At 35.4% G+C, this 72,089-nt stretch overlaps 3 protein-coding genes and 1 pseudogene across 6 annotated transcripts; 2 read left to right on the forward strand and 2 right to left on the reverse strand.

Annotated features, from left to right (window-relative positions):
- Positions 1-3,975: 3,975 nt before the first annotated feature.
- On the reverse strand, positions 3,976-35,668 carry LOC130053936 (DNA repair and recombination protein RAD54B-like). The gene is made up of 26 exons (XM_056161709.1): positions 35,424-35,668; positions 35,272-35,300; positions 27,548-27,669; positions 24,644-24,705; positions 24,444-24,465; positions 23,937-23,991; positions 21,589-21,676; positions 21,317-21,416; positions 21,143-21,195; positions 19,330-19,416; positions 18,923-19,077; positions 17,519-17,566; positions 17,356-17,437; positions 17,194-17,274; positions 16,903-17,052; positions 16,579-16,690; positions 16,155-16,334; positions 13,302-13,510; positions 12,890-13,048; positions 11,717-11,843; positions 9,117-9,223; positions 8,917-8,982; positions 5,944-6,057; positions 5,330-5,479; positions 5,106-5,180; positions 3,976-5,024 (listed from the first exon to the last, which is right to left on the reverse strand). Exons 1-26 carry the CDS (start codon positions 35,508-35,510, stop codon positions 4,935-4,937), a joined length of 2,610 nt encoding a protein of 869 aa, XP_056017684.1. The 5' UTR covers positions 35,511-35,668; the 3' UTR covers positions 3,976-4,934.
- On the forward strand, positions 3,983-4,757 carry LOC130053937 (gem-associated protein 6-like). Its single transcript, XM_056161710.1, has one exon. It carries the CDS (start codon positions 3,983-3,985, stop codon positions 4,514-4,516), a length of 534 nt encoding a protein of 177 aa, XP_056017685.1. The 3' UTR covers positions 4,517-4,757.
- A 14,387-nt stretch (positions 35,669-50,055) lies between the features above and the next one.
- Positions 50,056-64,135, reverse strand: LOC130054460 (uncharacterized; annotated as a pseudogene).
- On the forward strand, positions 58,175-67,928 carry LOC130053938 (uncharacterized). Of its 4 annotated transcripts, XM_056161712.1 has the most exons (9): positions 58,175-58,510; positions 59,130-59,280; positions 64,558-64,654; positions 65,130-65,234; positions 65,350-65,411; positions 65,677-65,794; positions 66,015-66,079; positions 66,441-66,521; positions 67,134-67,928. In XM_056161712.1, the coding sequence occupies exons 4-9, from the start codon at positions 65,187-65,189 to the stop codon at positions 67,267-67,269; spliced, it is 510 nt and encodes a 169-aa protein (XP_056017687.1). In that variant the 5' UTR covers positions 58,175-58,510; positions 59,130-59,280; positions 64,558-64,654; positions 65,130-65,186; the 3' UTR covers positions 67,270-67,928. The 4 variants fall into 4 exon arrangements, with proteins under 4 accessions (XP_056017687.1, XP_056017688.1, XP_056017689.1 ...); XM_056161713.1 differs by lacking the exon at positions 59,130-59,280; XM_056161714.1 differs by lacking the exons at positions 58,175-58,510; positions 59,130-59,280 and adding an exon at positions 60,676-60,794.
- The last annotated feature ends 4,161 nt before the right edge of the window (positions 67,929-72,089 follow it).

The following is a 72,089-nucleotide window of genomic DNA, read 5'->3' on the forward strand; positions in this document are numbered from 1 at the left end:
GGGTTTTTTATGGCAAAGTCGTTGAGCCGACAAAAAATATTCACGTCTTGTCCCTCATACCTTCCTTCTAAAATTGATAAAAACACAGTCCAAATCCTCTCTACTGACAGCAAGTACACCCTTAAACGGCACAAAACACCCTAATGCAGTGTTATTTACAAGCTGTTAATGTGATAATTGTTTGTCAATTAAATCTAATCTGTTTATGAAATGGCTATCAACTGTTTTCAAATCTTCTCGCTCGAGGTCGCATATGACGTCACAGATAATGGGCGCGTAAAATATCGAAGAAAATATGCATATCGCAAGATTTGAATTTCATCGCTTTCAAACTCGAAAACTACGCAAACTGTTTCATTTAAAACACAAGTAAAGTAGTTTTAGGCATGAAATGAATTAATTTTGCGGAAAAAATTAAAAAGTTTAAAAACATGCGATGTGTCCTTTAACTCCCTATCTCAATGAAACATGCATTTCTTACCTTTACATGGTGTAAATCCCACAGTAAATAAAGTTGGCTATTTTCAAAGCCATTGCAAACAGCCACTATTTCATATTTACCTTCTTAGCTCGGAAGAATTCCGATATACTAGTTCATACAGTTTGTACATAATGTTGTACTACAATTGGAAATACAGAACTTTAATACCGATTGAAAATTACTATATACAAAGCTTTTAAGCATAAAAATTTAAAGCAATAAAAAGAAAATTGTAATTTTTAATCAGTCTATTTAGGGATTTATCTAGGTTGTTTTTACTACCGGTATAAGGTACCTTTCCCCTTTGGCAACAATTTTTTTAAATATTCTAAGTCATTTTCTATAATTGTCAGACTTACAATATAGATAAAATGAGTAATCAATCAATTTATAAATAAGACTGTAATGATCTGTGGATATTATATTCCATGGATGTCCCCCACCACCATCCCCTGGAAGCTCAATGACTGCATTCTCAAAAATTCCCCTTAAATTTAAAATGGGTAGTAACATCTAAATGCTGGATAAAACCCTGCTATTTGAAGGCATTTTAAACTTTTTGAACTGTTCATACAGGAGTGTCCTGGTACAAACCTGTGTTGCTAGTCACAGAACAAGTCATGACTAGTCATGTGCTTCATCACTGCATCTCTCACTAAGCATGCCTTCCAAAACCGTACAGAGAACTAATGTCAAACTAACAGGTCTATAGTTGCCCAGTGTACTTCTGTCCCCTTTCTTGAAGATAGGTGTAACCTGGCCCTGCTTCCACTGCATCGGTAGGGGTCAGGAGTCCAAAGACTTCCTATAGATGATGTTGAGGGATAGCAATGCAAGGTGCCAGCTCCTTAAATAAACACCCACGGATGAAATCCATCTGGGCACGATGACTTGCTAATTTTCAGTTTCTGTATATGCCTTATGATAGTTTCTTCCAATAAAAATGTGTCCAACAGTTCCTGCCCACTAGATATATCTTCCAATTCTGGAACATTTTCCACATCCCCTGCCCACTAGATATATCTTCCATTTCTGGAACATTTTCCACATCTTCTCTACAGAAGTCATTCAATGTATCTGCTTTAGCACTGTCATCACTGTTAATAACATTGCCACTCCACTTTTTACAGTCAGCTTGGATTTGTATATTTCCAGAAAGCCTTTAGGTTAGTTTTTACCTCCTGTACAAGGGCCTCCTCGTAGTTCTCTTGTGTAGTTACTGAGCTTGTTTCTTGCTATACAGTATTTTTGATAGCCATAAGAGTCTTCAGTTTTAGTGTAGTGCTTCCATGCTCACTGCTTAACCTTCACTAGTCTCATGCCCTGCTTGTTCATATATGACTGCCTCTTCTCCACTAGTATGAGTCGGAATATGGCTGTGCATCACATTTTCTAGATGTTCACTGAAACAGTCCCATGCCTCTTGTGTGATTCTGTCCTTTAACTCAAGACTTCCATTCCACATTCAAAAGATGGTACCTCATTCCATCATAGCCACCGTTATCATATTTGTATTTCTTAGTTTTGGTGGTCACAGTCTCAACTTTACACTTGGTCTCCTCGATATCTAGTTGGTTTATGTGTTGTATCAGGTAGCAATCTCTCATACACTGTGTAAACTGGTCACTATCTGAATTATCTCCATCCATTGAAACACAATTCTCCCAGTCTATGTTGGGGTAATTAAAATCAGAATTATCAGGTCATGGAAATTATTGTCCGATATTCCACGTAGTAATGATTTTAGGTTCCTGTTATTATGTCTCTCCTCTTCCAGGGGGAGACACTGTTTTTCTACTTTCTGTCTGTCTGTCTGAGTATCTTGTGAACGGTTTTCCTCCTATATGGCTTATCGGATAGACTTGAAATTTTGTACAATACTTCCATGCCATTTGCAGATATGCATATTGTAGGGAACAGGAGGATCCATTTGTTATAATAGTGGATCTTAGGGGTGGAGGGTGTAAAGTAGCTGGTATACACTTCTCCTATATGGCTTATCGGAGTTCATAATGTCTATGTTCCTGCTTTTGCTTTCTCCTCCATACCATGCAGTACATTAAAGGGAGATTTCATTTGGAGCACTTCCTATTTGGAGAGCTAGGGAGACATTGTTTTTCTAAAAACAATCTCAAGTGGACACTTGTGCTTGAGGGGCTCTGGTACACACATCCTATAACCACTGATTTGTTTTTGTCCACTGTTACCTATGCTACCATTTGAGCGAGCCCAGCTACATATTATTTGCTCACCTGAGCTGAAGCGAGCTATTCTGATACCTTTTGTCTGTCTGAACTTTTGACATTTTTATCTTCTCCAGAACTACTGGACCGATTTCAATCAAACTTGGTACAAACAACCTTGGGTGAAGGGGATTCAAGTTTGTTCAAATGAAGGGCCATGCCCCCTTCAAAAGGAAGATAATGAAAATGCAAAAATAGGGTGTGGTCATTTAGAAATCTTCTCAAGAAAAGTTGAAATTTACAAGGAAGCTTCCTTACATAGTGCAGATTCATGTTAAAACCATTGCCTCCAGTGGTAGGGTGGGACCACAAGAGGGGATCAAAGTTTTATTTGCGAATATATAGGGGGAAATCTTCTTCTCAAGAACTTTGGGCCAGAGCGTTTGCTTCGTAACTGGGAGGTCGCCCCGCTCGTGCCAAACAAGACTTAAACATAGGCAAGCGATTGCTCCTTTGCCAAATTCTCTACATTTAGAACTGAGAATCTCAGGTATGACCTTTTAAAATGTAGGGCCTCTGTCGCGGGTTTAAATTATGAGTGACCTCTAATAGCAGTAGAAAAAATTTAAAAATCCAAAGTTGGAAATATCAGTAAACACACATTTTGTCTCTCAGAAAGCTTTTTGACATTTCACTTTTGATTAGGCATGTTTCTGTTGATATCAACATGGGAAGGATAATTATTTTAACTATGTCAAAAAGCTTTTTGAGAAACCAAATGCATCATTGTGTATTAATTTTCCGACTTAGGATTTTCGATATTTTTTTCTCTACCACTAATAGGTATAAACTCATGATTAATGATAGCCCTGTTGTGAGGATTGGGCTATAGTAAAGGTCCAAGGAAATACTTGTTTTTTAAATAGTTTTCTTCATCTAAGAAACAATCACAAATTGAGTGAGAGGCATTTCCCACAGACCTCATGTTTACTATTAGCCTCTAATAAGTATTGATACAGTAAGTCTTAAATATATTACTTACATTATCTTTTCAGCATTGACAAAGAATCTAATGATGTCAACCAAAAGATGACTGAACTGAAAATTAAGCTGGAAAAGGCCAGAGAATTTGTTGACAAAATGCCAGGAATACAATGCAGCAAAACAGAGCAGTTGAAACAAATAGATATTTTAAGAAATCAACTTACAATCAAAACAGCTTTGTTGGAAAAGTACAAAAATTCTGATCAGTTTAACCTGAACCATTAGAAAAGTGACTGATTACATACTGTAGATATTTTATTTGCAAAATTGAAAAATGGCAGAGGAAGTAAATGGAACTGTGCATCCAATTTTTAAGCGTGACCCTGAAGATTTAATGCAGTATCTCAACAAACAGGTCAGTGTTCTAAAAGAAGATGGAAAAGAGGTCATAGGATGGGTGTACACAATTGACCCAGTCTCAGAGAGCTTTGTTTTGTTGTCATTTACAGATGACAAAACAGAGTTGGACATAGTTATGGGACCAAGTGTCAGGCACGTCTCTATTTTGGATGAAAACTCTGAAACTTACAAGAAAAGAATAGAAGCCATGTTTAGACCACCTGAAGTTCAAATGCTTTCAGAGGAGGAACTGGAAAAAAGAAAGAATAGACTGAAAAGCTGGCTTCTGAAAAATCGTTTGCCTGTGCAGGTGACGGGAAGTAATAATGAACTCTTGTCGATTTCTGATGCACTGTTTATTGAACCACCTTATGGAGCAGAAAATTGTCGCAGTACAAATGAAATTATCCTAGGTAGAATTCAGGGTCTCATTAAAAATATGCCTACTGATCAAGAGGAATGGTGTTGATGTTGGAAATGCATCTCTTGAACTTTGCTGATTGTTTGTCAGTTCAAATGCACAGTATATCATCTGTAAATGTAGTTGATAATATTTAGAAATGACTATGATGAGGATTTTTGTAACATTTATTGTGCATAAAAATTACTTTGAAAAAATGTTGTATATGTACTTGCACACAGTGTGTTTAAACATAATATGTGTATTGTACATTTCTTATTCTTTCATTAAATTCATGTCTCTGTACTTATTTAAGTGGAATCCATCATTTTACTGGCCTGTAACATGGAGGCAAGAGGCTAATTTATGGTTGCACCAAATTATGAAATTCTCCATCTATCCATTGTCACATGCAACAAACACTAATTCTTGATAATATGTACACACTAAAATAAGTTCACACACATACAGTAGGTATTATTAAAGTTCAATCTGTAGATGATGCAGAATTTTCAGTGTTGGTTTCTTGCCAAAAACTGAATGTAATAGAGGAGGTGGCATCTCCGAGTAACCAGTCCTGTAATTAAATTGGTTTTCATGAGAATTTCATAAATCAGGTATTATGAATATATGCTCTTAAGATTTTGCTTGTTCATACCGTCTTTTCATTTAGAACATTTCCAGATACATGCTTCCAGTCCAGAAGTTCTTCCATACCCAGTGTCTTGCTTTTCTACAAAATAAGATCGGACCAAACAGCTTTAGAACATTTTTAAATGCATACCCAATCTTGTTTTTTATACAAAATATGTGCAAGATAGTCAAGATTTGATCTGCTTTTTAATATTATGTACTGATATTACTTCAATCGGTTTAATTTACCTGATTAGAAGGAGCTATTCCCAGCTGACATGATCTTGTAGTTTGCACGGAGATGGGTTCAGGTGTTCCTATTTTCCCCCCTCCTTGACAATTACATTTCAGGAGATCATGTGTGTCACTCTCAGTGTTCTCATTCAATGAAAATAAGTCCTACAAAAAATAGTTATACTAATGATAATTTTCTGCAGGACACTCAATGAGGGATTAAGTGGCTCTGCTTGAATTCAGTCTGCAGGACACTCAATGAGGGATTAAGTGGCTCTGCTTGAATTCAGTCTGTAGGACACTTGATGAGGGATTAAGTGGCTCTGCTTGCATACAGTCTGCAGGACACTCGATGAAGGATGTAAGTGGCTCTGCTCGAATTCAGTCTGCAGGACACTCAATGAGGAATGTACATGTAAGTGGCTCTGCTCGAATTCAGTCTGCAGGACACTCGATGAAGGATGCAAGTGGCACTGCTCGAATTCGGTGTTTTTGACTGTCAAATTAATTCCTGTCTTCTGCATGCAGCACATTAAATCTCATTACTAGAGACTTGAATAGATGAAATTTATGTGTATACTAATTATTGTGAGCCAATCAGTATTATAAAGAAGATAAATGACATTTACTTTTAGTTCCTCTGCAGAGAACTGAGCTCCCCTCTTGTTTTTAAGGTCCATGATGGCACCACTTAACCCCTGCTTGCTGATCTGACGCTGATAAATCTTCTCCTCAATTGTCCCCTTGAAATGAAAAACATTCCAATGTCATAATATGTATTTCTTACCAATACACAAGCGAAGGATAAGTATTGGTGTTTTATTTGGCTCCTAGCTTACCAATGCACAAAACTCATTTGTATCGAGAAAATAAAAGCATATTAAGTTTTTACAGTGGAGCTTCGTTTATCTGGACGCTTTGGTTCCCAGTCAGATGTACTAGATAATTTGACGCTTGTACGGAAGCCTATGGGTGCCAAGGTATAGAATTAATATTTGTTTAACTGGTGGCTGCCAGTTAATTTATCTGGCGGCCGTCACTTAATTTAACTGGTGGCCGCCACTTATTATGGCAGCCGCTATATAAATTAATTGGCGGCCGCCACTTAATTAATCTGGCGGCCGCCACTTAATTTAACTGGCGGCCGCCAGTTAATTTATGTGGCGGCCGCCATTTAAATGAATATTAATTCTATACCCTGGCATCTATCGGCTTCTGTATTACTGGCGGCCGCCAGTTATTTTATCTGGCGGCCGCCACTTAATTTATATATGGCAGCTGCCAATTGCAAACAATGTAATTCGTATCGCTGAGTGATTATTTTGGAAAGATTTAGAATAGTACGCAAACACGTAGCATAATTATTTTCAAAGTGTAGGGACAATCGGAGGAGAAATTGTCTTCTACAAATGTTGACAAGCAGAAAAGGAACCTAAAATGTATCTTTTGCCCAAACTTCGTACTCTTAAATTGGAGGGAACCACTCCTAAATTGGAGGGAGGGGGTTCCGTTCATCTTTCAATTTGTTAGTCCATTCATTATTACATTTTTACCCTTCATTACTACCACCAAAAGAGTGGGGTGGGGGCCAATCCGCCAATTAACCTTATTTCACATGTGAAAATAACTTAGCTTGCATAAATAACAGAAATTGAACGTTGTCAAAAAAATGGAGGGTCAGCCCCGTGGTTCTACGTATTTAACAGTACAATCGAAAAACAATAATTTAATGCTCTTAATTGTATATATATCACATGTATGCATATTACTAAGCAGTGGGGAGGGATAGAGAAAGAGAGAGGAGTTGAATAACTGGCGACAGTCATATAAATGATTTAAATTAAGTGGCGGCCGCCATATAATTCACTGGCGGCCGCCCCATAAATTAACTGGCAGCTGCCAGATAAATTAAGTGGCGGCCGCCAGTTAATATATATGGCGGCCGCCAGATAATAAGTTGCTGCCGCCAGTTAATAAGTGGCGTCCGCCACATAAATTAAGTGGCGGCCGCCAGTTAAATAAATATTCATTCTAAACCCTGGCACCTATCGGCTTCTGTAGTATATGGCATAAAGATGAATACTTCATGAGATTAATACGTTTTATCGTATTGAAAACTATAATAATATTCATCAGCACTACTACACGACACTCGTTCAAATAGAATAAACACTAGTAAAACTTGGTCAGTGGTGTTGACATGATTGCAATTTAAGAGCATGTGATTACCAGCATTGGAGTGGAACCCCCCCCCCCCCCTTCAATTAATTATCAACCATACCTGTACTAATGTGAACTTGGAATGGGAAGATTAGCGTGTGTAAATTCAAATCTGTACCTGGCAAAGAGCCATCCTCAACTACCCTGCATACCAAATTTTGTTAAAATTTGCTTAGATTGGACAACATGGAAAAATTGACAGGTTTTTGGCAGCCATTTTGAAAATTTGTAATTCACTACTTTATTCATCATTCTCAACTACCCCTTAGATACGACCTATTTTGTTCAGATCAAACAACATTAAAAAATTGACACATTTTCAGCAGCCATTCTTTGAAAAATCCATCATTTTGAAAATTATGAGTCTATTTACCATCTTCAACTACTCTTACATACCAAAATTTGTTGCAAAATGTTGAAAATTTTAAGCAAATTTGAAGGCCATTTTTAAAATGGCAGACATATGGAAAATTTCAAGTTCATCATTTTATTCGCCATCCTCAATTACTCCTAAATACCAAATTTTGTTTAGATTGGACAACATTGAAAAATTGTCACATTTCAATGGCCATTTTGCAAATCTCCGCAATTTTAAAAATATCAAGTTTACCATCTTATTCGCCATCCTCAACTACTCCAATAAGAATATATCCAAAATTTGACACATTTTAACAGCCAATTTGAAAATTTCAAGTCTACTATTTTACCATCCTCAATTATCCCATTATACCAAATCTCACTGACAACAAACAACGAAAAAGTTTGAGCATTAGAAATTGTGTTTTCTTCTGAAGTAAAAATCTGAAACCCAACCCCCTTTTGATACCCCAAAAATATATTTTTCCTTCCACATATTATACAAAATTTAAATGCTTAGGATCATCTATGAAAATGGGCCTACCATGCCATAAAATATTGTGAACTTGCAACAAACCATTTCCGATATCCACTGCAGACAAGTTTAGCTGCGAGAAAGGAGAAAAATAATAAGAACTGAACAAAACCAATAAGTTTCCAAACATCATTTGATAGACTTGATCAACACCAAGCTCAGGAAAGCTTAGACAAATTCGAAAAAATAACCATCCAGATAAATGAACCAAAATGTAATGGAAAAATGTATTTTGTAGAATAAAAGGACTATCTGGACCCAGAACGTGGAATTTCAGATAAATGAGACAAAATAACGTATGTTCAAAATAAATAGAGTCTGAAAGATGAAGTTACAGATATCTTGCAGAGTATGGATATCTGAGGGTCTCTGTATATGCACATGTAAAATGACATAATAGAAAGATTTCTTTACAGGTACTAAACTGTCCTTTTAAATCTTTGACAAAGTGTACTTAGTTTCACACATTTTGATCAAAATAGTAACCTACAGTTGTAAGGAGTCTGTAGATGTAAATCTGTCTTTTTTGTCCATCTCTCCATACCCTTGCCATGGCCTGCAGGGGAAGCAACAAAAACAAAGATTTTTAATTGGGATCTCACTGCGAATCAAAACATGATTTGCGAATGTTATCTGATTTTAAAATGCAACATTCTTTTTCCAAATAAAACAACATGAGACAAAATTCACTTGTAAATCATTGGCAGGGTTCCAGTCCACGTCATAGAGCAGGAGACGAGATGCCCCAACAAGGTTCAAGCCTACTCCTCCAGCTTTGGAGCTTAACAGGAATACCTCTGTAGGGAAATACAATATGGCATTTAAAAAAAATCAGATGAACTAGTCTGCTCTATTGTCTAAACAGGAATAGGTCTGCAAAACTGCAAATTTGAACGCCACATTTATACAAAGTGTGACAATCACATTGTTACAGTCACAACTACACAGACTATATAACTTTAACTCCGATGGAGGACAAAAACAGAAAATGTCAAAAGCAACCTTTGGATCAAGTACAAGAATTCAATGTGCACATGTTACAAAGGTATAGACTAAAAAAAAACCCTGATCTTCCTATCACAATGGCTACACGCAATCTTTGGGTATTATTGGCTAAGGCATTTTCAAGATAGGCTTTGACCTTTTCTTGATGTGACCTTACAACATGTCAAAAGCAATCTTCATTTCAGAATTGAATTCATTATCCATTTTACAAAGATATAACCAGGACACCAATTTGAAACCTCTACTAGTGATGACCTTGAACTTCAACAAATGACCTTAGGTGAAAGTCATGACTCACCCTCAGATCAAACCCAAACCTTTGTCAAATAGGGGTTTATAGCTTGTTTTCTTAGAAAGTTGTAATCCACTCAATTTTCAAATTAAAACTTTGTGGGAAATCAATATAAATATTAGAAGTCATTAGACCGGAATATTTACCCATTACCTTGCACATGAATATATATATATGGACTATGAACTTTGGTGCTCTTATTGTGGTTACACACCATAAAATGGGTGGCGTGGTGAACACACTCGCTTCTCAACCACTGCAGCCCGAGTTATATCCTCAAGATCGGCAGTGGTTGAATGTGCTAGGGTAGTGTGGCTGCCCATTCAGACCTGGGTTTCCTTTGGGTACTCCAATATCCCCTACATCAATGGCCCATTCACATCAATATCCGAGTTGACCAGACATGAAGTTGTAGAAGTTTGCTAATATCATCAGATAAATAAAGTTTACACTTTTTACACACCATGACAGAGTCTGATTTGAACAAGCTAAATTTAAACTATATAGGAAAATGCCTTCACATTATTATGACAAATCATAACTTTTTTGTTTTTGAACAAATCACGGTGGCGAATCACGTGACTTTGGCATGACCTATTACCCGAAAAAATTACAACGAAAGACAAGACAAGGAAAAATTCAAACGAATAAGTAACACCTTATCAATAACAAATTGTCACATAACTTATATCAACATTTGAAGAATTTTCTCAGGAACAAATCTATACTAAAATGGTAGTTCTACGTACGATAGAAGCAGAGAACACTGACAGCTTTTTGCCAGTCAGAAAGTTTTTGACTGAAAACAAAAAACTGTGTCAATGTTCTCTGCTTCTATTGCATGTAGAACTACCAGTAAAGATTTGTTCCTGAGAAAATTCTTCAAATGTTGATATAAGTTATGTGACAAATCGTTTTGATAAATGTGTTACTTACTCATTTGAATTTTCCCTTGAGTTCATTTTTGTTGCCATTTTCTGTGCAATTGATCACGCCAAAGTCACGTGATTCGCCACCGTGAGAAGAATTTACTATGTGAAACCCCAAGACCTCTAATACTGTAACCAAACCAATGGGTTGCGATTCACACATGAATACTGTGGAATCATTTATGGCCCTAATGAACATTTCAACCAGTGACCATGGTTCAGAGTCATGACACACCATCTGGACATTAACAACTTTTGCCAAGTATGAGTATCTTATGTCTCTCCATCACAAAGTTATGGCCTGAACAAATAGTCATGACAGACAAAAAGGGGGGGGGGGGGGGGGGGGGGGGGGGGGGGGGTAATGATAACACCGGCATGTTTTGACAAATCTTATCTTCATATGCTTGAGAATTTTTTCCCCCCTTTGATTCCGATGTGCACATAAAACTTTGCATCCCTACAAAAATGTAGTCCAAACTGAATTTATGACGGCAATATTCATCAATGCTAGTCTACCATTACATAAGAAAGTTATCAACAGGTTTAGTCATTTCTGGTATGGTGGTTTCAGAGTAAAATACATAAAACCTAATCCTGTTATACATTAATTATTTTCCCTTGGAAAAGCATGCATCCGATTATTTGGACAAAAACTGAATCTCCTTCACTAGAGAATGTTTTGCGAGTTACATAAAACTGGCTCAAAGATATCAACAAACATATACATGTAGATACACATGTTAACAAATACATGTAGATGCACATGTTAACAAATATATACATGTAGATACACATGTTAACAAACATATACATGTAGATACACATGTTAACAAATACATGTAGATGCACATGTTAACAAATATATACATGTAGATACACATGTTAACAAACATATACATGTAGATACACATGTTAACAAATACATGTAGATGCACATGTTAACAAATATATACAGGTAGATACACATGTTAACAAACATATACATGTTGATACACATGTTCTGACAATGAATCAATCAGCTCACAAGAAGAGCCTTCAGTTTTTAGATCTTGAATAATTACTTTCAACACAATTCCTGCTGTTGAACTTGGTGACAATATCTTGGCGTGTGTTAGTGGGAGTTTGACCATCCAGTCGTAAATATCCATAACCACAATTTGAACAAAACTGCTGCAAGATGTCCAAAGTCTATAAGAAAAATGACAGATTGGTATTATTGTTTTTTGTTTTAATAAAATATTGAAATAGCTTAAATGTTTTAGTACAGTTAAAAAAAGAACAAGATGTGTTTGTGAAACACAAATGCCCCAGATAATGGCCAAGGGCACAAGGGCAAATATCTTGGTACCAGTAGAAAGATCTTGTCAAAAGAAATGCTCATGTACAATATTAAAGCTCTAATATTTACCATTTAGAAGTTATGACCAATGTAAAAAAAAAATTAAAAGTAGGTCAAATGTCAAGGTCAAAAGGTAACGGAAAGGTCTTGTAACAAGGAATACTCATGTGAAATATCAAAGCTCTATCACTTATTGTTCAAAAGTTATTAGCAAGGTTAAAGTTTTCAAAAAGTAGGTCAAACTCCAAGGTCAAGGTCACGGGGTCAAAAATGTTGGTACCCACGGAAAGGTCTTGTCACAAGGAATACTCGTGTGAAATATCAAAGCTCTATCACTTACTGTTCAAAAGTTATTAGCAAGGTTAAAGTTTTCAAAAAGTAGATCAAACTCCAAGGTCACGGGGTCAAAAATGTTGGTACCCACGGAAAGTTCTTGTCACAAGGAATACTCATGTGAAATATCAAAGCTCTATTACTTATTGTTCAAAAGTTATTAGCAAGGTTAAAGTTTTCAAAAAGTAGGCTAAACTCCAAGGTCAAGGTGTCAAAAATGTTGGTACCCACGGAAAGGTCTTGTCACAAGGAATACTCATGTGAAATATCAAAGCTCTATCACTTATTGTTCAAAAGTTATTAGCAAGGTTAAAGTTTCAGACAGAATGACAGAATTACAGAATGACAGACAGGACAAAAACAATATGCCCCCCCCCCCCCCCCAATCTTCAATCTCGGGGGCATGAAAATTTAACACGGGGTAAACATGTACTTATTATATGATATCATTTCCAAATGATTGTCACAGTAAAAAGCAATTCATACTGTCAAAATCGTAGTAAACAAAACATGCACAAAATGATAAATCTGAGTATTTTGGAAGTATTAAAAATCCTTCTACCTTCGTGTGATTGGACACTATCACAATCTTTTCTGAATTTATGCATATTTGTTTCAGAATTTCCGACAAAACTTTCAATTTCCCTGTATGTTCTACCGAGCAGTCATCTTCCTGGTATCCTAGGGGGAAGAGGGAGGACAAGCCACTATACACTGACCCCTAGGGAGAGGAGGTAATCAAATAGCAAATCCTATCACAATAATTGCAAAGCAAGTAATAAAAAGATAATGTTTATAGATTTTGTTACAGCTAATAGTTTTGACAATTGAGAAAAACACAAAGTCATGTGACTTGCATTTTGTAGTTTTAACAGATTTAAAGCAAGGCTCTTGACAAATCATTAAACAAACAGATAAGGGCATCCCCATGTCACTGACACCTCCATCAAAGAGTCGAGAGAAAAATATCACACCTCCTCCAAGTCCTCTGGACATTCTTCAGCCTGACGGGCTTTGGTGAAGATCAGACTGGGATGGTTACAAAGCTTCTTCAGGGCTCCTATGCAGACCAGATGTGAAGCTCCATCATTTCTAAGACAGGATCGAAACATCTTCCCCTGCAACATCTGGCAGTACAACCTCAATTGTAGGTCAGTGGGCTGACAGAAAAGCACTATCTCACCTGTCATACAAAATATCAGGCACTATCTCACCTGTCATACAAAACAAGAGGTACTGTGAGCAATGCTCACTAAGAATACCCCCGCTTACCCCAATCTCCCAAAGGGTGTTGGTAATAGGTATAAACTACCTCTTTTCTGAGTGTAAAAAACAAATGGCATGACCAACCGAACCATATTGCTACTTCGATGTCCAGTGCGCATGACCTTTGTCCTTTTGACCCCAAAATCGATAGGGAACATCTTCATCCCATGGGTAGTCCATATGTATGATATGGTGACTGTAGGTGGAAAGGATGCTTTAGAGCCCGGAAACCATATTGCTACTTCAATGTCCAGTGCGCTTGACCAAAGACCTTTTGACCCCAAAATTGATAGGGAACATCTTCATCCCATGGGTAGTCCATATGTATGATATGGTGACTGTAGGTGGAAAGGATAACGCTTTAGAGCCCGGAAACCATATTGCTACTTCGATGTCCAGTGTGCTTGACCAAAGACCTTTTGACCCCAAAATCGATAGGGAACATCTTCATCCCATGGGTAGTCCATATATATGATATGGTGACTGTAGGTGGAAAGGATAATGCTTTAGAGCCCGGAAACCATTGCGTCTACAGACGGACGGACGGACGGACAGACAGACGGACAACCTGATTCCAGTATACCCCCCCCCCCCCCCACAACTTGTTGCGGGGGGTATAACAATATCATTACCTAATGAATATTCAGATTAACATAAATCTATTCTACATCAAAGAACCTTTCTGATGCAGCCTTCCCACTCAATAACAAAAGACTATTCTGAGTTTCTTTTCATACCGAGCAAAGCTCGGACGGGCCAAAGGCCCGTCCTCGAAGCAAGGCTCTAAAGGTAACACGTATGTAAAAGAAAAAAGTCAAAATCAGCAAAAGAAAAAGAGATAATCTCTATATACATGTACGTTCACTGAAATTTTCGTGATCCATATGGGCGCCGCCATTTATTTTTTCATTACCTGTTTCAACAGTTATTCGTGTTTTATTTTGAATGCCAATAATAGAAGACTCCGATGTGCAATTCGTAATTTAAACACTCAGTTTGTTCAAAGTGAATAGAATCATTATCATTGTAACAGGTTTTAGCAAATAAATACATATAAAACCGTAATACGACTAAATAGATGAACGAGTTCATGAGTTTCTTTGAATAAGAATATACGATAAAATTACGGTTACTTCTTTGCCATTTTGAATTTATTGGTTAATTTTGTTTTGTTTTAACGGCCTTTTTCATTGCATACGGAATGTATTATTGTTGTTTATAATTGTTTGCTTTGAAAAAGAGAAAAAAGTCGAGACTAAATGTGACGTCACAATGCACAGTTTACGTCGCCTTTCGTTTTATTTCCCGCGTTCAATGAATAGGCGGATCCTGTAAAACTGTTGTCCCCATATAAACCCCTTTAATATTGAGATGTTACTGGGTGTTTAGCGCAAGGAAATTTTCATTCAAAATACATATTTTTAAATGAATCATTTACTGTACTTAACGGAATTATGATTACCACTTGGGACACTCCAATGACCATTACATGCTTCGCTCGGTCCAACGGTCACACCGTATACATATTAGCATTTTACAATAACAATTTTGCTAAGAGCTGTTCCAGAAATGATCAAATGGGGGGGTCGGGCGGCAAATGATATTTTTTTGTGTGGGTGGTCGTATTTTTTCATATTTTATTTGGTCTGTGGTTGGACTGTTAAAAAAATATTTATTATGGGTAGTGGGTAGTTTCTATTGTTTTATTTTGTGCCACGTGGGTGTTGAGTTTTCAGAATATTTTTATTGTCGCTCTTGTCGTGTTGGTTACAAAACGTCGGAGGGAAAATTGAAAACGTGCTTTCGAAATGCTGCTTTCGAAATCGGAAATCGGAAGTAACATAGAACTATTCGAGTTGTCGCTCTTTGCAGTGCATAACTTTCCATTACGGCACTCTTCAAATTAGAGGCGCGTTTAGTAGGGTCCCTTTGGACGTGATGGCGGCGAACTCTGTTCTGTAGATTATTACAGTTTACAGTGCATCGATTTGGGGAATATTTTGAAACCAATAGGTATTCCGTTTTCTAATAAAAATAGGCAAACCTTAGTTGATTTATACGAGGGTACCGATGCGTTATATTTATCAGTCGGTGTGATGGTGATATAGAGGCCTCCGGATGCAGGCTCCATTAGAAGATGAATGATTCGTGGAAAAACATATCCATACCCATTTCATGATAATAGCATCGTTTGGACTCACAATCTTTCCAACATTCCCGCCATAGATGCCTTTGATTGTTGATGTGACATCGTTTCTTCAGAACTACTGTGATACAATGTCGCATAGGCATTACCGCGTCATTGACTAGAATGTTTGTCCCGAAAACCTCGCGAGATTTGTACCGTTTTCATTTTTAAAAATATTTTTGTGGTGGGTCTGGTTAGTTTTTTGTTTTAATTAGATGGGTCATTGTAAAATGAGTTTATCAATTTGATGGGTCATGGGGTAATTTTTTATTTTTTTTAATGGGTGCTTGGTATATACAAAAGGTGCCTCCCGACCCCCCCCCCCCCCCCCATGTATTTATTTCTGGAATAGCCCTAATCAAAAAGTCCATACATTTGGGAGGTAGGTATTTAGTGTTGATTTCCTGTGTCCGTCTCAGGAGAAACAGTTTAGTAAATCGACTGAGTTCACTTCCTCTCTCTGCTCCCAATTCCACCTCCTCAGGTGAGGCACCTGGCTGACGAGAAGCAACAATGGGGGTTTCAAACACTCTTTTGAATGATGAAGAAGAACCTACAAAAAGAAAGGATAGAGAGAATACAAAGCAAATTGTTGGATAAATCAATTCACTTGACAAAATAATATACTGGTACATGTGTTATAATCACTAGTGTACAGATCAAGAGATCAGTTCTTTATTGCCCTGGTCAATATTACCATCAACTTGGACTGAGTCTAAGTGTCCACCAAGGATAAGTCTACAGATTCTAATGGTAAGACTGTGATAGTATTGAAGTATTGCTTCAAATCTACCTACCTAGTACTCCTGGATTGCAGAATTCCACTATGGAGTAAAATTCCTGTAAATCATTTTGTATTGGGGTTCCTGTTAGAACAACCCGTCTCTGTGTTGGCATACTGGCAATTAACTAGATTTGTGGAAACAGACAAATACATGATTTGTTAATTCCAAATAAAGATATCATGTAATAGTTTTTCTTGCCAGACTTATCAAAATTAATTAAATAAAGAAAATGAAAAATATCTCTAAAAGACAAAAATAATTTGTTTGCTTTTGCAATCTGCCTCCTTACTAAGTTACAGAGGTTGTTTTGATACTACTAGTTGTCTGTCTACTTACAGACGTTGTTTTGATACTGCTATTTTTCAGTCTATGACCTTCATCACAAATAATGATATCAAACTGTATGGATTGCAACTTTTCATACACTCGTACAAACATCTCATAGGAAATTATCACAATGGGATATATGGAAGTGTTCATAAATTCCTGAAAGTATATAAATATATACATGTAAATATCCTACTGCATGTAAACATATCTACAATTGTATATATCAATCATATAATTGTTCCAGTTTTTTAGAGTCTGCTTTCTTTAACTTTGCTTAACCAAGTGAACAGCACATGCCTCAATCCTATTTTCAGCACTAACAGCAAATGCCTTCAACCTCTCTGTCCCCAGCCATTTCTTCATCTCTTGAAACCAGTTCTATGGAGAAATCCTAGCATATTTAGTGATTGGTTTTGTGAATAAAACTTGATAAATATTACACATTCTGAAAGAACCTACTTTGACTAGACTTCCTGGTGTTATGATGAGAGCTCTTCTTATTACAGGTTTACCACCATAAGGTCCTTGTTTGTACAGTGTCCTATGTAACACCCAAGAATATGTCATTGTCAAATATCAAACATCTGGAATCAACCAAAAAATTCATATGTTCCAATCTTACCAAATGAGAGAAATGCTTTGTAATGTTTTTCCAAGCCCCATATCATCCCTGAAAAACAAACATATCAATATCATAATATGCTGACCGTGCTACCATTTGAATGAGTGCAGCTACATACATATTCTTTAATGTTCCTGCTTTGATCTGTAATTTAAACAATATCTATTTACCTAATACTCAGTACATGAATAGGATTAGGCAGCAGAAATAGCCTATCTTAACTCTCTCCCAAGATTTTATATTAAATCATGAACAATTGAAGTCCTGTATTAGGTTCTTGCTAGATTTAGATCACTCTAAAATACCCAGCATGCACATAAACAATTATGACTATAAACATGTACAGCTGTATACATGAACGTAGTTGAAATAATGTGTCTGACTTGCTTAACCTTTGACTACTTGTTCTGAACTGTATGCTCTACACCACTTCTACTTTCCTTATTTTTACTCTCAATCTTTTCAAGTCACTAATTGTGTGATAAAAATGCCCAAAAATGTCCAAGTCTTGTCGCAAACCTTTCAAGACTGTAAAACTGAGAACAGCACTGCCTGTGGGCATCAAAAGCATTTCAATGTAATGATGATTTTTAATAACTTAATAAATTCAACACCATTGTTGTGTAGATCCAGAATATGTCTATTTTTACCCCCAACCCCCCTTATGTGCATTTATCTACAAGTAATTTGTTAGAAATAAATTCATATAATAATTCCCTTGTAGCAATGTTTCAGAAGAAGAAATAAGAATATCTATAAAATTGTACAGAATCCTAGTTTTAACAAATTGAGATTTATTCATAAGCCTATGAATTTTCAGTCATGGATAGTAATAGGCATGTTTGGCTATCATGGGGGAGGGAGGGGGATGTCATCATGGTTTGCATTAATGGATGTGCCATGGATTTGAAACTGTTAAATAGATTTGAGCAATTATTATTTTTTGACATGAAAAAAATAAAGATGTTTTTTTGTTCATTGCTTTTTTAAAATGATCTCCTACTTAAGATCTGCCACTGTCACAGCCGTATTATGATGTACGTCAAAATGTAGCCCTGATGTCACACATCATCTTACCCTACCCTTTATCAGCATTGCACTTCATTAAAAATTAAGCGTAATGGAGCACTGTATTTTGGAGCAAAGAGACCACAAGATTGGGATGATAATACATGTAAGTTCACAATCTTAGAATGCGTGACTTCATGAGATTTCTGAGAATTTTTGACAAAGGACTTTTGGGATTGGTGACAAAAAATGTTCCTTGTTAAAGGTTCAGATTTAGCATGGATCAGCGCACTTTAGTCATTAGAACTCGTTATTACCTTTGAAGCATAGATAGCATATGGTATAAATGGTGAATTCAAGAAACAATTTGAACTGAAATTCAAATCAAGTTCTCACGCCAAGATGGCTCCCCTTGCTGAAACATTTCGGAAACCCATAACACACTCGTAGAGAAATATCACACCCTCCCTCTGGTGTGGTCTTAGGTGAACTGACAGATAGGGATCCACCACCACATCCACTACAGGCATGTTCCTCTTATTGTACTGCCACTAAAACAGAACCAGTACATTATTTACCAGTGATACAATGAATTTATCAATTTCTTTTACAATGCATGTGTATGTTGTTGCTTTAAAAATTATGAAAAAATTCATTTCTATCCTTCTCATCAAATATCCAACTACAATATTTCAAAGGATGCATTATGCAAAAATGTTTGAGTTTTTCATGTCCTTCATCTAATAATAATGAAAACATTTTTCACTATCCTTTTTTTCTTTTAAAATAAGCTCTATACTGACTTGATGAGCTGCACTGGGTCTGGGCATGACAAGATTATTAGGTGCATATGGATCATGTCGAGGGGTGGAGGAGAATGAATTTGTACCCTGAAAAACAATTTTTGAATACAATTTACACGTACATGTATCTCTATAAATAGAGAAATTGATGAAATATTTTTCTTTTCTAAAATTATATTTTATAATGAAGCTTATCAAAATGAGAAAATTTGGCCCCCATTTTGCCTTTATCATTAAGGGCTGTTCCATTAAAACATATGAGGTACCCGGGGACGGCAATTAAAAAAAAAATCTATGGGTGCTTGTCACTGGTAGAAAATTGCATGTATGGTGGGTACCTACTGCCAGAAAACTGCATCTGTGGGTGGTTGTTTTGATAAAATCTTTATTTTTTTACCGAAACTGAGAGGAATGCAACAAGAGAAGGGAAGGGTTGAAAGTAGAATGTGAAACAAATGCCGTTTTCTGTCTTCAGGATTATCTCCCTTGTCCAAAATGGACGAAACGTGCTCGTGGTCGATGGTCCATTGAAACGGTTTTTGATTTTTTCTAGCTGCAATAATGTAGCCCTATCCAATTTTTTTTTATTCTGACGTTTTCGGGATGAGGCTACAATTCCATAGGATCTCCGTAATGGTGCAAAATAATTTTATGAATAACCGATAATAAACTCTGCACTGTGTATTAGTCCCAAATGTTGTTTACAAATTACACCAAAAGGAATACCAACTTTGTGCTCAGGCATGTCTAATAAAGGTGTTTTTCATTAAATATAATGTACAGCATGCAAAATTCTTCGTCTGCTCCGCCATGCTTGTTATCGCGAAATCTTGTAGGTGGATCTAATGAAAAAGCTAAACATTGACAATCGGCGCGAAAATGTAGTTACTTGAGCCACTTCGACAAAGAAAGGAAAATCAAATTCAAACCTTTTCAATACCGACGAAACAGCTTTCGCCTCCATACTTGTCCATTGATGTAAATGCTACTTTATATGACATATGCAAATGACTTGACAATCGGAAGTTGAAACTTCAGTACATCAAACATGGCGCACAAATATGAATCGAGAAATTGAAATTTATCGAAATTGTTGAAAACGGTAGAATAGAGCCTCACAAATCTTAAGTTGCAGGTTGTAAATTTATATATTGACTAAGAAACATAGAATATCATTTTATTTACGTAAAGAGACAAATTTTCTTGTTTTTTAATACTCAAAATACTAGTCAATTTTAAAACTTTTAATATTTGTTTTTGAACATTTACAATACTAGACTTTTTATGAACAGGTAGACTTATAAAATTAATTTAGTTCATCATGTTCAAGAAAGACAGTCTTGATAAAATAAATTGATGGTTCTATGATCAAGCTTCATTGATGGCCAGTTATTTGAATGGTGATGACACCCAAGATACTCTTCTTCTCTTTACTATCATGCTTGGGAACATCTGAAAATAGACCTCTATTCAGGGGTTATAAATAGTCATTCATACATATTGAATTTAAAGAAAAAGTGTATTTCACATTTATTTCACTTCTATGGGTGGTGCCGCACTATCTAAAATTGCTTCTGTGAGTGGTCCCTCATTACATTTTTATGCTTCTATGGGTGGTTACCCAAATTTTAAAGTGCCTTCCCCGGGTACTTCATATGTTTTAATGGAACAGCCCTAATTAATTTATGTGATTGACTCAATTTCAAATGGATCTAAAATGAGTAGACAAAAATTGACACAGACTATTTCAATGCATTAGGGCAAGAATGAAATAGGTGGACATTTTCCATTATATAGTATATGTTATACTCACAACTGCTTTCTCTCCTTTCAGTGGGTTGACAAATGTCTTCTCTCCAACAGAAACTATATAAACAACGAAATCTATCAAACATTCAGCACTGAACATCTGATGCCTGATAATATTGATCATACAAAAGTTTAAAGACTGGCTTAGAAGTAAAGTTTGTAATATAATATGGCTCACCCACTGGTCTGTCTGGCACTGTGTTGACCCTGGCAGTATCTACCAATGAGGAGAAACATTTTCCAGATGTAAAGTGCTCTTCAGTCATCAATGACATCACCTAAAGTTAAATGAAGATGCATATATCCATTCGATTTTTTGATGTAGAACTAAAGCAGAGTTATTCAGTCTTTCAATGTTTTATCTGTAAGTAAAATTATCAATTTGTAATTTTAAATTTAACCATGTTATAATTGCACCATTTAAAAAATAAATCTGACATAGCTACACACCTGTATTTCCTTGGCACCTATCGTCAGGCTTTCATCCTCTTTCAGTGCCTCTAGCTCAGCACATTTGTATCCTGTTCCTTTACCTATTCTGTTGGTCAAAATTTCCACAATGCAAAATTAGGTGTACAAGGAAAAATTCTGTGCAAGTTTTAGCATACAAAAACTAATAATTCTCACCAAATTACTTAGTGAGATCAGATAAGACACAACTTTCCAAATGAAACAAATTACAATGAAAATGTGTATTTCAATATATCTAAAACAATATATGATTATAATCTGTTGATTATAAAGTCTTCAAAATGAAGTACTGGTTGTATAAAAGAAGGCTTTTTCCAAGTACTACTGTTTTCCCCACCTTAACGCCCACAAGACACTAAATATAGTATAGAACATCAATCGTTGACGATTAATACATTCATGTATATTTACACTTCCATCTTTATAAGAGTAAGAGGTCAAGATCACTGGAGTCACTTAACAATGATACTAGTTTGTAGGTCACAGCATCCTTTTATCATATCTGAAGATTCCACGCTTCTATCAGTCCTCTCTAAAGTAATAAGAGTTTCTATGGCCAAGGTTAAAGGAGTCATTCAATCTTGATATCAGTTTGTATCCTCTTATCATTACTGAAGATCCCATGTCTCTATCAGACCTGGTTTTGAAGTAATACCAGTTTTATGTTCTAGGTCTGAGGTCAAGGTCACTGGATTCATGTGACCTTGATACTAGTTTGTAAGTCCTATCATCCTCTTATCATTTCTGATGATCCCATGTCAATATCAGTCCTGGTCTGGTTCTAAAGTTATACTACTTTTAATATGCCTGTCGTATAAAGATGGGATGTATTATGCCATGGCACTGTCCATGTGTCCATCTATAACCCAGAGGTCATGTTTTCCGGACCTTTTTCAGTAAGGGATATATGTACAGTTGTACAGCATTCAAAAGGTAAATCACAATTTCACCCTCGAAAAGCGTAAAAGTGAGTTTGCATTTCAGCTAAATTGGTGTATCGTGACCTACTTTAGGGCTTAAGTTTTCCAGACTATTTTCCTTTACGGATACAGATATTGTTCTGACATTTAGTCCCAAGCTTCCTCTGAAGAGTATGTTCAGTTTGCATTTCAGCTGGATTGGTGCACACACTGTGACCTACTTTAGGACTAAAAGTAGGCCAAACAGTTTTCCAGACTTTTTCTCATTATAGATGCAGATATTGCACTAAAATTATGTTGTCTCTGTCTGACAGGCGTATGGTGTACCATTTATGGTACTCTTGTTCAATCTAATTAAAATTAGATGTTAGATCCACTCACATACTCGGATCTAACAATTTTCATTAGATTGATGTTTATGGTCAGAGGTCAAGGTCACTGAGTCCTTTCACCTTGATACTAGTATGTAGGCCCTGTCATTCTCTTCTCATTTTGGAATTAATTTTTTCCTCATAGAACTGTATGTTAGACCCCATCCACATTTGATCCCCCAAAATGTACCCTAACTTCCTTCAATCTAAAAACAAAAACATTTCTACACAACTAGACACATTGGCATATCCAAGTATCTAAAACTTTCCTCAATGGTTACTGAGAATGACTGCAGATATTTTTAAGCACAAGAAAAAAGAACAAGAAGCGGACGAATAATAAGAACCAAGCAAAAAATATTAAGTCTCCAAACTAAGTTTGGGAGACTTAATAAGAACCGAGCAAAAACAATAACTCCCAAAACTTTGTTAGAAAGATTTAACAAGCTAGAGCACCACAAAGCGAGATACCTTTGCAAATGAGCAAACATGACACAACCTGATACAGGGTTTGAAGCTAACTTTTTATGTCACCAGTCCAGCCAGACTGATAGAGTATAATTTCAACCAGTCCACAGAAAAATGTACCAGTCCAACAGAGTTTTCTAGAAATAATTAAACATATTTCGTTAATGTTATTAAAATGAAATTTAACTCAATATGCCTCAGACAATATTGTAACACTTAAAAGTGGGATTTATATTTACGAATCAGATTCGTCTGATATCTACAGATCGAAGCATGCCAAATGTGTGTATAAAATTCTCCAAAATGATGCTTTAGAAAATTAACCAGACCCATCGGACTGACTAAAACAAATGTCAGTCAGTCCGCCAGACTTTTGACCAGTCACAGACTGACGGGCATATGTCAATTTCGAGCCCTGTGATACAATCTATATCAGTGTTTAAGCACTCATCCAATCACTCACAAACATACACACTTATATGAGCATCATCTATTTTAGACATACATGTATATCCCCTTAAATTCCATTGTAAGGGGATAAAAAGCTTGTCAAATCTAGTTAACTTACATTTTGCCTTCAGTATCGTACAATGTGGCATTTCTTCCTTGTGTTACCAGGATAGCTAAAATGATTTTCATCCATGAACATTAATTGTACTTCATACTAAGACTGGATAGTAAATTGCAAGGCAGAATTCTTAATAAATACAATAAACAGAAAAATGATATCACATTTTGGGAATTTTAAAGATCGTAATGATCGACTTCATTTTGGATCGTAAATGGAAAAAAAAAAAGATACCATGCAGCAATATATTTCCTTCAGCTCAGTGGGTTAACGTGTGACTGTCGATGTGTAGATCATGAGTTTGAATCTCGCAAGGGTTTTATTTTTTCTTTCAATTACTTTCTATTTTAACCACATTTTTCAATAACTAAATTTTACAGATTTCAATTTCAAAATATTATTAGACATATCCCCCACTTTCTTGTCATAACAGTTTTGTCTGGTATACACCTTTAAATCTATAAAACTGAAAACCAATGTACTTTTAAAAAAATAGTCCATACATACCATCACCTTCCCACTTTTTATGCTGAAAATTATGAATATCGGAACAAATTTCATTACTTTTGTTACTTAAATATACATTCATCTATTTAAGTTACATTAAATCTTCAAAAGATAATTTAAAAATATTTTTATCTTTCTTTCTTTCTTTTCTTTTTCATTACAACTATAGTACATTTCAGATATTCAAGAATTAAAGTTACCTTTTTCTTTGAAAGTTTACACCACATGACTGCAAAATGTCTTGAGCGATGGACACCATTCCCTGTGATAGTAATTAAACAAGTTGTGTTGTGGAAAACAAATGTAGCCAGTAACAGCACAGCCTATGGTGACCTATTTCTATTATAAACTTCAATGGAAAATGGTCTAAAATATGCTTTGGGGATCCGGGTTAGAATAGGTCCTCAGTACCCCTTGCTTGTCATAAGAGGTGACGACATGAGGTGGTCCTTCAGATGAAACAGCAAAGCAGGCGTGGCAGGAAAAAGATCCCTCCCTGCTTAAAGGACCTAGACGCCAAGCATAGGACTAATTTTGCAGCCCTTTACCAGCAATGATGACATCTCCATATGAGTGAAAATTTCTTGAGAGGGATGTTAAACAATATGAAATCAATCAAAATTAGGCCCATGGGCCACATCGCTCACCTGAGTCACCTTGGCCCATATCTGAAGACTTTCCATATATATTTGTATGTAAAACCTTAGTCCCTATTATGGCCCAAACTACCCCTTGCAAACTTGAATCTACACTATGTCAGAAAGCTTTCATGTAAATGTCAACTTCTTTGGCCCAATGGTTCTTGAGAAGAAGATTTTTTAAAGCTTTTTCCTATATTTGTATGTAAAACTTTGACACCCACCCCCCCACTTGTGGCCCTATCCTACCCCCCGGGGGCCATGATTTGAACAAACTTGAATCTGCACTATGTCAGAAAGTTTTCATGTAAAAATCAGCTTTTCTGGCTCAGTGGTTCTTGAGAAGAAGATTTTTCCTATATATTTGTATGTAAAACTTTGATCCCCTATTGTGGCCCCATCCAACACCCGGAGCCCATGATTTGAACAAACTTGAATCTGCATTATGTCAGGAAGCTTTCATGTAAATTTCAGCTTTTCTGGCTTAGTGGTTCTTGAGAAGAAGATTTTAAAAGTTTTTCCCTATATATTTGTATGTAAAACTTTGATCCCCTCTTGTGGCCCCATCCTACCCCCGGGGGCCATGATTTGAACAAACTTGAATCTGCACTACGTCAGAAAAGTTTTCATGTAAAAATTAGCTTTTCTGGCTCAGTGGTTCTTGAGAAGAAGATTTTTCCTATATATTTGTATGTAAAACTTTGATCCCCTATTGTGGCCCCATCCAACCCCCGGGGCCCATGATTTGAACAAACTTGAATCTGCATTATGTCAGGAAGCTTTCATGTAAATCTCAGCTTTTCTGGCTTAGTGGTTCTTGAGAAGAAGATTTTTAAAGTTTTTCCCTATATATTTGTGTGTAAAACTTTGATCCCCCTTTGGGGCCCCATCTTATCCCCGGGGGCCATGATTTGAACAAAATTGAATCTGCACTATGTCAGAAAGTTTTCATGTAAAAATAAGCTTTTCTGGCTCAGTGGTTCTTGAGAAGAAGATTTTTAAAGTTTTCCCCTATATATTTGTATGTAAAACTTTGATCCCCCCCTTGTGGCCCCATCCTACCACCGGGGGCCATGATTTGAACAAACTTAAATCTGCAATATGTCAGGAAGCTTTCAGGTAAATTTCAACTCTTCTGGCCCAGTGGTTCTTGAGAAGAAGATTTTTAAATGACCCCACCCTATTTTTGCATTTTTGTGATTATCTCCCCTTTGAAAGGGACATGGCCCTTCATTTGAACAAACTTGAAAGCCCTTTTGGCCATGTTTGGTTGAAATTGGCCCAGTGGTTCATGAGAAGAAGATGAAAATGTGAAAAGTTTACAGACAGACGGACAGACAGACGGACGCCTGACAAAATGTGATCAGAAAAGGTCACTTGAACCTTCGGTTCAGGTGAGCTAAAAACATGAGATCCAGATCAATGAGGCTCCACAGCATGTATAATCATTCACAGTGTGTAAATAATTACACAAGTTTGCATGAAGTTCATAATGGTCAATGAAATATACAGTAAAATATCTCTATCTTGAAGTCCGAGGGACCTCGAAAAAACTTCGAGATATCCGGGGGTTCGAGATATTAAAAATCGATCCTGGATATTTTTTTTTGAAGGAGGATATTTGATGCAAAGTATGGGATTTGCATTATAAACAAAAACCCCGTTGCCGTTTCTTATAGTTTAATACAAGTTGATAAATTAATATTGTGGAATTCCAAAGACAAACATTTCGTTTTTTAAATATATATAAACATCCAATTGAATTCACAATGTGTTTCAAAATTAAGATGATCGTGCCTGTATGCTTACTTTAAGTTTACTGATGTCCAGGCTCGACTGGGATGTAGTTGTTGCGTTGTAATGAAAGAACTTATCACGTAAGAAACAAAAAAGACGGATTTGAAAAAAACCCAAACTTTTAAATGTTTATTAAAGAAATTTTCGTGTTTTCTCTGTACTAGTTTTAATGATGAAGCGTGTATTATTAAATGCATTATCGTTATTAAGAGCATTGCCTTCAAGCGTACTTCGACGATTTTGTGCGTTTATCAAACCCACATGTTAATGATAGAGCGCGTGTCTTTCAAAACACCATCCCTGGAATCGGGTGTGTTAGTTCATAATTGGCGGTGAACTTTAGCTGTAATGTTGAAAGGCTTCACTAATCACCCAAGCCGTTGAACCATTTATTGCGACCAGACCAGGTGAATTTAGGGTATGGGACTTTGATAATACTTCGACATAAGCGGAGTATTCGAGATTACCGTGTTCGAAATATCAGAAGTTTTTTGAATCATTTATATAGGGAAAACGACCGGGACCGGCGGTCGACTTCGACTCAAGCGGGGTATTCGAGATAAACCATATTCAAGATACAGATATTTTACTGTATAAGATACTTAAATTCCGTGTATAAATGCTATTTAGAACTTAATCATGTATGATGAATATGACTGAAAACATTACCAGCTGTTGTCTGACAGCTAGGCAAGGATATGCTTGAATGAATTTTCTCAGCGGTCTGTTGTTTGTCTCCTGTTTCATCACTGGCTAGGAAGGAAGATTTGTTTTCATTTGTTGCAGGTACCCTGATAATAAATTATTTAATATGAAATACCAACTTTATGTAGAAGCTGACCTTTGCTTCGCAAGGCAATATCTCTAAAATAAATAGAGATGTCCTTTAATGGGACTAAGATACCCTCCATCAAGTTAAATTCCAAACATTTTCCTATACTAATGTCTAAATTTGCCTTTACAACTGAAATTTATTAAGGAATGTCTTCCTTCCATAAAAAGTCTGCTGTTGAAGATTCATCATTGACATTCAATTAATTCATAATGCAAAATGCTTTAGTTATAACAAGAGGCCCATGGGCCACATCGCTCACCTGAGTCACCTTGGTCCATATCAGATTTTCCATATCTATTTGCATGTAAAACCGTAGTCCCTATTATGGCCCCAAACCTACCCCTGGAGGCCATGGTTTTTGCAAACTTGAATCTACACTATGTCAGAAAGCTTTCATGTAAATGTGAACTTCTTTGGCCCAATGGTTCTTGAGAAGAAGATTTTTAAAGATTTTCCCTAAATATTTGTATGTAAAACTTTGATCCCCTATTGTGGCCCCATCCTACCCCAGGGGGCCATGATTTTAACAAACCTGAATCTGCACTATATCAGAAATCTTTCATATAAATCTCAGCTTTTCTGGCTTAGTGGTTCTGGGAAGAAGATTTTTAAAGATTTTTCCTATATATTTGTATGTAAAACTTTGACCCCCTATTGAGGCCCCATCCGACTCCCGGCGGCCATGATCTTAACAATTTATAATCTGCACTATATTAGGAAGCTTTCATATAAATCTCAGCTTTTCTGGCTCAGTGGTTCTTGAGAAGAAGATTTTAAACAGATTTTTCCTATAAATTTGTATGTAAAACTTTGATGCCCCCCTTTAGGCCCCATCCAATCCCCGGGGTCCATGATTTTAACAAACTTGAATCTGCACTATATCAACAACAACAACAAAACGAAAAAAAAAACCCCAAAAAAACCAACTTTGACCCCCTATTGTGGCCCCATCCGATCCCCGGGGGCCATGATTTTAACAATTTAGAATCTGTACTATATCAGGAAGCTTTCATATAATCTCAGCTTTTCTGGCTCAGTGGTTCTTGGGAAGAACATTTTTAAAGATTTTTCCTATATATTTGTATGTAAAACTTTGACCCCCTATTTTGGCCCCATCCGACCCCCGGGGGCCATGATTTTAACAATTTAGAATCTGTACTATATCAGGAAGCTTTCATATAAATCTCAGCTTTTCTGGCTTAGTGGTTCTTGAGAAGAAGATTTTTAAAGATTTTTCCTATATATTTGTATGTAAAACTTTGATCCCCTATTGTGGCCCCATCCGACCCCCGGGGGCCATGATTTTAACAATTTAGAATTTGCATTATATAAGAAAGCTTTCATATAAATCTCAGCTTTTCTGGCTCAGTGGTTCTTGGGAAGAAGATTTTTAAAGATTTTCCCTATATATTTGTATGTAAAATTTTGATCCCCTATTGTGGCCCCATCCGACCCCCGGGGGCCATGATTTTAACAATTTAGAATCTGCATTATATAAGGAAGCTTTCATATAAATCTCAGCTTTTCTGGCTCAGTGGTTTTTGAGAAGAAGATTTTTAAAGATTTTCCCTATATATTTGTATGTAAAACTTTGATCCCCTATTGTAGCCCCATCCGATCCCCGGGGGCCATGATTTTAACAATTTCGAATCTGCATTATATAAGGAAGCTTTCATATAAATCTTAGCTTTTCTGGCTCAGTGGTTCTTAAGAAGAAGATTTTTAAAGATTTTCCCTATATATTTGTATGTAAAACTTTGATCCCCTATTGTGGCCCCATCCGACCCCCGGGGGCCATGATTTTAACAATTTAGAATCTGCACTACCTAATAAAGCTAATCTATAAATTTCATCTTTTCTGGCCCAGTGGTTCTTGAGAAGAAGATTTTTTAATGACCCTACCCTATTTTTACCTTTTCTTGATTATCTCCCCTTGGAAGGTGGCCTGGCCCTTTATTTTAACAATTTAGAATTCCCTTTACCTAAGGATGTTTTGTGCCAACTTTGGTTGAAATTGGCCCAGTGGTTGTTGAGAAGTTGAAAATGTGAAAAGTTTACAGACGGATGGACGCCGGAATACGGGTGATCAGAAAAGCTCACTTGAGCTTTCAGCTCAGGTGAGCTAAAAATGAATACTTAGTATTCATTAAAGTGATTTGATATGAAATTTTTTCAATTTCCCATCACCACTACTGATTTCATGTCTTTTTAAATTATCAACATTGTATTTTGTTTATGGGATAATTTTGAAAATCTACCAGAAGTTAGAAAATATAAACCAAACCAAAGAAAAAAAGCCCTGAAATTTTGTTTTCAAGCACTGACAGTTTAAAACATTAACTCTTCTTAACAAGTTTACAACTCTATATTTTTTTTACCACACAGGATTAAACTTTCTTATAAATTTTGCTGTAGTTTGATTTTAATAATTTTCCGTTCACAGGTGCTTGTGGACATAATCATATACCCCGACCCCCCACTCCCCTCCCTCCCTAAATTTACAAAAGGAAAAAAATATTTATAGAACAAATATAACCATCCCATTCATCAGCAAGGTCATCGAGCATGTTGTTGCACAGCAGCTTAATAGCCATCTCACCAGGAATGGTCTACATGATGATCTGCAGTCAGCTTATAAGACCGGTACCAGCACTGAGACAGCCATCTTACGAATAAAAGCAGACGTAGAAGCAGTACTGGATGAAGGTGACGCTATGCTCCTGGTCCTTCTTGACCTAAGTGCGGCATTTGATACCATTGATCATACCCTCTTGCTGGAGAGACTACATGAGGAAGCTGGATTGACGGACACAGCACTCTGTTGGGTACAGTCTTACTTGAGTGGCCGCATCAAAGCGGTGCTGATCAACACCAGTGTGTCCTCAGATGTACCACTGTCCACCAGAGTGCCCCAAGGGTCTGTTCTCGGTCCCCCTTCTCTTCCTGGTGTACCTTCTCCCACTCAGGAGAGTTATCAACCAATATGCCATAAACCGTCATGGGTTCGCAGATGACACTCAACTTTACAGCCGTTTGAGTGTAAAAAACACTGCCATGCGGACCTATCAAGTTAACATTATGGAGGAATGCATAGCAAGTGTCCGAACCTGGAAGACTGTGAATAAACTTAAACTAAATGATGGAAAAACTGAGATAATGGTGGTTGCTAGTGCCCACAACCAGTGCCTTGTGAAGGATATCCATCTGAAGATTGGTGAAGCAATCAACTAAGTCTACTGTTAAAAACCCTGGTGCTGCCCTGGACGCCACCTTATCAATGGAAATACAAGTCAGCTCCGTGGTAAGAAAGATGTACTTCAACATCAGGAGAATATTCAAGGTGAAACACCATCTCACTCAGGAAGCATGTGCGAAAGTCATCAATGCAACAGTCATATCCCACCTTGACTATCACAATGCCCTCCTGCTTGGCATGACCGATCGCCCCATGCACCGACTACAAGTGGCTCAGAACAACGCTGCATGTTGTTTTACAAGAACATGCTACAGACAACATATTTCGCCGGTACTTCAACAACTACACTGGCTCCCTGTAAAGCAACGTGTTGTGTTTAAATTGCTGACAACCATACATAAGTCACTACACTCTTTCTCAGCACCAGCATACATGAGAGAGCTATGTCCTATTTACCAGCCACATAGGACCTTGAGATCATCATCCGACCAATGGAAACTGGTAGTGCAGAAATCATCAAACAAATACGGTACAAGAGCCATAAAAACACTAGGTGCACAATTGTGGAATAAACTGCCACTGGAACTTCGAGATCTTGAAGCACATGGAGCATTCCACAAGAACCTAAAAACATTCTTGTTCAAGCGTGAATATGGCCTGTGAATGTAAAATTCAGTGTAATATCAAGGATTCCATGTGCAAGCTCTTGCAGACTGAATTTTTATCCAGCATACAAATACCTGTATGCCAATTTTATCTTGTTAAGTCAAAGTCGACCACTTTGTCATTTTACTACCATGTTTTATTTAAATTCTTTCTATTGTTTTATCATTTCCTTTATAGCTCTTATAGGTCTTTTATTAGTATATTATCAATGATTATTAGCACAAACATTGTACAGCGCATAGAAACTATTTGTAATTTTGCGCTTTATAAATGAATAAAATAATAATAATAATAACCATTTTTATTTCATTATGTCATTTGCTATGCATTTATGTACCAATATATGTAAAAATTTGTCCTTTTGTAGCACCTTTATTAAATACATAAGACATCTCCAAAATAGACTTCTTATGAAAGACAACAAGGTCGGAAAATTCAAAAAATGAAAGTACAAAATGTATGTATACCCTACTTGGAAAACTCGATACAGAGACAAGGATTAGGTGATGTAGTTGTTTACTCACTCAACCTTATAATAAAAACTGACAAAAATCTGAGCTATCACCACGGAAGTGAATGTTTAACATGTATTTATTCTATAAATATTTTAATGTAAACTAAGGGGAAGGGGGATATGTGATCATGCTCACACCTGTGTTTTCACTTTCAGCTTTCTTTTTGTTTGACCCACGTTTGTTCAACCATATTTGTCTGAGCCCACATAATCAAAAGTAAAATGACGTGCGTAATATTGAAAGTACACGCATGGAGTGGACTTATAATTTTTTGGAGAGCAAGTTGTTGATGATTGTGGTCAAACTTAAGCAAGTTATCTTTATCAGGTTTTGTTTGCATTGAAGTCAATAAACAACGCAGATAAGATCGTTTATTTTCATTTTTGTCTGCTGATATCTAGTGGACAGATTGTCATACCAGGTTCAAAGTTTTACCGGACAATTTGAAGATATACCAGAGATTTCCAGTTGTCCGGTGTCTTTTGCCAACTCTGAGTTAATGTTATTCAATACAAAAGTGTGGTTACCAAGTTTCAAATGAATTTGTAGCAGTCAGACGGGTATGATCGCTTGTGGTAGAGCACCTGACTAGAGATTCAGTCTGGTCTGTACATTTTCTCCCTTCATGTTACAAATTTAATCAAAATCAAATAACTTAAACTGAAATTGAACTAAATCGGGACAATCCAGCCCTGATCATCAAATAAGAAATTACCCTCAGCTGAGATTCACTGACTCACTGAATGTGATAGCCGGCTCATACTGCAAGCTCTAATGACTTAAGCGTGGGAAATACTCCAAGCTAAATCTCTACCTTTAACTAGTCTCGTGCAACCAGACGCTAGGCTGTCTTCGTAAATCTCAGACTTGCAGAAAGTCTGGTAAAGACACGCGATAACGTTTGTAATGTCAGAATGAGGCTTACCAAAATGTTGGTATTTAATTTAATTGATTGATTCAACACACTGCACGTCAGAGATTGGCAGAGAACAATTCTGGATCCGTGCATGTATATACAATAGTGTGGCATTTATGGATTTATTATACTTGGGAATTTTTATCACACAATAAGTGACTTGGAAAGATTGAGAGTAGAAATAAGGAAAGCAGACTGGGTAGTCAAGAGCAAGAACAAGTCGCATGTCAAAGGTTAAGCAAGTCACAGTGAATGCGCAGTCTTCGACGTTAACCGGTGGCCCGATGCCTGAGGCCAGTAAAATCGGGATCGGGCTTCTAAAAATATTTAACCCAGGAGTCCGGCGGGTCTATAAATGTTTTATTGTATGTTTTGTATATATTACAAATAAAGCGTGAGATTGACTCAGACTTTGTCAGGATTTGCATCGAAAAACGATCAACCATGCTGCCTTTTCTGAAGTATAGGGAGGCAAGGGCACTGGAAGTTAATGTAAATATATAGTATGTGCATGTATAAAAAATACACATACTATATTTTACATTAACTTCCAGTGTCGGTGTAGGGAGAGGGCTCATCCGTGAAATTCCAGACCTCACGAGTGTATTTCGCAATCACAACCATCAGATCCAAATATAAAAAAAAACACGGTCATACAAGGAGAAAAGAGAAACGAAAATTCATGCCCCATTGGACCGAGGGTGGGCCTTTACTAAGATTTAATTCTGGAGAAAACAAAATGTTTTGTATGTGGTGTTTACAAAACAAAGTAGAACATGAGCTGCTGTGGTATCTTCGAGATTAATATGTTGAAAAATAAAATAAGATAATCCTTTTGATTTCAGTTGTTCTCTAACTATCAGATCATCTTAAATATGTATTTTCCTACAGTAGAACATACTTGTATCTATAGTGTAGAATCAGCATGCAACACCTTGCAAATGACAAGTGGTCAAATTAGAAAAAACCCATTTTGGGCCTTTAAAATGTTGTTCGGGCTTGCACAATTATTATACTGGGAGGCCTGAAGGGCCTGTGCTTCACAAAGTTTTTCATGAAGACTGAATGCAACAGATATATAATGTATATAGTTTAAAAATATTTCAATCACATTCATGTATATTATGTTTGTAAAATGTTCATGCTGGGTATTTTAGAGTGATCTAAATCTTCGCTGATGATGTTGTTCTGATAGAATCAGACGAGATAAAATCAACATCAGCACTGGCAAGACTCAGGAGAGCAGGAGAAGAGGTTGGCCTTGTAGTTTCTGCAGAGAAAACAAAGGTTATGCCAATAGGTGAAACATCGGCATGTGTGACAGATGGAGAGTCTACCATTGACAAAGTTGAGAAGTTTAACTACCTAGGTTCAACTGTAACACCAATTAATTCCATCGATACTGAGCTGAACATTCGTATAGGAAAAGCTGCCAATGATTTTAAGAACTTGTGCAACACTTGGAGAGCAAAGATCAGCCTCAAAATAAAAATGAAAATATATATAGCAGTTGTCATTCCAACATTGCTGTATGCATCTGAGACATGAGCCACAACCAGGAAACATGAGCAACGACTAGACGCCTTCGATTCCAGATGTATTAGAATTATTCTGAAGACCAAATGGTGGGAACAAAGGCGCAACAGTGACATTCGAAAGCTCACAGATCAACCATATGCCTCAACACTACTCATGAGGAATCCGTTGAGATGGTTTGGTCACATGTCGAGGATGGGAGACGAAAGATTCCCCAAGCGAATGTACAAGTGGGACCCTACATCGGTCGGAGGCAGACAAGGACAACAACGGCAGAGATGGCGAGACATGCTGGCAAGAAACTTTACAACTGCCGGCCTAACATATCAGGACGCCAAAAATATAGCCAAAGACCGTGTGACATGGAGGGATACCATAGCGGCACTGATAACAATCACTAACAGTATCCAGTGAGTGAGTGAGTGAATCACATTCATGTATATTATGTTTGTAAAATGTTCATGCTGGGTATTTTAGAGTGATCTAAATCTAGCAAGAACCTAATACAGGACTTAAATAATGATTTAATATCAAACCCTGGGAGAAAACTAAAATAGGCTGTATCTGCTGTCTAATTCTATTCATGTACTATGAGTATTTGGCAAATGGATATTGTTTAGATTGGATCTGATCAAAGCATGAACATTACAAAATTTTGTACAAACAAGTAGCTGCGCTCGCTCAAACGGTAGCACCGTCAACATATTAACTACAAGTAAAAATAGATACCTTTTCTGAAATTCTGGCAATTTTTGTATCTGAAATTAAAAACATACTGCAAAGGATATTTACCTTACAAACATTTAAAAACAAAGACGAGGGAATATTACACTAAAATGAATATTGCTACATTATGTTGAATCAATACAAAACATTCATACCGTATTTTCATCAGTAATCTTGAATGGAACATTAAACCTTGGTTTCTTGGCCTGAGATCCCTGACTTGGTGCAGCAGATCTCCTCATATTTGATTTCAAACGTTCAGTTTACTTCATACTCAGCCTACCTGTAAAGGGGGAAATTTAATAACTTAAATAATGTCATCAAATCAACACTTTAATAGTCCTGAACTCAGCTAGTTTGTATATCGCGCCATTTTGTCATGAAAGGTCAATTCATTCACAGAAAATTCGGACTAAGAGACGTGTAACCTTTCGTACCTTTTAAATATGGCAGAAAATCAGTGACATGTTGTTAAAATGTTTTGTTTTTATTCTATGTATGAATACACATGTAACCTATGTAAACAAGAGGCCCACAGACCTTATCGGTCACCTGAATACTAGTGAAAAAGTATCACTACTTATGAAATCTAGAAAAAATTTCCTGTTTTGAATATCTAAGCTAAATTCTAATGTTCAGCAACAGTATAAAACAAGATGTGTTCTTAAGTAAAACTTCACTGTCCTCAAAAGTGTATACACTGATGAAAGGCTTTAAAGAATAGGTGTATTAACATTAAAACATCTGCAAGTATGCATTTAGATTTTATACAGTATCAGCAAACTTACACATAAATACTATATACTAATTTTGACCCCACCCTGGGGTCAGCACCCTTACTCTGGGGAAAATCAAATTTACAATTTTGGTAAAAGACTACCCGCTCTATCCATTTAGTTTCAATTTAGTATAAATAACACTAAAGAAGATGTTATTCAAGTGTTTTACACATAAACACTATATAACAAGTTTGGCCCCGCACTGGGGTCAGAACCCCTACCCCGGGGATCATGAAATTTACAATTTTGGTAGAGGCCTTCCTACCCTACCTCACTATGCATTTAGTTTTTCTTACACGTGTGCAGTTCTAGAGAAGAAGATTTTTGAAAATTTGTCAATTTGGGGCAGTTTTTACCCCGCCCCTAAGGCCCCAGGGGTGCAGGAGTCCTGAAATTTACAATTTATGTCCCCCTTGTTCCAGATATGTTTCATACCAAATTTGAAAAAAGTTGGAATGATAGTTATCAAGAAGAAGTTAAAAATGTCTATTGTTTACACATTTGATAACTAACCATTTTGGCCCCACCCCGATACCAAAACACCTACCCCTGGGACCATCAAATTTACAATTTTGAAGATGACATAGATTATGTTATACCCATAGCAATTAGATCAGTTGATGTTTCTAGTTCAGACACTATTGCATTGGGGTTACAAGATATTTTTCTTGCAGAAGATTCAGCTGCAAGAGAAGATCAAGACATCAAATTAAAACATGGCTAAAGACTGAGGGTCTATGGAGCGCCAAATTAACATAAACTCAAATAATTGAAGATATCTTCAATTATTTGAAGATATCATCAATTCTATTATTGTTCTCTTTAATTGAATTAATGCGCGCATTAAATCAATTATTGCTCTCATCAAATGAATTAATGCGCGCTTCAATTCAATTATTGCTCTCATCAATTGAATTAATGCACGCATCAATTGAATTAATGAGAGCAATAATTGATTTAATGCGCGCATTAATTCAATTATTGCTCTCTTTAATTCAATTGATGCGCCCATTAATTCAATTAATGAGAGCAATAATAGATTTGATACGCGCATTAATTCAATTATTGCTCTCTTCAATTCATTTGATGAGAGCATCAATTTAGTAGAAACATTGCTCGCAATAATTAATTTAGAGCTCGGTTAATATAATTTGATGATCTCTTTAATTCAATTGTAGATATCTTTAATTCATTTACAGTGCTTTTGTATAAGGAATTAATGCGCGCATCAATTCTTTTAAAGAGAGCAACAATTCAATTAAAGATATCATTAATTCAATTGTGGATATGTTGAATTGAAGATATCTTTAATTATATAGTTGCTCTCTCTAAAAGAATTATTGCTCTCTTCAAATGAATTAAAGATATCATTAATTCAATTGAAGAGAGCAATAGTTGAATTAATGCGCGCATTAAATCAATTATTGCTCTCATCAAATGAATTAATGCGCGCATCAATTCAATTATTACTCTCATCAATTGATTTAATGCGCGCATTATATCAATTATGGCTCTCTTCAATTGAATTGTAGCGCGCATCAATTCAATTGTTGATATCATTAATTCATTTGAAGAGATCATTAATTCAATTAAAGCGCGCATCAATTCAGCTGAAGAATTAATGCTATCATCAATTCAATTAAAGCGCGCAATAATTCAGAATTGAAGATATCATTAATTATTTGAAGAGATCTTTAATTCAATTGTTGCGCGCATCAAATGAATTGATGATATCTTTAAATAACTGAAGATATCTTCAATTATTTGAGTTTATGTTAATTTGGCGCTCCATAAGGGTCAGCCATCTCAAAGAGACTTAGCTCTGAGTAGTCCTAACATACAATATTTCTGGTCATGCAAGTCTCAGTTACATTTTAAAGATAACATTATATATATATATATATATATATATATATATATATATATTTTTGTTTTATTAAAATGTGCATACATCACAAAAATCACAATGCATATCATACATCAGAAAATTCAGAAAATTTATTTCATAATGCATACATCATAACAATCGCAATGCATATTATAATGCATATCATCATGCATCAGAAAAATCATTTCAAAAATCACCATACATCAGAAAAATCATACACATCGCAATAATCGTAATTCATTTCATACATCAGAAAAATCATGAAAGTTCATTTCATAATGTATATCATATCTATATATATATATCTATATCTATATATATATATATATATATATATCATATAACAAAGGATCAAAATTTACATATATATTACAAAGAGTCTCCTATCATATAATAAATGCCATTTTTAATTTGACCAATGTTTTTAAGGACATCATTTTGTGTAAAAAGCTCACATTTTAACTTTTGTCGGAGATTTCTTTCTGACATTGATTCATTTTTCATCCTGCATTTCATTTTATATTTGTACATGATAAACGTAATAAAGGCTATTAGATTAGTTTTAAAAAACTATATTTTTTCATTGGTTTCATGATAGAATCCAAGTACAATGATTTTCCAAGTAATATCAAAATTAAGAAAAGAGCTGACTTTATGCCAAATAGGTTTGGTAATATTACAATCATACAAAAGATGTTTTGTGTCTTCTTCAATTTTACAAACCATGTAATAATTTATAGTTGAATTCAGATATTCTTTTCTCAGTCATTCTAGTTATTTTATTTGTATATATGCATTTCCAAATACAGTCTTCTGTAACATTGAATTCTCTTTCCCATCTATTTTCATTCAAATGTTTTTATACGCCCGTCTTTAGACGGGACGTATTATGGTACAGCGATGTCTGTACGTCCGTCCGTCCGTTCGGGGTTTTCTCTTTATAATTTCATTTCCCTTTCACAAATCATACTGAAACTTGCTGTGTAGCTTCTTTGTGGCTCACTCTGGATCATACTGCAATTTTGATCCATTTCGACTTTTTTCCAAGAGTTTTGCCCCTTTATTTGGAAATAATTATTATATAGAGGGTACATAATTTGTCCGCCCTACTCCTCCCCCAGTTTTCAAGTGAGAGCCTTCTTATTTTGTGGAGTGTTTGTATGGGTATTGAAGATGTGCATGTGGGATGGATTTTGATTTTCTACAATTTTTGAGAAAATTACAAGTTGTTGAACTTAGTCTATTTAGAAATTAATATTCTATGAAGGGTACATAATTTGTCTGCCTAACTCCTCCCACAGTTTTCAAGTGAGGACCTTCTTATTTTGTGGAGTGTTTGTATAGGTACTGAAGATGTGCATCTGGTAAAGGATTTTGATTTTCTTCCATTTTTGAAAAAATTGCAGGTTGTTGAACTTGGTCCATTTTGAGGAAATCTCAATTTTTAAGCTAAGACCCTTTGTTGATATGAAAGTTTGTCACAGCCTCATGATGGCTGATACTATCTGAAGCAAAGCTATACAAATTATAGCACAAGAAAAACACCCTATGTAAGCATTTCACGGGCGTATTATGTACCGTTTGCGGTACTCTTGTTGAAATTTCATATCAAGAAGCATTGAGTAATAAAAATTGTTTTTTACATCATTTATAGATTTTACAACATTGTTTTTGAATAGAAAATTGACATCTTGTTTTACTGTCACATAATTTGCATAGGAACAATCTAATTTCTTTTGGTATGCCTTAACAGCCTTTTTAAGCATATAATATTCACATAAGAGATTGTTCTTTTTAAAAACCTTGTTTGAAAAATACAAAATGTCGTACATTTCTCCGGACTCATCAAAAATATCTCTGGCGTATAAGATACCGCTCTGTATCCAGTGTTTAAAAAACACAAGGGGTTTGAATTATATAGAAAAGGTGTATTGCTCCATAAAAATTCACTTAGAAATTCATCTCTCTTTAAACTATCAATGGTTTTTTGCTTTTTACATCTATTGAATGCGGAAAGGACATTTCCGTAAAACTGAGGAAGATCTAACATTTCAAACAAATTTGATTGATTAAATTTATACTCATAATAGTCTTAATTATATCAAATACAGAAATATTGTGTTGTTGTAAAATATCACTTAGTGTTCTACATATGGAACACTTTTTTTTTTATCTATCATTCTGCTTATCCATGAGGCTTTTGCAGCAGAGAATTTGCTTTCAACATCAACAATTCCAATACCCCCATATTTAACCTTACCAATCAAAGTATTTCTCTTAATCCTATCCCTTTTTTTCCAAATAAAGTTATATACAAGTTTTGAAGCGGTTTTGAAAAAGTCATCATCTGGGTTTTGTAAGATGGAAGCATTATATAGTATTTTAGAGATAGCTAAAGTATTTACTATTGTGCATTTCCCGAACATTGTCAGATTTCGTCTTTTCCACACACTAAGTATTTTTTCCAGTTTTTCAAGTTTGCTTATCCAGTGTTTTTTCTCTTGTAATATTAAATTTTATCATGCCCTAGGTAGATACCAAGACATTTTATACAGGTTTTCGTAATTTTGACGCCATTAATGTATTGTTCATTGGCATACGTATTTACAAATGAACCCGTTAATAAACATTCAGTTTTTTAAAGCGCATAGCTGCTTTATTGCCAGCAGTTGGATTTTGCTTTCGTCATCGCGTTTCCGGTTTATCGCCACCTATAGGCAAATTTATGCATATCTGTAGTAGAGAGGTCGTGTTTGAAGTAGTCGTAATTTTACAACCGATCTAGTACGGGGTTTACATTTATATCCGAAGGGGCAATTTTTTTCAGAAATACAGTTCGTTGGACAGTGGATAAAATATGTATAAAAATGTTACATTTTTGTCCTCATTCTGAGGGAAAGTGGGACACAGAAGCAGGTCATTCTTCAGTTAAAATTCCCGTTTGAATCTGCGTCTGTAATCAAAGTGATTCAATAAGAGTCTGTACATGAAACTGTTTTGGCTAGGGTGCCTTTGCATTGTAATCTTCGCATAGCGGTTAGAGGTCAAGAAAATCAATACTTTTGCATGGTGCAATCAATAATTAGAAGCCACGTCATTAAGCTATACACGAGTCATGAGGGTTCTTCGTTTGTGTTTTGACTGCTGTTCCGACTCCGTAAAAATTTTGTCCGACACAGCAAAAATGTGTGCAACACAGTAAAAAAAATAACTATACAGTAAGATCTTGCGCATGGTTATGTTTTGACAGTGAAGGACAGATATCGGTGTTTCAGAGGGGCGATATTGCGGAACTGATTACACCTCCCCCAATCATATATTTAAGTAGGTTATTCAGGAATTTAGAGCACACAATGGTGTTAGGCTTACCTTACCATTTCTAAACGACCAAGATATTCTTCAGAATCATCGTCAACACAATCAAATTTGATTTCGTTTTTTTTGTTTTAAAAATGAGACTGAAAATAATGATCGGGGGGGGGGATGACAAAAGGTTAACAAATTGGCATTGGTCTGCGTTTACAGAAGACGATGTCCCGGTTTTTAAGTCTTCAAAACACCGCCAGGAATTTTAGGAAGACTGTTAAGTGTAAGATAAACGTTGCCATTGTGTCAAACATGAATGTAAAATGGTTTGCAGTCCACTGCACGCTACACACATTGAAAAGTAATCGTGTTTTCAATTTGTTTGTACTTCAAACAAACCACTGACAATGACAGGTATATGCTACATGTATTTCCGAACGTACGAAGGATGGAGGGAAAGGGGACATGGTTTTACTGTCGTTGTTCCCTGTCCCCACATTTTGTTTTCGTTGAACAATCTTTTCATATAAAAAAAAAAATGCAGATAGTTTTTCGGCGAGATGCCTCTTCATTATTTCTAACAGGAACAATATTAGTAGTGAAGATTTTTATGAAAGATCATGGAGACCGATACCCTCTCCACGTCTGGAATATGATGATACCAAATATATATAGTATAGATAAGATAAGACAAGTTTATTCCAATTTTGGGCCCAGAGGGCATAACAGTAAGACAGTTTATAAAAAAGGAAATTCAAAAAAGAAAGAAAGTTTACAACATTAACTACAGGTTACATAGACTGCAAACTGCATGTGGATGCAGCATGTTGGGGAAACAAGTACATACATATATGAATTGCTAATCATGTATATATACAAGTAGATGGACAGTATCAGTATTATACCAATATATGAATAATAAACTATAATGATTTTTGCAGTTTTAAAGCATCACTTCTTTTTCTGAAAGTTTGCACTAAATATTCACTCAATTTGACAATTACTGGTTTGTCTTCATTAATCATCAACCAATTTGTAAATTTGTCCTTATTTGTTAGATATAGTATAGTATATAGTATATAGTCTGTATATGGCTGACTCCCTACACTAAGCTTGTTGATATTAGAATGGTTTTGCCTATTCCGCAGTGTTTTTGTTAAGGGATCAGTCAAGCTTAATTGCGTATAACAGAGCGGTTTGAACATTACGGTTTGAAAATTACTTTTGTAACTTTTAAGCATCTAGCTTTGGATTCTCATTGAGCTTATATATTTACATGTTGTACATATTATATGTTTATTGCGAGTCACCTCTGTTACTTTTTTGGGAGTTGAACTATGTTCAATCTCCCTGGGTCATCACGCACTTTTCTGCGCAGTAATTTGTATTGATTTGTATAGTGGTCGTCAGCGGGGGTTCTGTGTCAGCTGATTTACTCCTAGGTAAATCAACATAAACTTTTATAAACATCCGCCATTAAATAATCCATGTAACTTTTCTGAATTAATCTAATTTTGATAATTGACATGTAAATAAATGCAATGATATTGTATTCAAATTAATTTGAATACAAGATTTCGATCAAATTGATACTGATAGACATAGAAAAATAAAAGATAAGGTTGAAAATTGTCGTTTGTAGCGCAGCGTGACCTATAAACATTGATAGGGAAACGAACGACAACTGCACACAAGCCTTATTGACACCGTGGCGCGAAATATCGAATATGGTGCGAAACCTCAGAAAATTTACAAGAAATAACTCTACAACATTGTGTATGAATATATATTTGGTTTTTTGTTTTAATGTGATATAAAAAATGCTTGATGTTACATGTAGATTGAATTAAAACACGTCATTCCCAGTCAACAACTTTCGATTGGGATCGGAATACGAAATACAATTTCTTATATCCGGTGGCAAAGTGAAACTGCTTCATGCTTCAAGTTATTGAATTACGTAGTAATTGCACGTTACACATTAGAGAACTGTTCCTTTTAATAAAGAAAGTCACAAAATAGATACAAAATGAGTGTACCTTATTCATTACTGTTACCGAGCTTTCGTCGACTATAATCTCGAAATGGCGTGTTTCGCTGCGCTTGATGACGGTAAGGTCCACATTTTCTACGTGAGTAGTGTGATATTTGTTTATGAATTTTTTGCGCATACATGGTATGTCTCGGCTAGGAATAATGGAAACTTTCTCACCTATGTATGTAAAGACATATTAATCTCTATTTTTAAAAATGTAGAACACTTTTATCAAATGACAATGTTTGAAAACGCTTAGAGCCCCGATGTCAGAATTTCCTTTTCCAAGACATCAATATGTCAAATTCATTATCCTTTTTTAATAGCATGTAACATATTTTGTACCAGTTATCCATTTTGAATCCCCTATTACAATGGGATTTTGCTGCACTCTGTAATGTTTGAGTGGATGTCATGAGTGTGTCAAACAGAAATTTTAAGAGCATGGGATAAGGTGCTGCCATGTATTACTTCACTATCAAAGTTTAACCCAGTTGCCACAATGTTGAATTTATGCTGCAAAAAGGATTGGAAATTGCTCTGGTCAAAACACATTGTTTATTTGTCTACAGATGAAAGAGACATGAGGATTCTCCCTCACAAACTGAAGAAAAAAAATAGTTATGGATCTTGTACATGTATAGTTTATTAATCACTATAGATTTCCAGCATCACAAGTCTGATTCCACTATATGCTTTCCATACTGTCAGGTTCATTCACCCCCTGTTTGAGCCACAGTATAATATCCCAAATATCTTGGCAATAAATAACATTATTTGACTAGTGTTTCATTTTTAGCGGAGTTGCGATGAAGTCGAACTCGGCTTATGATCTGATGAAGTGCCTTTGGGCGGGCAGGCGGGCACGCATCAACATTTCATTTCCGCACCATAGCTCTTGAGCAAATTATAGAATCTCATTCAAAATTAGATGGATTGTCACCCTCAGTAAGATTAGGAAGCCTATCGATTCTGGGGTCACTAGGTCAAAGGTCAAGGTCACTGGCTATAAATAGACTGAAATTTGGAGAAAATTTTGTTTTCCGCACCATAGCTCTTGAACGAATTATAGGAACTCAATCAAACTTAGATCGATTAAGTAAGACAAGAAGCCTATCGATTCCGGGGTCACAAGGTCAAAGTCACAGTGGCTATAAATAGACTGAAATTTGGAGAAAATTTTGTTTTCTGCACTATAATTTTTTAACAAATTATAGGATCTCAATTAAACTTAGATGGATTATCGCCCTTGATGAGACAAAGAAGCCTATTGATTTTGGTCAAGGGTTAAAGGTCAAGGTTACAAAGGATTTAAGTCGGCTGAAATTTATGTACGCAAAATTTTGCTCCCTGCTTGATAATTCTTGAAAACTTTTCTGCCGGTTCCTTCTATGCCCATTCCTTGCGCAACTCGGCTTGTGCATTTCCGATGCCCGACAATTTTTAATTTTGTTGCATTTCATTTATTTTGAGTTATTATACAATTATTTACCATTCCATTGATCCTCTACAGGACTGTAGTATACTCAGGTGATAGTTTAGCATATTGGACTACCTTTTCAAGTAATGAATCCTTAGAATTAGCTATAACTAGGATTAAACTTGAATGTATATATACAGGGGGAAAACTTCTTCATAACTGCAAGGCATTGATAACCATATTGATTTGAATGTTTGGGCCATAATATGTGGTCACATTTTTCATGAGAATATAAAGGGGTGAAATTCTAGAAAACAACAACACGACTTCAGTTACTCGAGGAGCGTTGTGACCCATGGGCCTTCCATTATCCATGTTGCTGTTGTAACGCTTTGAAAAACAACAACAGTTGATTTGTATCTAAAATCATGATAATATTCAGTCATTTATCCCCCTACCCTTCCAGTACTATCTTTTCTAACTGAATTTCCACAATGTTCAACTCCCACGAGTACTTTAAGTACTTTGATTTTCATATTAGAACTCCTACACAAGCTGCGAATCTTATCCTTTTTTTGCTAAGGTTATTTGCATTTTCATATAAAGAACCGTTTTATAAAATTCAAACAATAGTAATGTGTATTATGTCTCATTCAGACCCACGACAAACAGGTGAGTTTCCTTTGCAATATGAATATGAACTTTTTACACAAGGAGTGTAATATACACATGTTGATGAGTACAGTTTTAATGTACAAACTCTTGTTGTTTTTTAAATTTACATATAACAAACAATCATTACACTGTCTAAATGTAAATCCATACATATATGTTAATCTTATTTATCATATTCGATTTAGTATATCCTATGCACTAATTTTCATGTTAAAAATGAATTTTTTCCATTCTTGTTGATAACGCAGTTTCAGACTTAGCTTTTCTTGAATAGAGTGTTTTGTAGAAGTTTATGAGACAATCCATGATTTCGTTGTTATCTGTATATTCCAATTGATTTTAATCTTTTACTTTATTTATTGTATTGTTAGACTGTTGCTTTCTTTCAAGATTTAAAAAATGTGATGATTTTTTCCCCCTTTTTGTATCCATATCGATCTTGATAGTATATAAGCTCCACTACATTTCTCGGCATAATAATCGTCAATTTCTTTTTCTAACAATCGTTTATAATTCATATTTATCTCAGAAAAGTCTTTTGATTCTAATTGTTTTATTTGTAATTCAATAAAATTTATTTGATTTTTCTTGTGTTTAGATATCTGTTTTGAGTAATTTACACAGAAGTTTTTTATACTAATTTTTGTATGCTCCCATTTACGTATCGGGTCTTCTATTTCAAGTGTATGTATTTCTTCACGTATATACATTTTCAGTTTCTTACGGAAAGTTTTGTCTTGTAAAAGCGATGTATTTAGCTTCCAGTAACCAGCACCTCTTGAGTTTTCACCTGTACGGAGTCAGTCTATGCGAAAGTTTTTTGGACCACATAGGACATTCGGTCCTGTGTAATCAATGAACACGCCGGACCGAACCAAATTTTGTCAGACCGAAAAACCTAATGTAAAAAAGTGAAACATGTGAAAATGCAAAACCAAGGAAATCTTATTTATTACACTAGTAATACTATACCAGGGATCCCTCCCGTATAATACTTTAGACAGTCCCAATCTCTCACCAGAGGGCATATTACGCTACGCGACAACACCTCTGTCAACGTCTGAATGTCAATTAAGATTCTTGGCAAAACTTATTTCTACCTATTGCATTATAAAGTATGATTTTTACAAGTTTTAATGTTAAGCTTAAAATTTTACAGTAAGTTCACTCCCCGTCCCTTTCCGTTTAAGAGATGCGTTTCTGGCTTTTCTGGTGTATTTGGACGCTAATTTTTTGTAGATTTTTCCAAGTTTGTTTTCGCCGGGCCATTTCTTCTTGTTGGTATGCAGAGTAGCCTCGCTATCCAATCCTGTGCCCCACTGTATGTCATAGGTTCCCTCGGCAAATATGGTTCTGTTGCTGGAGTTCTCTAGCTTGATCGTAAGTTCGGGAATCTGTTCCGCTTTGGTGGATACAACTTCCTCCATTACTAGTTCCTTCTCTTTGCTCCACCCTTGTGGATCTGGAATTGTATTGCCAATCCGTTTTGCTTTCAAAGATGTGTCAGCCTCTCACCTTTTTGGTCGCATCCAGATCGCCAGCACGAATTGCTTTGGTCAACTGGTACGCGTGCTCAGCAGATTTATGCTGTTCACCAAAAACGTTCAGATCACAGGGATAAAAGTTGGAAAGTGGATTAGATTTTCCCTGAAAGACCACAATTTCGTTGGATTCTGATGTATCTACATAATGTTTGCATTCTGTGGATCCAGGAGCGCGTGTTTTGTAGTGGAAAGTTGGACATTTGTATATATATGTGAATATTTGATACATTTTCGTGAAGTCCATTGTTCGATTTGTTTACTGTGGACTTAAAACACAGGTAAGTGACTATTGGTGATCTGTGTGCACTCAAAGAATTCACTTGACTGTTAATTTTTGCACCAAATCGCTGATAATAATGCCGACAATGGAACCTGAAAAAACTGGGAAACAGCCTGGAATGCAATTTGCAACGATTAAACCTGTATATATTAAAAACTCAGAAATACAGTTTGACAAAGTCAACAAGATTAGTGACTTTGAAATATATGAAGCTCTATATCAGAAGGTTGAAAATGACATACACTGTATCCAGTTAGAGCGAGACCTATGGAGAGTTTACCTTAAAACCAAGGAAAGCAGATGAGTACTGGTAGTCGAAGGATTTGAAGTCAGAAACATATCTGTCCAAGTATACGACTCAAACCCATATTCAACTGGAGCCATTGGTCCTAATGACAAAGTGCTTAAGATAGCAATATGTGGGTTACCTCTATCGGTAGACGACAGCGCAGTTTCTGAAATGCTTCGCAACTTTGATGTAAACATTAGAAGTGACATAAAATACGAGAACATTAGACACCCTGTCAAACACCGTATGACCAATGTTCTTAACGGCAATAGACCCGCTTCCCCAAGCAAAATCTCTCCCGAGAAACGCAGTTTGTGTGAAATTAAAACGCAGAATATACCACCAGAACCAATTTCAATCTGATTCCAAACTACAGTGCTACAACTGCTGGGAATTGGGTCATCGGAAACAGCAGTGTAAGAATGAAAAAGTGTGCAGAATGTGCAAAGAACATTATTATATTATGTACTTGTGGGAAGGTGATATATGCCCCAGATACTTATTTATAGCCCCCAAGAATATACAGTTTAAAATTTTGAGGTACTGTCATGACAACAAGACAGCAAGTCATACAGGTCAGGCTAAAACAGTGTACAATCTGGTATGGGATGTCCCAAGATTCAAACTACATGTATGTTGAAAAAATGTGCTATTTGTAACAAAAATAAGAAACCTAACATCAAACCCAAAGCAAGGCTAGGTCAATATCATGCAGGGTTCCCCTTAGAACGCATTCACATAGATATATTAGGCCCCCTTCCTGTGACAAAAAGGGGTAATAAATACATTCTTATGATCATTGACTAGTTTACAAAGTGGTTAGAATGTTTTACACTACCATATCAAAGTGCAGAAACAGTGGCTAAATCACTTGTTGATGGATTCATTTCAAAGTTTGGTTGTCCTTCGGAAATTCATATGGATGAGGGTAAAAATATGGATGGGGATCTTGTGCGAAAATTATGTGAACTATTACAAATAGCTAAAACACGTACTACCCCCTACCATCCTCAATCAAATGGTCAGGTAGAAAGATATAACCGTCAAGTATTACAAACTATATGTTGTTATCTGAAGAATAAACAGTATGATTTACAACAAATTGCTGGAGCTATTCGTGCTACTGAAAATAGGCAAACAAAATTTACACCAAATCTTAATATGATGCTCGGTAGAGAAGTTAGTCAACCAATAGATCTAATACTTTGTACAACAGATTTAAATAATCCAATGAAAGAGGTGCCAGAGTATTTGATTGATTTGAAAACAAGCATTTCAGAATGCCATAAAGTAGCTCGAGAAAATATTGGTAACTTTCAAAGAAGGCAAACACAATAGTATGACAGTTGTCTGTACCAGAATACATATGGGGTAGGAGATGTAGTTCTGAAATTAGATTCACCCAGAAAAGTTCGTCAGAGTCCTAAATTAGAATCTCCATGGAAAGGTCCTTATGTAGTTTTGGAAGTTGAAACTCCTGTTCTATATAAAATAGTGGATAGGAAAGACTGGGACTCTATGGCACATCATGACTTTGTAAAGACTCAGATTACCCAGGATCAAGAGAACTCTTAATAGAATTCTAGAGCAGTCTGAGGTGACTTCCAGAGGAATCCCTAGAGATGAAACTTTAGATGTTGATATACTTGGTGATATTGGAAACCTGTTTGGTACAGAGCACCTCAGGATCAGAGTAGAGATAGGGTCACAAGACCACGAAAAACTCCACAGTATCTGTTGGATTACATTCGGGAGTAGTAATCTAGCATATATATGTAAGACTCCAAAGTGCGATGGGACTCCAAAGTGCGATGGTCACGCCAAACCCCAATGGTGTGACATGCCAAAGTGCGATGGTGTGACACGCCGAAATCCACTGGTTTGTAAACGACAGTGTTTGGTACAGACTGAACCAACCGTGTGTTGTTTCACTAAAATATCAGTGCAAAAAAAAAAAAATAATAAGAAAAACAACTTACTTCATTACCATCTAGTTGTCGTGTTATTAAACACAAAATTTTCCAATGCGAAATCGTGTACGTCACAAGAGTGTGTGGGAGAGTGAGTTAGGGAGAGAGTGAGAGAGAGGGAGAGTGTATGTGAGAGAGAAAGAGTGCGAGAGAGAGAGGGAGAGTGTGTGTGAGAGAGAAAGAGTGTGTGAGTGAGATATTGAATGTGTGAGTGAGTGAGAGAAAGAGTGAGTGAGTGAGTGAGAGAAAGAGTATGACTGAGTGAGAGTGTTACTGAGTGAGTGTGTGTGTGTGTGTGGAAGAGAGGGAGTGTGTGTGTATGAGAAGGAGAGTGTGTATGTGAGAGGGAGGGAGTGTGTATGTTGGAGAGAGGGAGTGTGTGCGTGTGGGAAAGAAGGAATGTGTGTGTGTGTGTGTGGGCGAGAAGAAGTGTGTGTGTGTGTGTGTGTAAGAGAGAGAGAGAGGGAATGTGTGTGTGGGAGAGAGAGAGAGAGGGAATGTGTTTGCAAAAATATATAAAGTTTATTACGTAAATTTGATCTGTAACATGCTATGACAAAGCAATGAATACTGTAAACCAACTTTTTTTTCGCGACTACTTTATTTCAAGATTCACCGTAAACTGGTTCATGGTGAGTAATTTTCATGATCGTGCCTTTCTCATTAACATTGATACATATTCGAAGATTGGTTTGCAACATGAAATATTTGTGACGATGAGGTTCTCGCAAATCTTGTGAAATTTTCTTGAACGCGAATACAAGTGGGTATACAGTATCTGTATGCACAATAAAATAATAACTAATAAACCAGAAATTGTTTTAACTTTGCACTCATGCTAAAATTTATATACCTTCCTCTTAAATCAGAAAATATATATGAACTTCTCTTTCTTTTCTGGAAGGTAACCATGTAGTAAAATAAAAATCACACACAGTTCCTTTAATCTGACATGGAATGGATCCTATGCAGATATATTGAATAAAAAATGATAAGAGTCATTACTTTTTAAAAAAGATTCATACAATATATATATTTTTCAACTTTGGGTGCCCATTCTAGTACTATCAAAGTAGTGATACTAAATAATATAATAATTGTTCAGTAATTCAAAGTGTATGTGTGTGTATGTGTGTGTGTGTGTGTGTGTGTGTGTGGGTTTGTGTGAGTGTATGTGAAACAATCATTTTCAAATTGAGATATGTATGTGAATACAGCATGGAACCAATCATTTCACAAAATTGGACCACTCTCACAATAACTACCTTTGGCGGGTCTTTCCTTAGGTTGTATTCCAAAAGATCCTAAAAGCAATAAGCAGTATGTTCATGAATATATCAACAAGTCATTCTGCATTTTCATTTCTTAATGGACATAACCAATTATGTTCTTGTTAAATGCCATCTTCTCAACAATTTGGCATAAACATTTATGTCAAATGGACATTAATTGTCATCTTCCTTTCAAAACCTTGTGAAATGAACTTGCAAATTAGCAAAAACCTACTCTAATTGAAACAGCATTCATGGAAATTATGCATAATTAGACTATATAGCACTGAACAAATATGGAGTAAAATATTGGTATTAGTGTGCTATATAGTCAAATTAAATAAATATACATACATTATTTTGGTTTTCTGATTGGTCGTTCCTTCCTTTCACAGCAGGATGCAGAAAACACCCACACGTTGCATGAAAATATTTAGCTTCTGTTCATTGCGTGCATTGAACCTGGAAAAATTAAGAATTGCAAGTAAAAAACATACAAAATACAATATAGGCATGACACACATTCAGAAGAATTCATCATTCTATCATTAACAATTCAAAAGCACTGTAATAGTATCTGGATGGAAAACAAGAAAAATGTTGAAGTTGTAAATACCAGAGCTCCTCTTTCTTGGGATTCCTGTGTGTAACAGTGCCTGCAGTAGTATTCTAAGTCATCTGTAAGATTACATTACTTAACTCAACACCAAAGTCCTCATTGATCCTTTTCACATCAATCATAATCTTGCAGAGTACAAATAATATTCTTTATATATAAAGTTTAATAAAAACAAATTTGAAAACACTATAAACCAAAATGTTGACAAATGACCTGTTTGTTGGTCCATTAAGGGTAATATTAAGATTAATTTTAATTTTGACAATTTTTGCAAGTTCATACCACTATTCTTCAGAAGAATTTGTCCTACAGACTTTCTTGATTCAGTAATTCCATGCACAGAAATATCAATCTGTAAATTATCACCAGTAAGCATCCGTTCAAGGAACTGAAAACAAGTAAAAGTACATCAAATGTTTTATAATGATACATAATAGGTTAATATATATTGTTGAAATGCCCTGCATACTTTGGTGTGTAATGTTCATTTTGATTTTTTAAAAATGTTTCCCTTCCAACCCCTTATCTCTAATCTTCATTATATTCATTAACAAGGTAGTATATTCATCATTTGACCCCCTTGACCTTTCACCAAGCTTTACCACTACAATATGACCAAATATGATTCTACTTCCAGTGTCTGGTTCAAAAGTTTGGCCAATGGCAAACAGGCCAAACATATTATGCCACTCCCTGACCTTAATAAAATAAAAAAAAACCCAAGAGGCCTATACGCCACACCACTCACCTAAGTAACCGTGGTCCATATTTAAAGATTTTCCCTACATATTTGCAGGTAAAACTTTGTGGCCCCAACTTACCCAGGAGGGTCATGATTTTTACAAACTTGAATTTGCACTATGCCAGGAAAACTTTCATGTAAATGTAAACTTTCATGGCCCAGTGGTTCTTGAGAAGAAGATTTTTAAAGATTTTCCCGATATATTGGTATGGAAAACTTTGATCCCCTATGTGCCAAGTTTGGTTGAAATTGGCCCAGTGGTTCTGGAGAAGAAATCAAAAATGTAAAAAGTTTACAGAAGGACAGACAGATGAAGGACAACAGGCAATCAGAAAAGCTCACTTAGGTGAGCTAAAAATGTTTCTCATTCATTCATTGTCAAAATATAAAAATTAGGAAGAAGAAAAAAATTATATTACAATTGCAAAATTGAAAACAGATGTCAGAATTAGCCAATACATATTTATACCTTCAAGACCAGGACACCACATGATGTGGAATCTCTTTGACGGGGATGTTCTTTGGTATGCACAAACCACTCAGTTGTATTTTCCACAATACCAAGATTTTCTCTCCCAAATAACAGCTCTCTGAGGACGAGGAAGTTTAGTCATATACAGTGCATTATTGAATATTCTGCTATGTATATCTCTATACCACAAATTACATTGCATCATTATCATATGAGTGCTTACTTCCATTTTTCCTCAATATGTCGCAATCGGCTGAATGACTCTCCTAGTGGATTTATGTAGAATACGATTTCATCCTTTGGCATGATATACTGCAATATGCAAATTTGTGGTGCATATATCTGCATGTAGCCTTACTATCAATTGCTCATAATTTTACATTTATCAAAAAATAATCTATTTATATCAATATAGCACAAATGTATACAAGCAGTCATCTGAAAAGGTCTTTGAAGGTGATTTGGTTGATGAATATATATTCTCAAATGCCCTATTAAAATCATTTAGACAACATACTTAGATTTAATATGTACAATCTACATTACAAAAAAGGTAACAGCAATTTGTCTTTTTTTTAATTTTTAGAATTACTTAAATTCAGCTTTAATTAAATGCTTAAGGAAACAACAACATAAAACTATATCTAGCCATTTCTTGAACATGGTATGAGCCTCTGTTGGGTGGCCTTTTATATGTATCAATGACTTATAATCTTTATACTAAATTTTGTATAGGCATATAAATTATGTAACAATCAGTGTTATAACATGCAATATGTACTCTAGATCTGTAGGGCAATAATGAAAGCATAAATTTCTGTTTAAAATCAAATTAATATTTTACTCACAACCAAGCACCAATGACAAGAGCCTTCATTCAATGCACCACATATCACATCAAAATCATCCAACCTGGGCACCTAAAGTAGAATAAGACAGATCTGAAAAATACCTAATTTCTTTCCTCTAATGTGATATGATACAAATAATACAGCGATATACAGTATTGAGTATAAGGTTAACTGAACGCTAAGCATGTAGAGAGCTGAAAGAAATATAGCAAACATTAGAGCATTCACGAATTTCAATGTTCTTGCAAGCAGACACATGTTATGAAATGTTGTATTTGTAGATATCTCATTTTCAAAATTATTACAATATCATTTCAGCATTATAAGACATCATTTAACTCTTAACAATTTCTGGGAGGTCCTCACCTCTGCAAGGTAATTGTGCAATACAGCATTCCCATTGAATATTGCAGTCATTATACTGCAGTTGACATGATAAACCATCTTGTTCTATAAAATAATGAATTCACGGTGTTATTTCTTTTCTTCATCAAAGTTTAACCATGAATATTTCAATAAAATTGTCATTATAGGTGATATTTGCTACATATGACCCAAAAATTTTATTACATTGGTCATGTCAACAACATTTATGTTTGAAATATAATTTATTATTTGAAATAAGAAATCATTTAATATTAAATTAATAATAGTTACCGCTTGTGATGATATGAGAGCAGATATGTATATACATCAATGATCTGAAATGAAATCAATATACTATAGGATTACAATTTTGCTATTAAAGATCATATAATTTTTTTCACATTTGCTAATTAAAATTTTCATATTTCAGAAAAATAATCATTTTCTAAAACCTATATAAAGCACACATCAATAATATGTCTTACGGCATGACCGTTTTTGGGGGCGAAGCAAAAAATATTGGCATTAGTATCTACATTTTTACATGTATATCCAAAAGAGGACAAAAAACAACCCGAAGTTAGCACAAGGATAGAGCTGACATTTGATCCGCCTATATATTGAATGCGGGAAATATAACGCTATTGATGTAAACAGTACATTGTGACGTCATATTTAGCGTCGTTATTTAGCAAATTTACAAACATAGGAGACATGGCATTAATCGAGGATTGATTAGGCCTATATATATGATTAAGAAAACAAGATTTACATGCTTTTACAGATTTTATGCAACATCTCAGAACGACGTGAACTAGGGTAGACGAGATTCAAAATAGAGGAATACATGTCCACGTGCTTGTATTCCAATCGACGCCATTGGGACCAAAATTTTCAAGTTCCATATGTATGGTTTAAGTTTTCATTATTTTCCTGTATTTTCCTTTTAAACATGTATATACGTGTTACCTATAGGCTTCGCCCTCTATGAAGACCTTGTAACTATCATTAAATTATATTATTATGTACCAGGATGTATAATCAAAGTAATTGAAAACTGTTGAGATATAACATACATAACACATGTATATCATGTAATTACATTGTAAGTAATAGATTGTCATTTGCTTTAAGGAGTGATATTCACTTTACTTATGTGGCTAATATGTAGAAATTTATACTATACTTCATCTGGAAGCATTGTTCTTAAACAGTAGAAGGATCTATCACTCAGTTTGTAGGGTCCTATTTTACTGCACAAATGGCCCACTGGTTTTTGTCCCCAAATATTGTCAACTAAGCTAGAATCAACATTGTCTTCAACAGAATCTTTGGAACCATAACCTGAAAGAAATGGATTCTCTTGTCTCTTGGTATATACACAGTATATATCTCTTAATGTGAAGTTTAAGTAGCCATATCAAGTGGGTCTGCATTAAAAACACTTATTATATAATATATACGAACAAGATGTGTTTGTGAAACACAAATGCCCCCAATAATGGCCAATTCCGAAGATGGCCAAGGTCACAAGGGCAAATATCTTGGTACCAGTAGAAAGATCTTGTAAAAAGAAATGCTCATGTACAATATGAAAGCTCTAATATTTACCATTTAGAAGTTATGACCAATGTAAAAAAAATTTTTTTAAAGTAGGTCAAATGTCAAGGTCAAAAGGTTCAATACCAAATGAACCATTGAACCAATACCAAATGTTGGTACCCACGGAAAGGACTTGTCACAAGGAATACTCATGTGAAATATCAAAGCTCTATCACTTACTGTTCAAAAGGTATTAGCAAGGTTAAAGTTTTCAAAAAGTAGGTCAAATTCCAAGGTCAAGTGTCAAAAATGTTGGTACCCACGGAAAGGTCTTGTCACAAGGAATACTCATGTGAAATATCAAAGCTCTATCACTTACTGTTCAAAAGTTATTAGCAAGGTTAAAGTTTCAGACAGAATGACAGAATTACAGAATGACAGACAGGACAAAAACAATATGCCTCCCGATCTTCGATCTCGGGGGCATAAAAAAGGTAACCAACTGCTGTTAAGGTTACCAGTGTTGTTTAATGACTGTCAAGGGCTCCATAAATAGTGATTGGGCATATCAGTAATAAGCATTTACTGACTAAAATGTAAATGCTATAATAGCAAAACAATATGTCCTCTTCTTAAAATGGGTTGCATAATTCTTAAGTTATATCTATGGCCCACATGGACATAAAAATCATTCATCTCATGACAGTTATACTTACTGCAATGTGGTTTTTCCACTCTTCTACCACTTGCACTCTGTTCAGATATTTCTATTCCTTCTCTTTCATAAAGAATTTCCTCTTGTACTGCTTCATACGCTGGAATTTTTTTAAAACAGTTGTTTTCAGCCATGATTTCATTATGACTGTTGAAACTCAAATATGAATTAATTTACTAAACAATACTCACAAGGAGAAGATTCACCACAAAGCCTATCACCGGGTTCTAAATTTTCTGTAGGTAATTCTGTCAAAGTAATTTCCACTTATATAAATTTTCTTTTAATTTAAACAATATTTTATTCACTAAAATGTGAATGGGATTGGGCAGCAGACATAGCCTATTTCAGCCCTCTCCCTCTCCACTTATATACATGTATCAATAAGCAATAATATTTGTCCATTCCTTTTAGATTAGCTTGGCTAGCAGTACATTTAATAACCGTAAATCATTGCAAATTATATTCTGCATTTCAAATTTCTGGGAATAAGGGTTAAAAAATAGTGAAGACTATAAAGTAGGTTTTCTTTACATCAATACTCACTCGAGTTTGTTTCTTCAGATTTTTCAGTACACCCCACCTCAACCCTTCTCACTTTTGTCTTGTTGGGCTTCTTCTGTCCTCTTCCACGCACTGAAAACACAGTATGGGGGATTTATTTTAATTTAAACAACATCTCCAATTTATAAAAGATTGCTGTGGAATAACATATCAAATTAGTTCATATTGTTAGAATTAGAAGTCAGTATAGTTTGTTCTCTAATATCATAGTTTCCCATGAACCTTTAATTTCATTAAAACAAATTATTTCTTTTAAATAATTAATAAAAACAATTCAATGGAATTGTTCTTGCTCTTTATAAAGCTGTATGAGACAGTATTATTTCAAAATATACACATATGTAATACCTTCACTTCCACTCTTTGCCCCTTGTTGTCTACTTTGTTTCCTTCTCTTCCTTCTTGATGGAAGAGATCTGTACTTTGGTGCATGCAATCTCTTTACACTCAAAGCAGTTGTCCTCACTGGAAGACCTTTGTCCTTCGGAATTAATTCCTTCATCAAGGACCAACTTTCTTGTAAATTGTCATGTACAGGTTTCAATTGATCCTGCTCAGGTACAAGATAAAGAGATGATAAAATGTTTTTCAGTAACTGAAAGCAGTGAAGTCTCATATGACACTGAGTACTTCTTGGTCTCTTTATCCTTGATTCTTCCACATCTTCTACAGCAACACTTGTATTTCTAACTGTTCTTGGCTCTGTGTGGGTGCTTCGTGCAGATTCATTTGACAACTGAGCTCTATGAAGAATATCTCTATCTATATTAAAGTGAGGGCACTCGGTGTACTCTGGATGTAAAAACTCCCAACTATAACCAGGGTAATGGAAAAAAAATACTCAGCATGTGCTTACACGGTAGGTGGTATCTATTCCAATCTAAGCAAGAACAGCTTGGCAACATACTGTCTAGATTCAAATTGTAATAGTTCTCCCCATCTGTGCTAGGAACCTGAAATTCTCCATTTGGTAAAGATGTTATGGCAGAAGAAAGCAAATATGGACACTTTGGTGGAATTCTCTTCATGCAATGTTCCAAAAATGATTTTTGGTTTGTTGTGCAAGTATTCCGGAATCTGTGATGAGTATTTCTTGTATTCCTCCATACTTTCAACATTGTACTGAATGTATCTAAAATTAATCAAGAGAAATTTTTCATGTGTATCATACAATGAGAACAAGAGGCCCACAGACCTTTAATATTGTCACCTGATATATAGTATAACCAGCTTGAAGGGCTAATAATTTCACTGCCCTTTAGTTTTAGTTATGGTAAAGGGCAACAGTTTCCTTCTAAATATCTGTTTCATTTCAATTTACTTTTAATTCCATTAAAGAGAATTCATTTGAATGTTTTCCACATAAACGCTATATGCCATATATGGTTCCGCCCTGGAGGCAGAATTTCTATCTCATAGATCATCAAAATTTTGGTAGAAGCCTTTAGACTCTTCATAAATGTCCTAACACCTAAGACCTCCTGAAATTTCATGCTCCATTTGCTCCAAAGATCAAGAATTTAAAAATGTTCAATTGATATTGGATGATGACAGCTTCAGACCAATAGCAATAGGTCACCTGAAAGATTCAAGTACTCTACAAAATTAATTTACCCATTGCATTCTGATTTACTTTTAGGAAAATAATTGAATCCTCCTGTCTCGACAATATGCACATCCACAAATGGCAATGAAGCATTGTAAGAAGTTCCATATCTATCCGGTAAGCCGTACAGGAGGAGAAGTATTCACAAGATTTTGTGACAGACAGACAAAAAGTACAAAAACAATGCCTCCCCCTGAAAGACAAAAAGATACGGAAGGAGTATATTACCTTTTGTACGATTCTGGCAAAAAGTTGGAAATCAATATGGACAACATAGAGGAAAGAGATCCATCTGTGTAATTTGCAAGGTATTTCTTTTTGAACTCATGATGCTGTCGCTCTAAACCATTTGTGGTGGAGACTCTGATATTCAGCAGTGAATTGCGAAAACAGCGCACCCATCTCTGAAATTGTACTCAATGATTAATACATGCACTTATACATATATTTATATTCAAACTATATTGTATTTCTATTCTACTTTCAATTAAAGATTTTGAGTACTGACACATTCATTCAAAGTATCATTAAATTACAGTTCACATTTTATTTACTTTGTATTATAGGAATAGTATTAAGGTCTGAATGTGAAAACATGTCATACAGGTGTACCTTTGCATTGCTTAGCCATTTCCCTTCAAACCATTTCTGTAAAAATGTGCTGTTTTTCCAGTGAGCAGATTTCTTCAAATTATCAACATTCATTTTATACTCGTTCTCTGTAGCTGAATGGGCAATTTTCCTAAGCCTACAACATTGATAATTTACAACATAAATTGACATTAATCTATTGTGAAGTACATGTGTACTAATTATTGACACATGCATTGTTAATAAACTCAATAAGTTTTAGAGTGAAGTTTGGGAACATCTACAAGCTTCCTGTTTATTATTTATACAATTGAACTTTACAGAATTTTGTTTTAGTACAAATGGACTGTTGATTTTGTGACAAGCAGCAGTCTGGAGAATTACATTGGATATCATATCACTGGGGACTGGACTTATAATGGCCAATTTTGACAGTGCTAGTCATAAACAGCTTTACTATCCATAATCATGTGTGAAAAGCTCAGGGGTAAACAAACAATGGACACTGATTTGTGAACTTTGATCTGTAAAGTAACATTTTCTTTATTGATACATTTTACTTTAAATAATTGTAAATGAATTTTTCGTTCTTTAAATTGTGTAATTGATTTGTGCTGGTATTTCTGACTCACAAGTATCAAAATTAAACAATTAAAATATAAAGATTTGTATCATGACTCACAATTCAAGTACTTCTTTTTGGATGGTACTTAGACCATGTTTCTGGTTTTTCATCCACCTGGTCCATGCTTGTTCCCTGTGGAAGTCACATAGCAAAGTCTCACATTCTGAAAAAAGAGAAAATTTTAAAACTGAGCATGGAAAATTTCATTGAGTTTGAATCAAATCTTTTGATCTTTTTAAAGATATATTATAGATAATGATAACACCACTCAAAATGGAAAAATACATGTATATCCTTCACTTCCTTGAATGTTAAATAATCTCAATCAAAATACAAAATGTAGCTGGTGCACAATATCATTATAAAGTTTTAATCAAATTTGATTTGACATCAATGTTAAAGATATAATTTGGACAAATCATATTCTATAGGCAGGTGGACAGTCAAACAGACAAGGTGAATTCAGTTTAACTCTCCCTTTCACACACACTTTCGTTTGCAGGGGTTTAATAAAGCTTTCTGACCTCCATTTTCATTTACTTGTTAGATTTTTCATGTTGTACAAATGTGATTTACTATTTGATTGACCAAAAAGTTTTGTAAAAATCTGTGGTCTTCATTTTTGGGTCAAAAAGAGTATTTAAAAGCTCTTATTGAAGCAAAACTACCTAAAAGAAATTTATATTATTTTTTTTACTGATTCCAAAGTTTATGACAGACAGAAAGATAGGTAAAAAAACAATACCACTCCCCTAACTTTTGTAACAGGGCATGACATTCTTTCTTCTGAAATATTCAATGCTGAGTTTTAGTCTTATTTCATTCATAGAGGTTTAAGTTACATGCAGGCTTCTCAAGATAGCAATACTAAAGATGACAATTGGCACATAAGCCATCTTTCACAAGAAGTTTCTCCAACACCGGTCACAGAATGATATCAAATTATAGCATTGTTTTTTCAAAGACAAGGATTTTGTACAATCATATCAATACAATCTAAAACTCAGAAATCTTTACCATCAAAAGTGTTCTCAATTGCCCAAATTTCCCGTTCATCGAAATCAGTCATGAAATATTTGGGCCGCCAGTTTGGATTCCATTCCTTCACCTTTTGTAAACCTTCTTGGATGTTTTCTCTGTTTTCATTGGCAACCACAAATGAGGCAACAATTGAGTATCCAATGTTGGTGCTCACACAGAGAAAAAAGAGGGGAATGTCATATTTGGATGTATTATATGTTGCATCCAGCAAACAGATTTCATTCCCATACTTCGCAAGAAGATCTTGTTGCCACTTTGTCTGGTGTACAAATAACATAGACCCAGTGGTTGAAGATTCTGATCCCTCCTCTGAAAAACTGAAGAAAATTGATATTGTAAGGGTGCTATGCACAACAAATTAACATATATGCTTATAAAGTACAAAGCTGCAATAATTAACAACACTTTAAGCATGGTACATTTTATAATAATAATGATTGGTTTTATATAGCGCCTTATCCAGCGTATGCTGCTCAAAGCGCTTTACAAATATCAATGTACATTTTCCATATGAATTTACATGTACAACCCAATTGGCTGGAGTATGAATTAATTAACATAATTCTAGAAAGTTAACTCTGAACATATTCCATATTTAACCCATGTAAAGTTTCTTGTTCAACACTTCCTTCCAATTTTGAATTTCTAATGAGAGTAAAAGAGAGAAACACAAAATTCTGGATTGTAAATTCCTTACATAATATTCAATGACACCATTGCTTTAGGAATATCCTTGGAGAGCAATATTCTCTGCAGAATGACTTAAATCTTGAGGAAAAAAAACTTACTTTGGTCTATAATGAAAATGATCAGAGGGTTTTGATGCCTCCCACTCTTTCACCATTTGCACCACATTTTCTTGATCTTCAGAGGAAAACCTACATATATATATCTCATGTGAATAACATGATTTGTATACTTTGCCCAAAAGGAGTAGGTCTTCAAGGTTTCTAAGGCCATAAAAAATGTGGGTTTCAGGCAACCCAACTGAACATAATTTTACATGCCAACCTTGAGCCTCATAGTCCTTAGTTCAAATCTGGATTGCAAATGTATGTAACATATACATAATTATATCATAACAATTGTGATACCATATAAGCAATGGTCACTGATACAAAATTGATATACATTATTTGTTATGTGCATGTATTTAATAGGACAGAAAATACAGTGGATTGAAAAAATACCTATTCTATTATTGTGGGGCATATCACCAGAAACAAACATATTTTGTAAAGGGATAAGCATAATTTTAAATCTGGCATATTTATTCAGAAAGATGGACAGAGGCTATAAATACACTTGCCTTAACAATCTAGTCATATGTTAAGCTTGTACTGACTAATTGTGCTTATTACAAGACCTAAAAATTAATTGAATTGTACAATTCAAAGTGATTTGTAGAATTCAAAGCAATTTTAGTAAATCAACATTACTAATTGTTATAGCCTAATTTTGTGGACAAGATACCGCATAGTTCCATTGTTCATGGTTATAAATGACTAGATGGATAAGCATGAAGTTTACTCTATGATGGTAAATATGATTGATATAGAACTGAATTCTTATTCACAAAAAACAAATCTATAACTTACTGGCAAAATCTCAATGCCCTGTAAATGTGGTTCCTTATGTCCTTGTTGGTGGGGTAGAAGCGTCTGTTGAATTCTGAAATGGTGTTTCCTGATGAAATACTTTCTTTAACAAAGAAACGTAAATGTCTTTTTATTTCATCGACGCTTCGTACACCCTCATGTACTAGTAAATGTATTTTGGAAATAACAGTCTCGTCTACAGGCTGGCTAAATCCTGAAAACTGTAAGAAAACATTCTAAACAAGAGATGTTTGTAAAACACATATGCCCCCCCCCCCCATGGTGCAAAATTGAAAAGGGTTATACACACACATCATTCAATTGATAGTAGAATGAATTGATCATGTGACCTAAAAATCAATAGGGGTCATCTACTCCTTATGCTGTACCAGTGTACCAAGTTTGGTGTCAATCAAGCAAATAATTCTTAAAATATAGGAGACAATATATTACTATGTCCAGTTCAACTATTGACTTTTGACCTTAAAATCAATATGGGTCATGTTCTCCTGAAGATGTACCAGTGTACTAAGTTTGATGTTTGTCCAGCAAAAGGGTTATCAAGATATTGAGTGGACAGTATATTACTATGTCCAGTTTGACCCTTGACCTTTGACTATGTGACCTCAAAATCAATAGTGGTCATCTTCTTCTGAAGATGTACTGGTATACCAAGTTTGATGTCTGTCAAGAAAATGGGTCTCTAGATATTGAATGGTCAGTATATTCCTATGCCCAGTTTGACCCTTGACCTTTGACCATATGACCTCAAAATCAATAGGAGTCATCTACTCCTTAGGATGTACCAGTGTGCCTAGTTTGATTTCTTTCAAGCAAAGGGTTATCAAGATATTGAGCGGACATTATATTCCTATGTATAGAGTAAATTGACCTTTGACCTTTTGATCTGAAAAACAATAGGGATCCTCTTCTACTCATAACCAACCCACATATGAAATATCATTATCATCAAGTGAATGGTTCTCAAGATATTGAGAGGACAACATGTGGTCTACCAACCGACCGACCAGTGCAAACCAATATGCCCCTCTTCTTTGAAGGGGGACATAATGAATACATGTAAATATGTAAAGGGATTTCATATCTTTGAAACAAAATGAATGCCTTCCTTACTAAACTTACTGCCGACAGAATTTAACTTTTACAATTTTCATTCATATTAAAAGTTTGATGCCTATGACACTTGAGAATTACTGATGCAGCATAATTTTGGAACTGCAGCATTGGTGAAAAACACTGAACTGCCAGTGCTCTCTGATTTATCAATGGGCATGTTCAGTAATCTGATTCATAATCTGATTGAAATAATTGTCTGACAATATATAGGGAGTAAAAGCTGCTTTATGAATTAATTCACAGTTTTACCTCCCCTAATAGATGATTTCGGTGATCTGCTGGATCAGGCAACAACACATGAATTTCCACTTTCTTCTGGATGATTTCACCTCTCTTGGCCAACTTCTCACGGAGGAGCTTTGATACAGTTTTTCTTTTCCAGAGAGAGTCAGTTTCTTGAATCTGGAGACAAAAATGACATCATTTTAACTTGTCTCAATAGTCACCATAAATTCCAGTAATTCATTATTCTTTACTAAATGATTTACCTTCCAATTGAAAATTATTTCAGATTTGAATCTTGGCAGAGGTTTTCCTGAAGACCCAGTCCCTAATGAAAATTTACTTTTCCCCCTAATTTAGATAAAAGTTAAATCTTAAGTTCAATTTCATGGAGTACAAAATGTACTTCTCAATTTACTATTATCCCTTGCTCTTAATGATTTTGTTTTGTCATTATTGAAGATGGTTGTTAACAACTAAAAGTTTGTATTAGATTTTGAAATAGAATTGGCACAAAGGGTTAATCCGTGTACTTTTCGTAGTTATGGAAAGTTGATTAAGTGTAATCAAAAGAGACTAAAAAGGTTCAAAACAAACTGAAAATTGTATAGTGTCCTTTTAGAAAAACATTCAATTTGCATGCATATGTTTAAATCCTTCACAATTGAATTACAATTCTATATTATCAATTACTGTTCCACCTTCTCCTGTTTTATCATGACTTTTATATACATGTATTTTTGATTGGCTCAAGTGAGCTTTTCTGATCATAACCTTCCGTTGTCGGTAATTGGTGTCTTTTTCTCCAAAACCACTGGGCCAATTTTAAACATGTGTATTATAAATTTATAATACAATTAATATTGCCCATTACTATGTATGGTTTCAATGCTCTCACATCCTTAAAAGGTATAAATACATGTACAATACATTGTACTTCCATATTAGAATACAGCTATGCAGATTTGATTATTCTCATAGACCTATGCAGTTTTTAAGTATGGCACAAATTGAAGAGTTTCCTCACGATAGAAATGTATCAATGCAATCTAACTGTATGTTTAGCTATAATATTACCTTGTTCACAATTATATTTGTATCTCTTTGATTGTCAACTTTATGAAATGAAACCTTTTTTCAGTTATACAAAATGTTGGAAGTCTACAAAGTTTGACAAATCTCCAGAACAGCTTTTAAACGACAGTCTGTCCTGGCTGTATGAGAGTGTGGAAGCTTGTGTAAGTGTTTCTTTATACTTCAAGATGATAGTTATGCAATTATTTTTTTTTTTTTATTAAAGACAAGGTTAGATTTCCTCTCAAGAACACAACTTTAAAAAACACACCCATAGACTACGGTAACTGCAATAATTTATATTTAATCAAAATACATATTGAGTAAGCTCAGTCTGTGCATACTCGAGTTAACAGCTTGTTGGAAACAAAAGTGCTGATTTATTATTATGCAAAAGTATGAAAATCTATATTTATCCATTATTAAACACTGGGCAAGTGCTAAATCATGACTATGCCAAACAGTGCATCAGCTTTGACTGCACCAAATTGTGATTATACAAGAATTAGGAAACAAAGTATACAACAACAAAAAAGGTCATTAACTCCTGTGAGTTTTATTTGTCCTATTAGCACAGGTCATAGTTACGTGGGTTTTTTTTTCTTTCATTAATTGATGTGCAGTAAACTTTATTTGTAGAATGAACAGTGTAAAAAGCTAGTTAAGGCATTATGCCAGTTATGCCCTGGTAGAATTATGAGGAAAGGAACCTCAAGCATATTGGGTCACAAGATATCGATTTTGGTATGTACATTATGTAAATCTGTAATAGTTGTCTTTAGTATGCAAGTATGTGGAGAATTGAGTAAATTCAATATATACTTTTATATAATAAAAACGTCATGATTTAATATAACAGTTTAAGAATCACATCAAGGCAATGCTGAAAGAATTACTGGGATTGAAGAAAGGAAATTCAAGGTATGCAAAATATTGTTTGTTTTCTTTTGCAAAAACTATGGGGTATCAAATTTACAATTTAAATGCAGATAGTATATAAAGGGTAATATGGTTGTGTGCATATGTGTAGATTCTTTGATATTGGAAAATATTAATGAAGTTGAGTATGATTATCATGTAACTTTGTTTTGGTTTATGATGTTCACCATTTCATCATAATTGTGTGTTTCTACATGTACATGATGAAGAATACGAAGATGAAATTTAATTTTTGTATATTGTAAAGATGCTATGAACAACACTGGAGGCACGTGAGGTGGATTAAGAGACAGCCCCTCAACGAACATTTGGAAATGAAGAATTCCGAAAAGGGAATGGAGGAGAGGATTAAACTTTTTGGAAAGGTATCGTGCGCAATCAAATCAAAACAACTTCAGTCTACTTTAGTTTTGATTTAGGTAATCTCTCTCGTTCCCTCTCTATTTTTTTCTTTTTGGTATATGATATAAAGGTACTATAAATAAGTAAATTTATAAACTAAATCTTTTATTTGTTTGTAGATATTCAAACATTAAGAATAGACACATCTATAAATCATTATTGTTTTCTCATTTTACCATCCAGGGTAGAAAAGAACTGTATGCATTGATTTTGGAGGAATTTGGAGTGTTTAAGCCAAAGTCCATTATGTAAGTTCATCTTTGTGGTGCACAGATTCCTTATGTTCATTTTAAATAGTCAACATTGCTTTTATTTTCATTCAGAAATTCCAGGTTTATGTTTATTTTTTCAAAGATGAAAACATCCTCTAAACATTATAACTGTTTGTTATCTTTAACTAGTTAAACTTTGATAAGATACTAAATTTAAGATGAGCCAATAAGATTACTTCTTTGAGACTGATTTTGGAATTTAAAGACAACTCTCTTTCGATTAAAGATAAAAATAGCATTAAGTAAAGAAATTCTTTTTTTTAAAAAGACCTCATCTACTACAACAGTAATGAAGGTGTCTGCTTGCTGACTGTTTGTATTTTGCTAACAATTTCAGAAGAATTGGTTATTGCAACGACTTTTACTTATCCCTGAAGGAGAACAGCAATGAGCTACTGATGGCTACACTTGAGGACGAGTAGGTGTTCACTTAACAACACTACCCCTTCCCAAATGTAATGCAGGTTGTCCATCTTTCAGTCCCTTGAGCCCTACTTCCCCCCTTAACGGGACCTTCTGATTCGAAAGGACTGTTTAGGCTTTAGGATAAAGAACACAAGTATGTATCATGGACAATGAAGACTGATCAGTATTGCTAACAAGTATTACAGTAATGGCTGGATCCAGAATCAAATTGGAACTTCTGCATTTATATAAGTCAGGTGTTTTAACCACCAGGCCAATATGTACTGTCCATATAGCTTAAACCACTATGATACTATGATAACTTAATTAGGTCTGCATAAAAAATAGAGATAAAAATGGTGGGAATCAGGACTCCAGCATGTAGTTATTCCAAAAAGTAATGATAGACCAGGATTATTCACTCCTTAAGGATATAGAAAACCATTGTCAATTTACATCATCCTTCATAAGTATTCTAAGAATTTATTATTACATGTTTATGATATGTTATTATATATGATAAATACAGTTCCATTATTCACTATAAATTCAACGTAAATGTTTGATGAATGAAAATGAATCCAATATTATGTGTAATTTTATCATCTTTTTTTTCATGTTACAGGATGGGACAGAATATGAACACAGGCGTCCAATACTTTAAAGATGTTCTGTTTGTGGAGGCAGAGATTCTGATTGCATCCATTGTTTGGGATACATCTTTAAAGGAAGCAGAATGCCGCCTTTACCCAATGAAATAATTATTAATAATTACTACATATATCTGTATTGTACCAAATGGAAAGAACATTATTCAGGTCATTTCAAACTTGACATATAAAACTGTATAAAGGAAATATTTTAATGTTTCACATATTTACCTTTCACTGTTCTATGCCATTCATTATACCTGCCATTATGCCAGTCTTCCTGAACTTTTTTGTTTTTTCTTTAATTTCATTGGCCAAGAAGTTTAATCCTACATGTACTGTCATGTAGATTATTAGATTGAGCATTTTTATGTATTATCCCATTGATTTTTAAGTCCTATATAAGGAACTGCATAAGCTGACTTAGATTTACTCACTCTGCTAGGTTAAAGAACTCTAAAGTTTGTACTTTCACGATAACTGCGTGTTCACCTCTTTTAGTAGGGTTTTCAACATGCAGGAAATGAACCTAACAGTTCAATTTTTCATTATGATATGCAAATACCTTAGCAAAGTCAATTTACTTTGGTTCAGGGGTAGTATTAGATATTCCTATTTAGGAGTTGAAGTAGTTATGTATTTAGGCTATCCCGATGTTTCTATAGTTAGCCTTGTCCTATATTACTTTTAGGTGTATGGAAGCCTGCTGGTGTTATATCATATTTTTTTATAGCGTGTGGAAGCTTGTTAGAGTCATAACTTTAAATTTTCTTATTATTGTGGTACTTGCCCGTCAAAGATGGGACATATTTCTGTCTGTCCAGACCTTGTAGGACAGGATACAGAATGAACTATATGCTCAAGGATCTTACAACTTGATACATTTGATCACCACTATGAGAGGAAGATGCCTATTGTTTCATAAGACCAAGGTTGTAGGTTTACTTAATAGGAAAATCTTGTTATTGTATAGAGTATATGTTTGGGAGATAAGCATGAAGCAAGGATTTTTGATTTTCTTCATTTTTTGAGACAATTACAGGTTGTTGGACTTAGTCAGTTTAGAGGAAGCATTACATAGAAGGTACAAGATTTGTCTAACTTCTACCAGTTTTCAAGTGAGGACCTTCTTTACAGAGTAATTTTATATTATATTAAATAAACGATGGTTTGGCCTTTTGACTCACATTTTTGAAGCTAGGGTCTTTGTTAGTAAATGACTTGTAGATTCTCAACAATTTCTTATTTTCTTTGATGTATTAGATATTTCCAGATTGTTGATCTTGGTCAATTTTGCGAAAAAAATTTCCACACAGAGCTCTTGGTTTTTCTATCTACCTCTCGTCACAGTTTTAATCTAAGACCCTTTATTCATCCAATGTAAAGAAAGTATGTCACAGCCTTATGATGGCTGATACTACCTGAAGAAAAGTTCTACAATTTATGGCATCAGAAAAACACCCTATGTAACCTTTTCACTGGCGTATTATGTACCATTTGTGGTCTTAATTCTGATCATTTATGTTGGGTAGATTTTACACTCCCTTCTGCTTATATTTATTCATTTTCATTGAAAAACTTATTATTTGCTATCAACTAATCTAAAACAATATTTACTTCTGCTATAATAAATTTGTGAACTTTACAAGTCTTTTCATTTCAAACAGGGTGTTGAATATCCTCTGGACCCTGTTAGAGGGAGAGTGCTTTATAAGTTGGTACCTGTTAGAGGGAGGGTGTCTTATAAGTTGGTACCTGTTAGAGGGAGAGTGCCTTATTAGTTGGTACCTGTTAGAGGGAGAGTGCCTTATAAGTTGGTACCTGTTAGAGAGAGAGAGTGCTTTATTAGTTGGTACCTGTTAGAGGTAGAGTGCTTTATAAGTTGGTACCTGTTAGAGGGAGAGTGCTTTACAATCTGGTACCTGTTAGAGGGAGAGTGCTTTATAAGTTGGTACCTGTTACAGGGAGGGTGCTTTATAATCTGGTACCTGTTAGAGGGAGAGTGCTTTATAAGTTGGTACCTGTTAGAGGGAGGGTGTCTTATAAGTTGGTACCTGTTAAAGAGAGAGTGCCTTATTAGTTGGTACCTGTTAGAAGGAGAGTGCCTAATAAGCTGGTACCTGTTAGAGGAAGAGTGCTTTATTAGTTGGTACCTGTTAGAGGTAGAGTGCGTTATAAGTTGGTACCTGTTAGAGGGAGGGTGTCTTATAAGTTGGTACCTGTTAGAGGGAGAGTGCCTTATAACTTGGTACTTGTTAGAGGGAGAGTGCTTTACAATCTGGTACCTGTTAGAGGTAGAGTGCGTTATAAGTTGGTACCTGTTAGAGGTAGAGTGCCTTATTAGTTGGTACCTGTTAGAGGGAGAGTGCCTTATTAGTTGGTACCTGTTAGAGGTAGAGTGCTTTACAATCTGGTACCTGTTAGAGGGAGAGTGCTTTATAAGTTGGTACCTGTTAAAGGGAGAGTGCCTTATAAGTTGGTACCTGTTAGAGGGAGAGTGCCTTATAACTTGGTACCTGTTAGAGGGAGAGTGTTTTACAATCTGGTACCTGTTAGAGGGAGAGTGCTTTATTAGTTGGTACCTGTTAGAGGTAGAGTACTTTATAAGTTGGTACCTGTTAGAGGGAGAGTGCTTTACAATCTGGTACCTGTTAGAGGGAGGGTGCCTTATAATCTGGTACCTGTTAGAGGGAGAGTGCTTTATAAGTTGGTACCTGTTAGAGGGAGGGTGTCTTATAAGTTGGTACCTGTTAAAGGGAGAGTGCCTTATTAGTTGGTACCTGTTAGAGGGAGAGTGCCTAATAATCTGGTACCTGTTAGAGGAAGAGTGCTTTATTAGTTGGTACCTGTTAGAGGTAGAGTGCCTTATAAGTTGGTACCTGTTAGAGGGAGAGTGCTTTATAATCTGGTACCTGTTAGAGGGAGGGTGTCTTATAAGTTGGTACCTGTTAGAGGGAGAGTGCCTTATAACTTGGTACTTGTTAGAGGGAGAGTGCTTTACAATCTGGTACCTGTTAGAGGTAGAGTGCTTTATAAGTTGGTACCTGTTAGAGGGAGAGTGCCTTATTAGTTGGTACCTGTTAGAGGGAGAGTGCCATATTAGTTGGTACCTGTTAGAGGTAGAGTGCTTTACAATCTGGTACCTGTTAGAGGGAGAGTGCTTTATAAGTTGGTACCTGTTAGAGGGAGGGTGTCTTATAAGTTGGTACCTGTTAAAGGGAGATTGCCTTATTAGTTGGTACCTGTTAGAGGGAGAGTGCCTAATAATCTGGTACCTGTTAGAGGAAGAGTGCTTTATTAATTGGTACCTGTTAGAGGTAGAGTGTTTTATAACTTGGTACCTGTTAGAGGGAGAGTGCTTTACAATCTGGTACCTGTTAGAGGGAGGGTGTCTTATAAGTTGCTACCTGTTACAGGGAGGGTGCTTTATAATCTGGTACCTGTTAGAGGGAGAGTGCTTTATAAGTTGGTACCTGTTAGAGGGAGGGTGTCTTATAAGTTGGTACCTGTTAGAGGGAAAGTGCCTTATAATCTGGTACCTGTTAGAGGGAGAGTGCTTTATAATATGGTACCTGTTAGAGGGAGGGTGTCTTATAAGTTGGTACCTGTTAGAGGGAGAGTGCCTTATTAGTTGGTACCTGTTAGAGGGAGAGTGCCTTATAATTTGGTACCTGTTAGAGAGAGAGTGCTTTACAATCTGGTACCTGTTAGAGGGAGGGTGTCTTATAAGTTGGTACCTGTTACAGGGAGGGTGCTTTATAATCTGGTACCTGTTAGAGGGAGGGTGTCTTATAAGTTGGTACCTGTTAAAGGGAGAGTGCCTTATTAGTTGGTACCTGTTAGAGGGAGAGTGCCTAATAATCTGGTACCTGTTAGAGGAAGAGTGCTTTATTAGTTGGTACCTGTTAGAGGTAGAGTGCCTTATAAGTTGGTACCTGTTAGAGGGAGAGTGCTTTATAAGTTGGTACCTGTTAGAGGGAGGGTGTCTTATAAGTTGGTACCTGTTAGAGGGAGAGTGCCTTATAAGTTGGTACTTGTTAGAGGGAGAGTGCTTTACAATCTGGTACCTGTTAGAGGGAGAGTGCCTTATAAGTTGGTACCTGTTAGAGGGAGAGTGCCTTATAACTTGGTACCTGTTAGAGGGAGAGTGCCTTATAACTTGGTACCTGTTAGAGGGAGAGTGTTTTACAATCTGGTACCTGTTAGAGGGAGAGTGCCTTATTAGTTGGTACCTGTTAGAGGGAGAGTGCCTAATAATCTGGTACCTGTTAGAGGAAGAGTGCTTTATTAGTTGGTACCTGTTAGAGGTAGAGTGCCTTATAAGTTGGTACCTGTTAGAGGGAGAGTGCTTTATAAGTTGGTACCTGTTAGAGGGAGGGTGTCTTATAAGTTGGTACCTGTTAGAGGGAGAGTGCCTTATAACTTGGTACTTGTTAGAGGGAGAGTGCTTTACAATCTGGTACCTGTTAGAGGTAGAGTGCTTTATAAGTTGGTACCAGTTAGAGGGAGAGTGCCTTATTAGTTGGTACCTGTTAGAGGGAGAGTGTCTTATTAGTTGGTACCTGTTAGAGGTAGAGTGCTTTACAATCTGGTACCTGTTAGAGGGAGAGTGCTTTATAAGTTGGTACCTGTTAAAGGGAGAGTGCCTTATAAGTTGGTACCTGTTAGAGGGAGAGTGCCTTATAACTTGGTACCTGTTAGAGGGAGAGTGTTTTACAATCTGGTACCTGTTAGAGGGAGAGTGCTTTATTAGTTGGTACCTGTTAGAGGTAGAGTGCTTTATAAGTTGATACCTGTTAGAGGGAGAGTGCTTTACAATCTGGTACCTGTTAGAGGTAGAGTGCCTAATAATCTGGTACCTGTTAGAGGGAGAGTGCTTTATAAGTTGGTACCTGTTAGAGGGAGGGTGTCTTATAAGTTGGTACCTGTTA

This window comes from Ostrea edulis, chromosome 4 (genome assembly GCF_947568905.1).
Source record: "Ostrea edulis chromosome 4, xbOstEdul1.1, whole genome shotgun sequence".
Lineage (NCBI taxonomy): Eukaryota > Metazoa > Mollusca > Bivalvia > Ostreida > Ostreidae > Ostrea > Ostrea edulis.

What these genes read in the sequence shown, in the direction of transcription:
- LOC130053937 (XM_056161710.1), top strand. Translation starts at nt 3,983, where the DNA reads ATGGCAGAGGAAGTAAATGGAACTGTGCATCCAATTTTTAAGCGTGAC.
- LOC130053936 (XM_056161709.1), bottom strand. Translation starts at nt 35,510, where the DNA reads ATGAGGAGATCTGCTGCACCAAGTCAGGGATCTCAGGCCAAGAAACCA. An exon ending in TTGCCAGAATTTCAGAAAAG is followed by an intron (nt 27,670 to 35,271) that starts GTATCTATTTTT and finishes ATTTATTATCAG; the next exon opens with GGTACCTGCAACAAATGAAA. An exon ending in GCAGTATCAAAACAACGTCT is followed by an intron (nt 16,691 to 16,902) that starts GTAAGTAGACAG and finishes CCACAAATCTAG; the next exon opens with TTAATTGCCAGTATGCCAAC.
- LOC130053938 (XM_056161711.1), top strand. Translation starts at nt 64,451, where the DNA reads ATGTATCAATGCAATCTAACTGTATGTTTAGCTATAATATTACCTTGT. An exon ending in ATGAGAGTGTGGAAGCTTGT is followed by an intron (nt 64,655 to 65,129) that starts GTAAGTGTTTCT and finishes CTTTATTTGTAG; the next exon opens with AATGAACAGTGTAAAAAGCT. An exon ending in ATGGCTACACTTGAGGACGA is followed by an intron (nt 66,522 to 67,133) that starts GTAGGTGTTCAC and finishes TTCATGTTACAG; the next exon opens with GATGGGACAGAATATGAACA.